This window comes from Nuphar pumila, chromosome 8, assembly GCF_984573655.1.
Source record: "Nuphar pumila chromosome 8, dmNupPumi1.hap1.1, whole genome shotgun sequence".
Taxonomy (NCBI): domain Eukaryota; kingdom Viridiplantae; phylum Streptophyta; class Magnoliopsida; order Nymphaeales; family Nymphaeaceae; genus Nuphar; species Nuphar pumila.
This window is the reverse complement of record NC_143256.1, coordinates 71,250,266-71,322,354: the sequence shown is the minus strand read 5'-3', so window position 1 is coordinate 71,322,354 and position 72,089 is coordinate 71,250,266.

Genomic DNA, 72,089 nt, shown 5'->3' with positions numbered 1-72,089 from the left:
TCAAGTCCCAATTACCAATTTCGGCCCTTAATCCACCCAATTACAAATTTTAGTCCTTCGGGCCATCCAATTTCCAAATTTCTAATTTCGACCTTTGGGTCAATCAATTTCAATTTTGACCTTCGAGTCAATCAATTTCCAATTTCCAATTTCCAATTTCCAATTTCCAATTTCCAATTTCCAATTTCAAATTTTAAATTTCCAATTTCCAATTTCCAATTTCCAATTCCCAATTCCCAATTCCCAATTCCCAATTTCCAATTTCCAATTTCCAATTTCCAATTTCCAATTTCCAATTTCCAATTTCCAATTTCCAATTTCCAATTTCCAATTTCCAATTTCATCCTTTTTTGGTAATTCAATACCAATTTCAGTCAGTTCCTCCTGCGAGCGACCCTTTTTACAGGGAGAGTTCAAGGGAGCTCGTTCTTTTCGCATGCTATCCTTTGTTCGCTTAGCCCCTTTTCAGGGAGAGTTTGAAGGGACTCACGCCTTTGTGAACCGTTTGCAAAACAAAATTCCAATTTCATATAAGGAACCCTTAGTTTAGGGAGAGCTTCGACGGAAGTTCGCCTTCCTTGTGACCACAATTTCATACTAGGCCATTTTTATCATGAGGGACCCTCTTTTCAGAGAGAGTGTGATGGACTCGCTTCTTCATGACCAATTCACCGACCTCACCATTACCGGCCCCCTTTCCATAAGAGAAGCCTAATGTTAGGAAGTTTTGACGAAAGCTTAATTTCTCTTTGAAAGTTTGTTTTGCAAACACCTCCTCTTCAGGGAAGAGAGAAGTAATTTCTATTTCCCATTTCTGAATCTTCTCCTTTGGGGAAAGGAGAAGAAAATTTTTGTCAGAGATGTGTTGAGTCGTGCTTCAGATGCTCGCTTTCATTAAGGATTTCAAGAACATTTTACCAATTTGTCATTAAATATTTGTTGATTTCAAAATTTTTATTGCACAAAAAACACTACTTCAAAATACCTCCAGTATTATTTCTGCAAGGATAAAGGTTTCGCGAAGAAGGATTCAAAATTCACAATCTTTCTATTGGCAAACCAAAATGATGAAGAATAAATCTTCGATATGGACAACAAAGGAAATTCAATGTTATCACAAAGCCATAAGTGATTGATATTGATCGCAGTCAATGACACATTTTTAAAGATCATTCTTGAAAAATAAAGCAGTCGAAATATCCTGGGTGATACAGAAAAATCCACTCAATTTCCATCTCTCCTCAATCACCCAAGCTGTACTTAAATATCTGCAAAAGGGATCTCTCAATTATCGTCAAGATGAAGATGAATTATGCGAGTTAGACCCCTGGGGCCAAAGAAGATTTGGATCATCTCCGAGATGAAGAAGTTTGTGACGGATCCTTCTAGGGAAAGTTCAGATCACCGTCAAGATGAAGGCGACTGTGATGAGCCTCCCGACAAACCCTAAAGGATATTTAATTTCTGCTATCATCAAGAGATTTCAAAGCAAAGAGCCAATATCCTTCAATATAATCCCTAAGAGAAAAGAAGAATCAGAACATCTTTGAGATGAAGGAGTTTGTGACATACCCTTCCCAAAAAGAGAGAGAGAGAGAAAAGTGAGGACATCTCCAAAATGAAGGCTGATGTAACCCTTAAAAAACCCAAGAAAGCTTCAATTCTGCCAGGATATCAAACTGCCAAATTTACCAAGAATCTTCTTTAATTTTGTGAAATTCTTTTATCAATATTCTTTCACCAATTGCTTTCACAATATCAAGAATACTTTCTTTTTTGTTCATATCAAGGAAATTGATAGCTTCCTTGAAAGAAAGTCAATTGCAAGCAATTTGAATTCGAATCTTGATCCTACGGAGTTAAGCCCAGTTAGAAGTAATACTTTAGGTATAAAAGAGGGAATATTTTCAAAACAATGTACATCACTTTCAATTATTTCGAATCAACAATAATTTTCAACATTTTGACAATATTTTCTAGCTATCCTGGCGTGAAGCGAGAACTTGAGGTTCATCTTTGGCGCATCCTGACATCATTTGTTATCCCTTTTAGGACTTGATATCGGGAGTTTTCAAGATTCTTTCCCTTCTGTTGGTATAATTTGAGCGTCTGGGTTCTCAGATTCGCACACTTCCCTGTGTCCCCACTGTCCAACCATAGACAGTCCCATTTCGGTTCGAGGTCAAACTCCCAATCGTTTTATCGCAAGAAGGCAATTTCAAAAGCTGATTTAGTCTGAGAAATGAGGATCAATCCCTTTTCAAGCTTTAGGGAACCCCTTTTCTTCTTATTGCAAAAATCCCTCTCGAATTTACTGTGCAAAATTCAAAGGTCCCATCACGGTTTCTTCATCTTAAGATTCCGTTTATCATCTTCGATCAGGTCAAGGGGTTAAACCTGAGCCTCATTCTGATGAGGTATTTTCATTTCCTGTCCCATCCAGATTAAGGGCTAAGCCTGAGCCTCATTTCGATGAGGTGAATCTTCTTCTTTATTCTCCATTCCATATCTACCATCATCATCTGAATTAATTCTTTCACACTCAGCCACATTTTTCTAACTGGAGCATTTTTATAGTCCAAATTTGGTGTTTTTTTTGCCACTAAGCTCGGCTTACAACCGGCTTAGTAGCAAAAAGGGACATCTGTAAACACCCCAAATTTTCACCCTCATCCAGTGTTTATATATTTCATGTGTCATTGCATATCATTGCATGCATTCGGCATACCATTTCATTATATTGCATAGCATTGTATGTTATTACATCTCATTTTCGAGATCCAACACTCCTGTTTTCGAAATATTTAATCCAAATTTGAGTTTTAAAATTTTTTTCTTTCAAAATCAATTTTAAAACCTAGGTTTTTAATCAACATTTTGTCATTTGCCAACCCCTAGGATCTTATATTTTGAAATGTTTTCTCAGAAAACAATCTAGATTCGTTTTAAACTCAATTTTCAACTGATTTCAATTCTCAGATAAGACCCATTTAGGTGGTGTCGCTTCTGAATTCCTTCATTTATCAAATATCTCAAAAATTTTAGAGTCCTAGTTGGATCATGACTCTGTATTTTCATCTTTTTAAATCTTTTCAAAACTCCATTCTGATTTTAAACTAGTTATGGTCATATCCCTTGTCCATTTCCTCCGTTTTGGCCAAAATCTTAGAGTCCTAGTTGGATCAGGACTCTTTTTTCAGAGTCTCAGTCAGATCAGAACTTTACTTTTTACTATCTTTTCTACCTGTTTTGGAGAAAACCTTTCAAAATCTTCCATTTTGGCCAAAATCCCAGAGTCCTAGTTGGATTAGGACTCTTCTTAAAAAATCCCAGTCGGATTAGGACTCTTCATCAAAGTTTCAGTCAGATTAGGACTCTGTCTTTTGTCACTATTTTTACCTGTTTTTAACCAAATCTTTCAAAATGAGTAAAAAACTCAGAGTTTTAGTCAAAACAGGACTCCGTTCAGAGAGTCCTAGTCGGATCAGTACTCTGATCCTGATTTCAATTTTGAGAGAATCTTTCAAAAATCTTTCCATCTATCAAAACTATTACACTTTTATCAAAGAATTTCAAAATTCTAAGATTTTATCCTAGAGTCCTGATAGAATCAGGACTTTGCCTCAGAGTTCTTATCAAATCAGGAATCTATCCAAAGTTTGTTTTCTCACTCCATTTTCATTGGTTTTTAAAATTTCTGTTTCAATTTCGTCATTTGCTTATCAGAAAACCAAAAATTCTTAGAGTTCTCATCGAATCAGGACTCTTTCTCAGAGTCCTAATCAGATCAAGACTCTGAACCAAAACTTCAATTTTATCCTATTTTTAACTTTTTTTCAAAATTCTCTCATTTGTTTTCGCAGAAAATCCAAAAATCTGAGAGTCCTAGTTCAATTAGGACTATGTCCCCAGAGTCTCAGTTGAATCAGAACTCTGTTTTATTTCAATATTTGTTATTGTTTTCATTGTTTTCGCAAGTTCTTTCATTTGTTTTTCAGAAAATACAAAAAAAATCTAGAGTTTCAGTTCGATCAAGACTTTGTCCCAGAGTCCTAATCCAGTTAGGAGTCTGTTCTGAACTCTGTTTTTACTTACATTTTTATTTCTTTTCATTTGTTTTTCAAAAATTACATCATTTTGCAGAGTCCAGTTAATTCAGGACTCTATTTCAGAGTTTCGGTTGAGTTAGGACTCTAACCCTGACTGGGTTTTCTGACTTATTTTTTTTACCAGTTTTGATAAAAGCTTTCAAAAACTTCTTCATTTGGCTTTTAAAATCTAAAATGTTAGATTCCTAAAATATCAGGACTCTAGTCTAGAGTTCCAATTCGCTTGGGACTCTATTTTCAAAAACTCTGAATCTCAATTATTGATTTTAACCCCTTTTCAAAGTTATTTTCAATATTTATTTCAAAATTTTCAAAACTTCGATGTGGGGCTCTGTGAACACCCCAAATTTTTCAAAGTTTTGTAAAAATGATCCTTTTTGCCCCTAACCCCGTTTTCTGAGAAAATCAAGTTATTTCTTCAGATTTCTGGATTAGATTCCACATTGACATATTCAAATTCAACTCCGGGTCTGAACTCAGTATTTTAAATCCAAATCTGAGCCCCGTTGTCCGATGTCCAAAATAAAAGCACAAAAATACCAAAAAAATGATTTTGAAAGGATCGGGCGGCTCATCCGGCACTTTGTTAGATCCTCGACCCTATATTCCTCAATTCGAGGTTGTAAACCTCAAATATTTCTCAAAAATTCAGACATAAACCCATTTCTGAAGAAATTTTCTCAAAATGGCTTTAAAATTCTCAGAAAAATTCTCTTTTGTAAATATTTTACAAAAACACACAAAAAAAATTAAGTCTTTAATTTCTCGTAAAGCTTTAGGATTATTCTAAAAATACAAAAAAATAGAAAAATAACATGAAAAACCAAAAAAAAAAATTGAAAAAATTACAAGAAAAGCAAAAGATTCTCAAGGTTTTAAAAAGCTTCTTGCTGAAAACCTCAAAGTTCAACTATTTTTTTACAAAAAATTCTTTTTAAGGGAGCCTCTTTTAGGAAATATCACAAAAAATCCAACAAACTCTTCCCGCGCCTTCTTCCTTCTCCTCTCCACCGTCCGATTTTGCAACAGTCGGCTGGTTCCTCCATCCTCCATCTCCAACGAACCACCTTCGGGAGCCTTCCACGCCCTCCTTAAAAAGAGGACTCCGTCTTCTATTGAGGGGATCCCTTATTTTTTCCTAGAGATCGGCTTCTCCCTTTAAGCATCCCTTATCGGCATCTCTCCTACCATCCATCAGTTTCATTTGTTTTTTTTTTCTTTTTTGGAAGATATCGAGCTCTTCGGCATCCATTGCAATCGACCTTCACCAAAATTTCCTCCCTCGGAGCTGCTATTGATATACATTAAACTCCTCATCGAGCAACATCTGTAAGCGGAATCAAAAGGATCAACCGAGCATTTGTTAATCCTCCCCATCGATCATCTCAATCTAAAGGAGGACGGCTATCTCTACGAAAAAACAGGCAAGTAACCCTGTTATCCTTTCTTTTGATTCTCTATTTCATATGATTTCCTTTTCTTTTACGCCAGATTTCTGGTCTTCAGCATCGATTTATTTTGATTATTCATATTTGTTACCTAAAACCATGTTCACTATTTCGTTTTAATCTCTCTTTCACGCACCATAGATGGCGTCAGATTGCTTATAGCAGCTCTGGCCCATCTTGTGCAACAACAAAGGGATCTCATAAATCCCCACACTCACTTTTCACGACTCATTTCATCGGATCTCCTCATTCTATGCATGAGTAAGACCCTGTTTATATTTGCTCTTTGGTTGATTTCTCATTCACCTTTTTTAATCTTCTTTCGTCATTTCCTGTTCATAATGTTTTCCAGTCCATCATTTGCTACGCATTATTGTTACTCCAGCGATTTGCGTTTGGAAATCATGAAAATAGCTGTTGTATTATACCTAAAATCGTATCTTCATAAGAGAGGATTCAGAACCTTTGTTGGGTCATTTAGCAAACCAATTACTCAGGGATGATATTTCCCACAGCATTTTCCACTCCAAATCATTTTTTTTCATCTACACATCTGCTATTTGCCTGGATCGTTATTAGCATATACTCCTGAAGATCAGAAGCCTGGCGAGGGTGGATACTCCGGTTCAATGCTTGTAACATGTGTTCACCCTCTTTATTTTCCCTCGATTTGGATTATCTATCCTTTTACCTTCATATCATGAGCTTTACTAACATTTACCCTCGTTGATTACTGTGATGTTTCATTGAGACTTACATATCTACCTGAACTCGTATTATCAGATATTAACAAATTTTTTTTTTTTTTACCATGTTGATTCTTGATTTTCCTTTTACATCATGATCATTACGTTTTGGTTATAAATCATTGTATGATAGTCTTTATAAGGTCTGCATATCGTACACAGATCTATGTATGCTTTTGTTATTATCAGAATATCCCCAGCTAGTGGCTGGTTCAATTCTAATTCCAAAAAAAAAAAAAACTGTCACCAGCATTTCGTTACTGGTTCTCTTCATGATATCAACTGTTAGTTCCCTCATAGCCGCAATATAAGGGTAATTCATACTGCCTTGTAATTCAAGACTGTGAAGGTTCCTTGAGATCAAATCAGTAGTACATATTTAAGATGTTCAGGAGTTCAACAAGTCTTGAGCCTGAGGTTTAAACCTTTCATCCGTCAATACTTCCTGAAGTGCATAAAATCGGAAAGCTTTCTTAAGAAGGTTTCACTTTCGATGAGCATATTCAAGTATGTGCCTTAGAGGGTATATGTTGAAATCTGTTTACTGTTTTGAGCATTGATATTGCAGCAAGAAAATCAAGTTTTATGTTAAATTCCTGTTGAAAATGCTAAACATGGGTTTTGAATTCAGAGCATGTGAAAACTGAGGTTTGATCCCATCACGTCAACAGTATTGGTCGATGGAATAGCATTCATTCAATTCTCTCAATTAGCATCACCAACCATCTCTGTCTGTGGCTGGCATGATCGGCATTTTTTTTTTCTAATAAACTCTTGTGACTAATATGGAACAATGATTCTTGTCTAGAATTTGTGCATTTCTGTAGTGTTCATTTTGATAGATTCTTGTATGCTATATGTTAATAAAGGTTGTAATGGGGACTGTATATATATAATATGATGAATGGGCTCAATAGTTGATTGAGCATTGCCTGACATTCTGGACAGAAGCTCTTACAGCAGAAAAATCCTATGGTTGAGTCATTTTCTTTTAGTTTATATCTTCCATAGCTTTCAAAAAGGGGATTCTGAAGGTGCTCCCTCATTAGAGGGAGGGGCAAGTCGATAATACAGGATGGTTACAGTAAGTTGCATGGGTGACAATGAAGGCTGGGTTCAACCAAACAGCCCCTTTTATCAAATGTCGCAGGAAGCGTAGTATGAATGTTAGACAGAGATAGATGACTGCATCATTTCGAAGGAGAACTACATTTTCCTGCACCAAAAACATTCACATTCATTGAGATATTACAGTTTTGTAAACATCACGTGTTAAGCCTGCGATCTAGTATACCCCCCCCCTCTCTGCATGTATAGTTCAAATGGCACACACAGTTGCACGTATTCCTTATTTGGTAGAGCTGCCACACTGTTACACAGTCACCCATTTTACCTGCCTACAGTAAAGGCAATATCCATACAGCTGCTTAGTTAACCTCTGCACCATCGTGTTCTCCACCTGTCAATACTCACAACATTTTTTTAGCATTGCTGCGATTCCGTCCTAGGCACCTGTAGAAATGCTAAATCACTTCCAATACCTAAGCTGAGACCTTCATTCATTTCAATTGTGTGTTATTTTGTACTTGTTAAATCCCCCAGCTGCACCATAATCCGATTCATAGCAGCACTCACACACTCCATCTTGTTATCAATCAACCGCCATCATTCCCTGCACTGCTGCAGTGTGTCGCCACTCACTGCTTCCACCAAGCATATAATATTGTATTATATATATTCCCCCCCTTTTTTTTTTGTTCATGTATGTCTATAGATATGTTGACAATATATATCAATTTTTGCTATATTCTTTACCTTTTGCGCCAACAGCACAGTAGTATCTTATAAATACACAGCACCTAATATCTTCATACCTACACCCAGCAGCTAGTCCCACACCTCTGCCAACCTCAGCTGCATGACATCTTCTTTAGTCATTCATGTTGTCTATTGCACCTCACCTCCATTACCTACACAATACCTGTGCCCATTTCCAACCCCAATTCTCATATGGCTTATGTTGTATATATACAATATACGTATACCTATGTACATGGATATGTATATGTATATCATCTCCCATATATATCTTGACATTTTACTACCAATATCCATGTGATATATGTGATTTTCTTCCTCTTTCAATACTAATCCGTTTGTTTTGCAGGAAGGTGTATGAAAAGTATCATTTTTTTTTTAGAAATTGTAATTTCAATTCAAACTTCAAGTTGTAATAGCTAGATTTGAATGAAAATTTACATTTCCTGCTTTAGGTAGAATGAATGAGCATTGTAAAATATCATGAATTGCTTGTTTTCATGCTTTTTGCCCTTTTTTTCCTCAAATTCTCACAATGGTGAAACACGAATGGCATGTGCACCATTTCGTAAAAGATAATTGATACTAAGTTGATGATCCGCGTCAATGGCCATAGTCAGGATGCGGACAAAACTTAGCATTTTTATCTTTTACAAAATAACACTGGATCCACACTGGATCCATTTTCAAAATTCATCATATTTCTCATAAATTTTTTTTTCTTTTATCAGGATTTAACCTAAAATTAACTCAAAATATATACCAATGGCCATAGTCAGGGTATATTGAGGGTTAATTTCATTTTAAATTCTATAAAAGCACTAAAATGTATTTTATTCTTCTTTTGAATTTAAATATAGATTATCATATAATACATTCAATGACCATAGTCAAGGATGTATTATATTTTCAATCTTATTTTAATTCATTTAAAGAATGAAATAGCTTTTCAAGTTCCAATTTCAAACTTATTCAAATTCATTCATCATTTAGGGTAGAATTGCATCATATTTTCAAAAGTCTCTTTCAAAACCCCAAGTGATTGTGAATATCTCTTCTTCAAATTCCTATTTCAAATTTCAAATCTATCTCAAATTTTGAAGTCCAATTTGACTTTGGAATTTCAGAATCATTTCATATTTAAAACTCCAAAATTCCAAATTCGATTCAAAAATTCAAATTCAAAGTTCAAATTAACTTTGAAGTTATCTTCTGGTTTCAAAATCAAGTTCATCCTCTTATTTTCAATCAAGGTTTAAAATTGAATCTCAAAACTTAAATTTAAATCTGGGTTTCTAAACCCAGATCCATCTTTAAAGGTCCTATTTGGACTTTTCATAATCCAAATCCAAAGTTAAATCCTAATCTCAACTTGGGTCCAGATGTCCAAGTATAAACTCAATTCCCCTTTGGATCTCGGACTTTAGATCCAAAATTCCAATTCTTAGGATCCAGAACCCAACTCTACTTTGGATCTCAGACTTCAGATCCAATTCTCTCTTAGGATCCAGAGTCCAATTCCATCTTTGGATCTCAGATTACAGATCCAAATTCCATTCTGGGATCCAGAATCCAATTCTATCTTGGATCTTAGACTTCAGATCTAAATTTCATCTTGGATTCCAAATCTTGAATCCAATTCCATTCAAAATTTCGGATCCAAATACCATCTTGGATTCCAAACCTTGAATCGAATTCCATTCACAATTCCAGATTCAAATTCCATCTTGAAACCCATATTCCAAAAACAACTTCTCAAACTAATTCCACTTCATCCCAGATTTCAAGATCAAGTTCCCATTTCGGATCCTAAATCCAAAAATTCAACTTTGGACTCTATTTAGAATCCAGACTTTGGATTCAACTTCCATCTTTTTAATCAATCCTATTTCTCAATTCTATTTAGATTTCCCACATTTCATTGTGATTTCAAAAACTTCAAAGTTAGAATTCAATTCCATTTCATTTCTATTCTGATTCAAAGTCCATTTACGACTTTGAAATTTCTTTTCTTCTTCTTTTATCTCAAAATTTCAAAATCATTTTCCAAAATCCAGATTTATTTTCCCAAGCTCTTGATTATTCTAAAAACTTAGAACTTTAATCTTAAGTTCTAAGTTAGGAATCATTTCTTCATTTTATCAGATTCACTTGGAAATTCTTCAAAATATTTTCAAAAAGAGCATACATCTTTGCATTTGCACAAGCATGATTCATTGTGCATTTAGACTTAGGATAAATATTTAGATAAATTCTTAGCAAAACAAAAGGCATTAATTCGACCCTTGGTTCGATTACCCCTGGTAAAGGCGCCAGGAACGATCGAACCTCGTACCGACGAGCGGATCCCATCTCCCAGTTTTCCCGCAAATATTTCAAAAACGGAGGCGAGTTATTTCAAAATTCTTCAAAATCAAGGTAAAGTGAGACCCGCAAAAGAGTTCCTCTTCTCTTCTCTTCTTTCTTTTCTCTTCTCTCTTTTTTTCCGTCTTTTATCTTTCTCCCTTCAAAAAGGAGGAAAATAAGAGGTCGGAAAGGAAAAGAGAAGGAAGAGAGAGAACATCACGAGAGGAAAAATTTTGCGATGATCACAGTTTTGGCGACCGAGATGGGACCCGTCTTCGTCCGATCGAATTCAATGCCTTTTCTTCTTTGCTTTGACATTATCTAAGTCTTTATTCTTCAAATGTCAGCTTCATTTCCATGCAAACCTTAGGGGCCTAGATTTTGTCCTAAGCTAACATCATTGCATATAGGATTTAAGTATGGTTTGGTAGGACCATATTGAGGAGATTATTCCATGCTCACATTAGACTTAGGTCTGAAATACAACTCTCCTCAATTTTAGGGATTGAATGCAAAAACAATGTATGCAAGTGTATGCTTCTCTTCATTTTTAATCTATCTCTTTAGGACTTGCATTAGAGCCATCTGATTTATTTTGCATGTTGAACATGTTTTCAAAAATATCCCCTACCTATATTGTCCCGGTCTTCACGTTGCTGGGCTGTCTCACTGAACCATAGTTTGGGAGAGAGCCTCACAACTGAACCACTTATTTGGGTTCGCGCCCCCCTACCACGTACCTAAGGGCCATAGTCCGAGGTATATCGGTAGGTGCTCAAGGATGTTGGGAAGCCATTACCTTAGAACCGGAGAAATATTTTTATGCCACGTACTTCGAGCTTCGGCTTGGGTATATCGGCGTATCTTGATTGGAATCAGATGATCTGAACCCTAGAGTTAGGATTAAGGTCCTACAAGCCATTTCAACTATTGCATTTAGAGTCAGCCTTTAGGGAGTGCTGTATGCGCATCCTTGTTTTTGCAGCTTTGGTTGTGTGATGTTTCTCTTATTCTCTCATATATATATATCAGACCCTTTTCAAAAACCCTAGGTGTATTATTCAAAACTTACCCTTATTTTCAAAAACCCCAGGTGTATATTTTTATCTACCTACATTTCTTTTTCTCTTTTAGATCAAATTTCCTTCAAAACCCTGGAAAATTCCTTTAAAATTTTACCAACCTTTTCAAAATTTCCAGGTTGATTCTTTAAAGAGTCTATCCATAAGTCCTGCATTCTATCTAATTCTCCTCATTTCTTCTTTTACCCCAGTATCATCTCAATGGCGTCAAATTTCCTCGATGCTGTCTTTCCCCGAGATCATGTCTTCTATCAGATTCAGGATGGACCCCCGGATCTGCGGGTCATCCAGTCTCGTCCTTTCTTCCGTCGGTGGTATTATTCTTGGTTCGCCACCTTCTCACGTATGTTCCCAGACCACTTGGATGACTATGGGTTGGAGATGGCATCAGCGGTAGGCAAGCGAATCATCAACGGAGCTCTGATTCAGGCCATGGAAGAACGGTGGAATCCACGTACCTGCACATTCTGGTTCCCCTGGGGAGAGATGACTATACTGATGGACAAATTCAATGATATTATGGGATTGCCCGAACCAGCTGGTCAGCCAGATGATCCTGTCGAGCAGCAATTTTTGATCAACATCAAAGGGGTGGATGTTCGAGAAGCCTTAGCAAGAGCAACGGGGAGCAGATCCTGGCCTCTCACTGAGATTGGTGGAAATCAGTTCATCGACCTGTTCGAATTATATCAAAAGTACAGAGCCTACAAAGAGGTTGACACTCTGTCTCGAGCAGCGAAAGACAGAATTCAGCATGCCATGATCCTGTGCACAGTGGGATTAGCTTTCTTCCAAGATGGTCAGAATTTCATAGATGTTAGAGTCGCTCAGCTCTTTCGAAGATGGGGAAGCAAGCAGACCCGTCAGCTTTAAGTTTCCATGGCCGCATTAGCCTTCCTTTACAGAGGTTTGGCTCGATTTGCCCTCGGAGAGACCATTCTGGTAGAAGGATGCACTTACGCCCTGCAGTCGTGGTTCCTGCGACACGTTCCCTCGAAGGCCAGTTCTTTCAGGTTCAACAATAAGCAGCCAAAGACAGTCATCCAATGCCGAGCTCTGATCGAGAAGCTGCATCAGCAAGAGATTACCTGGGATTTCTTTGATAGAAGAGAGACTATTCCTCGATACACTTATGCCCATGACAAGCGCTACAAGTTGATGGGCCCTTTCTTTTGTGTTGATTATCAGCCGGAACGATGTCTGAGGCAGTTTTCGCAGCGGCAGGTTCGTGCCAACACCCGTTTCTCGACAGGCAACGTGCCAGAATTCAACCTGCAGTCTGATCAGTGGTCTGGAGCATATCATGTCGCCAAATATACCTGGGATTCCTTTATTTCTCTGTCTATATTTCTTGGGCCAAATGTATCATCTGAATATCAAGGGTGGTGGCAAACTGTCTGCCCACCCTCTCTTTGTCTTTGAAAGTTAAAAATATCAATGAAAATTTACTTTCTGACCAAAAATGTTGTTTTCTGTATTTTGTTTATAGCGCAAATAAAAGTCACAAATTTTGAGTGATGACCTCATCCCGGGTAAAACAGGACATTCCTCCTACATTTTCTTCAAATATATTTTATCATGGTTGACGACCTCGCCTAGGTAACAAGGCACATTTCTCTGTTATCATCAAATGGTAACACAATTATCACAAATCGTGTGATGACCCAATCCCGGGTAATGGGATAATCTCTTGAAATTGTCTACCAAACCCCTTCATTTCTTTCTTTTTCTCAAAGAAATTATGATTTTCGAAAGCTTCTCCATACTCTAACCATTCCCATATTCTGCAGGAAAGCTTTGGCATCTGAAAATGGTTCAGACAAGGGCTGATAAGAGGGCCGCTCAACAGCACAGTGACAGCGAGCCAGAAGAGATGAATTCTCCTAGACATTCCAAAAAGCATGACTCTGGAGATGAGAGTGATGTTGATCCGGCCATGTACCGGATTTTCCAGAAAATGATGACTAAAATGATGGCCGAGCAGGCTAAGGCGGCTCCAAAGAAAGCAGCTTCTAAGGCCAAGGCTAAGAAGAAGCCCATAAAAAAGCCGGTTAAAATCAGCAAGCAGAAAGTACAGCGTGACAATACTTCTGAAGATTTTGAGTCAGCGGAGAAGAATTCTGAAGAAGAGCAGTTGATCTACATCCCAAAGCATCTGCGATCATCAAAGAAGCCAGTGGATGAACCAGTGTCAGTGAATAAGCCCAAGTATGGGGCCCCTGCAGAGGACTCGATCCAGGCACTGACCAAAATTGTTAAAGACCTGCAAGTCCGGGATAAAGGGAAAATGTCATACACTAGACAGGATTTTTACCTCGGCTTAGAAGGGGACATCAATCTGGAGAATCTCCCCCGGAAATTCATTAAATTCGATGGATCCGGGGATCCTAAAGCTCACCTTGCCATGTTCTTTGCGGAATGTGCCCGATTCAGCGAAGACAACCGTGCCCTCTTCCTCTGTTTCCCCCGCAGTTTGGAGGGAATAGCTGCCAAATGGTATGCTGAGCACGTAATCTGGAGAATCTCCCCCGGAAATTCATTAAATTCGATGGATCCGGGGATCCTAAAGCTCACCTTGCCATGTTCTTTGCGGAATGTGCCCGATTCAGCGAAGACAACAGTGCCCTCTTCCTCTGTTTCCCCCGCAGTTTGGAGGGAATAGCTGCCAAATGGTATGCTGAGCACGTCAATCCCATTGAACTAAGGGATTTTGACAAAGTCGTCAACATGTTTGTTGAACGCTTCCTGTTCAACACGGAAGCTCTGCCCACCCTAAACCACCTGTGCAAGTTGAAGCAGGAGCCCAATGAAAAGGCTAGGAATTTCATTCACAAGTGGAGAAGCCTGTGCAACAAGATGAGAAACCCTATTTCTGAGGAGCATGCCCTCCAAGTCATCCTCAATAACTTCTCCCAACCCCTTAAAAGTCTTCTTTTCCCATATCCCTCCAAGTCCTTTATTGAGCTGACAGAGCGAGCGGAATGGCTCGAGATGGGGGTGGAAAACGGGATGTATGAGGGAGTTGCTTTGGCCAAGAACATCCCAGACCCAAAGAAGAAGGCACATTTCACTTACTCCGCCGAGGTTCCAGGGGATGATCAGGGCAGTAGCAGTAAACAGGGCAGTGGCAGTGGCACAAAGCCCGAACAGAACAGGGAAAGAAAGGGCAAATTCTTCAAAAACAACGACAAGCCTCTCCCGACCGGTCCTCAACAAAAGGGGGACCTTCAAGAAAAGCCCAAACATATAAACTGGAGCAGAGATCGAAAATTCACTCCCCTCGATCAGCCTTTGGAGAAAATTCTGGAATACTTGCTGTCTCATGGGATGGTGAAACTTCCCAAGGTTGCAGATCCGCTAGTGCTCATGGGAAGATTTAAGGAACAGTACTGCAAGTTCCACAGAGCGATGGGCCATGACACCGAATATTGCTTCGTTCTGAAGCATCTGATCGAGGACTGCATTGATAAAAGCATCCTCATCGAGGATGAAGAAGAAGGCAAAATGAACATCTTGTCCGCCCCATTCTCGAAGCATTCCACATCAACTGTTTCTGAACATTCCTTCCTACCGCAGAGTCACATACATCCTTGTTCCGAAGAGGAGATGAGTCTGCAACATCAGGTAATGGTTCTACGCCAGGATCAGCCTGCATCTCAGAGAGGGGATATCCTCTCATTTTTAAACATCAGAAATACGTCAGTAGAAAATGGGAAAATCCAAGTTTTTCCAAAGAGATTCGTGAAAAAGAAGACCTGCACAGAGGAAGCAGAAACCTCAGAAGCAGCAGAAGAGCGGGCCAAAAGCCTTCAGAAGCCTATTACAGCACTCTCCAACATCTCCATTTTTGAGTTGACTCACGATTCTCCCCAGCATCAGGAAAAGCTCAATGATCTACTAAGAAAGATCAAAGTAAAGCCGGACACCACGCCCGAAGACATGGCGCAAATAGTAAATCAGGCGATGACAAATGCGCCCATTACCTTTTCAGATGAGGACTTACCTAAACCTCATTCATTTCACAACAATGCATTGTACATCGTGGTCAGGACCAGAGGCATGACTGTCCCACATGTTCTTGTTGATGGAGGCAGCAGTTTGAATATTTGCCCAGAAATGACAGCAAAAGCACTGGGATTGAAGGAAGAAGAATATGTGCCTGATCCCATTATCATCTACGGCTTTGATAATCATGGGCAAACTGCAAAAGGCAAAATCTTTTTAGAGATTTTCATCAACTACTCAGTGCATACGGTGCTATTCTATGTCGTCAATGTGCCACCGACTTACAATCTTCTGTTGGGACGAACATGGATCCACAATGCCAATGTCGTTCCATCAACTCTCCACCAGTGCATCAAGTGGTCCAAAGGTGGAATGATCACTACCATTTTGGGCGAAGACCCTGAAGAGAGGCTGCCACAACCTATGATTCCTCGTCCGACATTTACAGCGGATATTCCCAGCATCCGGGAGGCAGATGAAATCAATCTTAGCGACAGCCTAGAGATGCTGAAATTAAAAGATGTCATGGACGAAGAGAATGTCATAACTACGATCCAATGGCAGGGACCTTGTTTCTTCAAGCTAGGAGGACGCATCAATTACACTTCCTTCAAAGATCATCCTTTATTCCCTCAGTTTTCTAAAGCAAGAAAGGGATTTGATCTACTGATAAAACACGGATATCAGCCATTCCGAGGCATGGGAAAAGATGAAGACGGCATGATAGAGCACATCATTCCAATTCGGCATGCGGACAGTTCAGGGTTGGGGTTCACCGGCCAGGATTCCAGCAAAGAGACCATTTTTGTCAGAGGAAGCCAATAAAGAGATGATGCCTTAGTTTTCCTGCTTTCTTTTCTTCTCTTTTTATCTTGTAGGGACAATACAGTCCCATCTTTTGTTAAAGTCTTGTAAATACTTTACTTCAATCAATGAAAGATCAAATCTTCTCTTCGAGCATCTATCATTTCCTTCTTATACTTTGTCTATGTCATTGTTCTTTGCTTTATACAAAAATTTGATTTGGCTCATACTTTCTCTCAAAAAACAACCTCTTTTTGGCATTTTCAGGACCTTTAACTCCTGAATCAATGACAAAATTCGTTATCAATCCCAAATATCTAAAATTGGCAAGGTTTCCTGAGATGAAAGACAGAGCAGAGGTCAATCAGAAAGCGGAGCAGACCGAAGAGCCAGCTGAATTTGATTCCACCATTCAAGAATTGCCAGAATTTTCTCACATTCAGAAGCAGGATGAACCATCATCTTTAGTTCAAGATCCAACTGAGGATATCAACATTGGATCGGAAGATGATCCGAAAATTCTCAAAATCGGGTCGAGTCTAAGCGAAATTAAAAAGGCTAGACTCATCCAATTCCTCAAAAAGCATCATGAAGTATTTGCCTGGACTTACGAAGATATGCCAGGATTGGATATCAAGCTGGTTGAGCATCGACTCAAATTGAAGCCAGAAGCCAGACCAATCAAGCAGAAACTGAGGAAGTTAGACCCTCGAATTGAGCAGCAAGTCAAGGAAGGACTTGAAGATTTGCTAAAAGCAGGCTTTATCTGGGCCATTGATTACCCAGATTGGTTGGCAAATATCGTAGCAGTCCCTAAAAAGAACGGAAAAGTTCGGATTTGCATTGATTTCAGGGATCTCAATAAGGCCACCCCGAAAGATGATTATCCACTTCCTAATATTGACCTCTTGATCGATAGCACAGCAGGTCATGCCATGTTTTCTTTCATGGACGGATATTCAGGTTATAATCAGATCAAGCTGGCCGTTCGTGATCAGTCCAAGACTTCATTTACTACACCATGGGGAACCTTTTGCTATACAGTCATGCCATTCGGACTCAAAAATGCCGGGACAACCTATCAAAGGGCGATGGCCGTTATTTTCCATGATCAAATGCACAAGAATATGGATGCATATGTGGATGACATTTTGGTTAAGTCTAAAGAAGAAGAGGATCACCTCGATGCTCTTAGTCAAGTTTTTGAAAGACTCATTCTTTACAAATTGAGACTTAACACTCAGAAATGTGTTTTTGGAGTAGAGTCCGGCAAACTGCTCGGCTTCATTATCAGCAAGAAAGGGATCGAGGTGGATCCGGCTAAGGCAAAAGCCATTATTGATATGCCGCCTCCAACTAATCTCATGGAACTGCGAAGCCTTCAAGGGCGTATTCAGTCTATTCGCAGGTTCATCTCCAATTTGGCTATGAGATGTGAGCCTTTTAACCATTTGCTAAGAAAAGGAGTTAAATTCGAATGAGGATCAGAATGCCAACTCTCGTTTGAGCGCATCAAGCAGTATCTCCTTAATCCACCAGTTTTAAAGCCGCCAAAGCTGGGAAAGCCTCTCTTACTATACATTTCTGTCAATCAGAATGCCTGTGGTGGATTCCTCGCTCAATATGAAGAGGGCAGCCTGATAGAGCACGCCATCTACTATGTTAGCAAAACTTTCATTGATTATGAAAAGAAATATTCTCAGATGGAGAAAACTTGTCTGGCTCTGGCTTGGATGTGCCAGAAATTGAGACATTACCTATTGGCTTCTGAAATCAAGTTTCTATCGAAACTTAATCCTCTCAGATATATTTTAGAGCAACCGTTTCTTACTGGACGGATTGCGAAGTGACAAGTCCTTTTGATGCAATATGACTTAGAGTATGTCTCTCAAAAGTCGATTAAAGGCCAAGCGATTGCAGATCAGTTGGCGGATTTCCCCCTGACTGAAGAAATTAAAACAGATGATGATTTTCCTGATGAGCACATCTGTAATATCCAACAGCCCCCAATTTGGAACATGTTCTTCGATGGCTCTAAAAACATGTCTGGTATAGGGATTGGAGTCTTGTTAATCACTCCAGAAAAAGAAATGATCCCTTATTCTCTCAAGTTTGGTTTCCAATGCACTCATAATATGGCCGAGTATGAAGCTTTAATACAAGACCTCAAAATTCTGCAAAGTTTCAATGTCAAAAGAGTACATGCCTTTGGTGATTCCCTACTTGTTGTCAGTCAAGTTAACACTGAATGGCAAGTGAAAGATTCCAAATTGATTCTGTATCAGAAGATCGTCCTCGCTCTTGTGGACAACTTCGAAGAATTTCAGCTCAGTCATATCAGAAGAGAGCATAATCAAATAGCTGATGGTTTAGCCAGTCTGGGCTCCATTCTATCCTTTAAAGATGGTGAGTCATGTCGTTCTTTCGAAGTTGACAGACTCGAGCAACCTGCTTTCGATTCAATTATGCAAGTAAACCAGGTCGATCAGAAGGAGAAGCCTTGGTACCAAAACATCAAAAAATTTATTGAGACGGGTAAATTTCCACCAGAAATGCCTAAAAGGGAGCAACGTGCGATTCAACGCATGTCTACCAGATATTTCATTCTTGTCAATGTCCTCTACCGCCGTGGGTTCAGTTCTGAGTATTCAAGGTGCTTAGACAAAGAAGAGGCTATGGAAGTTATCCAAGAGGCGCATGAAGGGATTCGTAGTGGCCATGTCGGCTATCATACTCTCGTCAAGCAGATCGTTCGAGCAGGGTACTATTGAAATACCATGCAGCAGGATTGTCATAGATTTGTAAAGAAGTGCGTCAAGTGCCAATTACACGCGCCTTACATTCATGCTCTGGCCGCATATCTACAATCAATTGTTTCCCCTTGGCCATTTTCCATGTGGGCTTTTGACGTCGTCGGCCCAATTACCCCTTCTGCTTCCAACGGCCACAAATACTTCCTGGCCGCAACAGAGTATTTCACGAAATGGGTTAAAGCTGTTACTCTACGCACAGTAGAAGGCCGCCATGTGGTTTCTTTCATTCATAAGAACATCCTTTGCCGCTTCGGCATACCACATGATATTGTCTCAGACAATGGAACCCATTTCAAAAATGAGAGAATGAAAACCTTCTGTTCTAAATTCAGAATTTCCCATCATTTCTCAGCTCCTTATTATCCTCAAGGGAATGGCCAAGCAGAGGCCACCAATAAAATTTTGATCCGTATTTTGGAAAGGACTGTGAAGACAGGTCGAGACTGGCATGAGAAAATTCATGACGCACTTTGGGCATATCGGACCACCATTCGGACTCCGACTAATGCCACTCCTTCAGAACTTGTTTACGGAACTGAAGTAGTATTGCCTCTCCATGTCCAAAAGCCCGCTCTCAAATTTGCTTCTCTCATAGAATTGCCACTTGATCAGTATCAGCAGCAGAGATTGGTGCAGCTAGATTTACTGGATGAAAAGAGGCTCAAAGCAGCAGAGCACGCTCAAGCTTATCGGTAGAGGATAGCTCGACATTATGCCAAGTCTGTCATTGAGAGAAAATTTTGAGTTAATGATTTGGTACTCAGATCAACGGCTCATCTCAAGCATCGACCACGGGGCAAGTGGTCACCAATTGGGAAGGCCCTTATGTGGTTAAGGAAGCACTTCCTCGCAATTCATATCGTCTAATCAATGCAGATGGAGTGGAAATGTCAGATCCCATTAATGCTTTGCTTTTGAAGAAGTTTTATACCTGAAATGTTCATTCTAAGCCTTTTGTACTATTCAAAGAGTCATTTCAATAAAACAATAATCTTCTATCAATTCTTACATTCTTCTCCATGATACTGGGGCATTTTTAATTCATTTTTATAATCGTCTTCTTCCATCATATGCAGGCAGGATTAGACGAAAGCTCTTTTCCTTAAATTTTGTTAAATCTTAATTAGTCTTGCGGTCTTTATTTTTCGTTTCATTTAATTCATTTTGGTTTGATCAGATTTACATCAAGCTAATGCTCATCCCTGTCAAGTTTTAACAAATTTTTCAATCTTATTAAAATTTCATCTACCTTTATCTTTAAAATGTACCCTTTCAGGTTAAGGGATAAACCTGATGCCTCCTTTCAATGAGGTATTCTTTTATTATTTTCCCGTTCAGGATAAGGGAATAAATCCTGAATTATCTTCTAAAAACTCGTTTTGAAAATCTAGCTCATCTTTAAAAACCCAGCTCTCGCACGAGTTATTTCTCAAAATTGAGCTCATTTGAAAAATCCGGTTCTCACACCGGTAACCTTCTAAAATCAGTCTTCTGACCAAAGACCTTTCTCCTTCTAAATTCAAGTTCTGACTTAAATCTCCCAAAACTTCGTGTATTTCCAAAAGATCTAGCATCTTGTTGGTCATGTATTTCCAAAAGGATCCAACACTCGTTGGTCATGTATTTCCTAAGGATCCAGCATCTCGCTGGTCATGTATTTCCAAAAAGATCCAGCATCTCGCTGGTCATGTATTTTCAAAGAGTCCAGCATCTCGCTGGTCATGTATTTCCAAAAAGATCCAGCATCTCGCTGGCCATGTATTTCCAAAGGATCCAGCATCTCGTTGGTCCTGTATTCCAAAAGATCCAGCTTTTGTTGGTCGTGTATTCCAAAAGATCAAACCCTTAGGGTGCGACTCCTCAACTCTATCATTTCCAAACCTTCAAGTTCTCCAATCTCACAATTCTATCAGTTTCCCAACCTCTGGTTGTAATATCCTCAAAATCTTATCATTTTCTCAACCCTCGGGTTATAATCTCCCAAATTCAATTACTTTCAAACCATCAGATTAAATCCTTCATTTTTCAAAATCCAGTTTTCATAACTGGTCGGGATTTGAAATCTAGTATTTTTCACTGGTCGGGATTTGAAATCCAGTATTTTTCACTGGTCGGGATTTGAAATCCAGTATTTTTCACTGGTCGGGATTTGAAATCCAGTTTTTATAACTAGTCGGGATTTGAAATCCAGTTTTCATAACTGGTCGGGATTTGAAATCCAGTATTTTTCACTGGTCGGGATTTAAAATCCAGTGTTTTCACTGGTCGGGATTATCAAAAATCCAGTTTCTCATAAACTGGTCAGGATTTCCAAAACCTAATATATTTCATCAGTCCAGTCTTTCTAAAGTCTGATTTCTTACACCATTTCTTTAAATTACAGCTAAGTGTCTCATCAAAATCTATATTGAGTGATTATTTCACAAGAAGTTCATGAAAACTTTGCCAATTTGCTAAAAGCATTAGCTGATTCTAAAAGTCTGACTACACAAAAGGAATTTCCTCAGATTACCTCTATTATTTCCTTCCAAATGGTGAAACTCTTTTTCTGAAAAGAGGTAAAATTCAAACCTTTTCCTGTTGATCAACCAAAAGGATGTAAGAAATGTTCTCGATATGATCAATGAAAGAAATCTTCAATGATATTGAAAAACCAGAAGCGAATTGATATTGATCTTGGTTATGGCGCATGTTTTAAAAATGACTTTCTAGCAATCAGGCAGTGGAAATATCCCGAGCTATAAAAAGAATCCACTCAACCCATATCTTCTCATTTTCGTTTAAAAAATTGCAATCAAATATCCGCAAAAGGGATCTCTCAATTGTCGTCAAGATGAAGGCGAATTAAGCGAGTAGATCCCCGGGGCCAAAGAAGATTTGAAACATCTCCAAGATGACGGAGTTTGTGACGGATCCTTCCAGGGAAAGTTCGGATCACTGTCGAGATGAAGGCAGATGCGATGAACCTACCAACAAACCCTAAAAGATATTTGATTTCAGCTATCATATAAAGACCTTTTGAGCCAATATCATATACAATCCCTGAGAGAAAGAAGGATCAGAGCATCTCCAAGATGAAGGAGTTTGTGACGTACCCTTCCCTGAAAAAGAGAGAAAAAAAAAAGTCAGGACATCCAAATGAAGGATGATGTGAAAAATCGAGAAAGCCCAATGACTCAAAAAAAGTGCAAAAAGATCATCGTAGGGAAAACACCCAGATATCAAACTGCCAAAGTTGCCAAAAGTCATCTTTTCTCATGCAAAATTCTTTTATCAATATCTCTTCATTTCCTGCTTTTATGAAGTTAAGAATATTTCTTCCACTTCTCATATCAGGGAAATGGATAGCTTCATTGAAGAAAATCATCAGCACTAATCTTTTGAATTTGACTCTTAAAGCTGAGGAGTTAACCTCATTGGAGGGGATACTCTAGGTAAAAGAGGGAATATCTTCGCACATAGGTGCACATTTCCAAGCATTCGAATCAGCTATAATTTTATCTTGTTGGCAGAATTTTCTAGCTATTCCAAAAATAAAATAAACATTCAATATCCATTTTGATGCAACTTAGCGTTGTCTATATCTTCCAGAAGAGTTGCCTCATTCAGTTGAAGTATCTCTTCCTGTCCCATCGCGGTTTCTTCAGTCAAGGATTCCGTATGTTGTCCCCCACTCAGGATAAGGGACAAACCTGAACCATTTGCGAAAGATCATTTACTTCAAAAGCTATTTTAGTCTCAGCAATGAGATGCACCATTTCTTCCCCTTTTCGAAGCTTTAGGGACTCTATATTTCCTCCTTTGGCAAAAACCCCTCTCGGATTTGTTCGTCCAAATTCCGAAGGTCCCATCGTGCTTTCTCCATTTTTGAGAAACCTGTATGGTAGATTTCCCCCACTCAGGATAAGGGGCAAACCTGAACCATTTGTGAAAGATCATTAATTTCAAAAGTTATTTCAGTCTTAGCAATGAGACGCCCAATTTCTTCCCCTTTTCGAAGCTTTAGGGAACCCTATCGTCCTTTCGCAAAAACCCCTCTCGGATTTGTTCGTCCAAATTCCGAAGGTCCCATCGTGCTTTCTCCATTTTTGAGAAACCCGTATGGTAGATTTTCCATCCAGATTAAGAGTTAACCCGGAACCTCGCTTCGCGAGGTATCTTCCTTGCAGGTTTGGGTTAAACCTGAGTCACATTCCAATGAGATTCCTCGTTTTGACGAGATGTTTTCTTCCAGTCCCATCATGGTTCTTCCCATCAAGAAACCCATGCTTTGTATATCCATCCAAGAAAGGATTTTACTTGAGCTTCGTCTCACGAGACATTTTTCAAAATGTCCCATCAAGGTCCTCGTGTATTCCTTTCTTCATTTCAAATTCATTTTTGATATATCTTCGTCCCATCCAGGCTAAGGGCTAAACCTGAATCATTCTAAAAGAGTATCTCGTCTCACCCATAAGACTGGATCAAAATTCTGATTTTCCATCATTTTTGGGACTTTCATCCAAAGTCCCATCACGATTTCCTCATTTTCTACTTAATCATATCATCTTCGAGGATTTCGTCTCCTCAAAACCATTCAGGATAAGGTTTCAAAGCCTGAAAAACCATATTTTCCAAAATAATTCTTCCACACCCAGTTCAGACCTGCTGACTGGGGCATTTTCGAAATTTGGAGTGTTGTCTTTACCACTAAGCTCGACTCTCAACCGGCTTAGTAGCAAAGAGGGGCATCTGTGAACACCCCAAATTTTTCAAAGTCTTGTAAAAATGATCCTTTTTGCCCCTAACCCCATTTTCTAAGAAAATCAAGTTATTTCTTCAGATTTCTGGATTAGATTCCACATTGACATATTCAAATTCAACTCCGGGTCTGAACTCAGTATTTTAAATCCAAATCTGAGCCCCGTTGTCCAATGTCCAAAATAAAAGCACAAAAATACCAAAAAAATGATTTTGAAAGGATCGGGCGGCTCATCCGGCACTCTGTTAGATCCTTGACCCTATATTCCTCAATTCGAGGTTGTAAACCTCGAATATTTCTCAAAAGTTCGGACATAAACCCATTTATGAAGAAATTTTCTCAAAATGTCTTTAAAATTCTCAGAAAAATTCTCTTTTGTAAATATTTTACAAAAACACACCAAAAAAAATTTAAGTCTTTAATTTCTCATAAAGCTTTAGGATTATTCTAAAAATACAAAAAAAATAGAAAAATAACATGAAAAACCAAAAAAAAAATTTTTTGAAAAAATTACAAGAAAAGCAAAAGATTCTCAAGGTTTTAAAAAGCTTCTTGCTGAAAACCTCAAATTTCAACTATTTTTTTACAAAAAAATCTTTTTAAGGGAGCCTCTTTTAGGAAATATCACAAAAAATCCAACAAACTCTTCCCGCGCCTTCTTCCTTCTCCTCTCCACCGTCCGATTTTGCAACAGTCGGCTGGTTCCTCCATCCTCCATCTCCAACGAACCACCTTCGGGAGCCTTCCACGCCCTCCTTAAAAAGAGGACTCCATCTTCTATTGAGGGGATCCCTTATTTTTTCCTGGAGATCGGCTTCTCCCTTTAAGCATCCCTTATCGGCATCTCTCCTACCATCCATCAGTTTCATTGGTTCTTTTTTTCTTTTCTGGAAGATATCGAGCTCTTCGGCATCCATTGCAATCGACCTTCACCAAAATTTCCTCCCTCGGAGCTGCTATTGATATACATTAAACTCCTCATCGAGCAACATCTGTAAGCAGAATCAAAAGGATCAACCGAGCATTTGTTAATCCACCCCATCGATCATCTCAATCTAAAGGAGGACGACTATCTCTACGAAATTACAGGCAAGTAACCCTGTTATCCTTTCTTTTGATTCTCCATTTCATATGATTTCTTTTTCTTTTACGCCAGATTTCTGGTCTTCAACATCGATTTATTTTGATTATTCATATTTGTTACCTAAAACCATGTTCACTATTTCGTTTTAATCTCTCTTTCACGCACCATAGATGGCGTCAGATTGCTTATAGCAGCTCTGGCCCATCTTGTGCAACAGCAAAGGGATCTCATAAATCCCCACACTCACTTTTCATGACTCATTTCATCGGATCTCCTCATTCTATGCATGAGTAAGACCCTGTTTATATTTGCTCTTTGGTTGATTTCTCATTCACCTTTTTTAATCTTCTTTCGTCATTTCCTGTTCATAATGTTTTCCAGTCCATCATTTGCTACGCATTATTGTTACTCCAGCGATTTGCGTTTGGAAATGATGAAAATAGCTGTTGTATTATACCTAAAATCGTATCTTCATAAGAGAGGATTCAGAACCTTTGTTGGGTCATTCAGCAAACCAATTACTCAGGGATGATATTTCCCACAGCATTTTCCACTCCAGATCATTTTTTTTCATCTACACATCTGCTATTTTCCTGGATCATTATTAGCATATACTTCTGAAGATCAGAAGCCTGGCGAGGGTGGATACTCCGGTTCAATGCTTATAACATGTGTTCACCCTCTTTATTTTCCCTCGATTTGGATTATCTATCCTTTTACCTTCATATCATGAGCTTTTCTAACATTTACCCTCGTTGATTCCTGTGATGTTTCATTGAGACTTACATATCTACCTGAACTCATATTATCAGATATTAACAATTTTTTTTTTTTTACCATGTTGAATCTTGATTTTCCTTTTACATCATGATCATTACGTTTTGGTTATAAATCATTGTATGATAGTCTTTATAAGGTCTGCATATTGTACACAGATCTATGTATGCTTTTGTTATTATCAGAATATCCCCAGCTAGTGGCTGGTTCAATTCTAATTCCAAAAAAAAAAAAAACTGTCACCAGCATTTCGTTACTGGTTCTCTTCATGATATCAACTGTTAGTTCCCTCATAGCCACAATATAAGGGTAATTCATACTGCCATGTAATTCAAGACTGTGAAGGTTCCTTGAGATCAAATTAGTAGTACATATTTAAGATGTTCAGGAGTTCAACAAGTCTTGAGCCTGAGGTTTAAACCTTTCATCCGTCAATGCTTCCTGAAGTGCATAAAATCGGAAAGCTTTCTTAAGAAGGTTTCACTTTCGATGAGCATATTCAAGTATGTGCCTTAGAGGGTATATGTTGAAATCTGTTTACTGTTTTGAGCATTGATATTGCAGCAAGAAAATCAAGTTTTATGTTAAATTCCTGTTGAAAATGCTAAACATGGGTTTTGAATTCAGAGCATGTGAAAACTGAGGTTTGATCCCATCACGTCAACAGTATTGGTCGATGGAATAGCATTCATTCACTTCTCTCAATTAGCATCACCAACCATCTCTGTCTGTGGCTGGCATGATCGGCATTTTTTTTTCTAATAAACTCTTGTGACTAATATGGAACAATGATTCTTGTCTAGAATTTGTGCATTTTTGTAGTGTTCATTTTGATAGATTCTTGTATGCTATATGTTAATAAAGGTTGTAATGGGGACTGTATATATATAATATGATGAATGGGCTCAATAGTTGATTGAGCATTGCCTGACATTCTGGACAGAAGCTCTTACAGCAAAAAAATCCTATGGTTGAGTCATTTTCTTTTAGTTTATATCTTCCATAGCTTTCAAAAAGGGGATTCTGAAGGTGCTCCCTCATTAGAGGGAGGGGCAAGTCGATAATACAGGATGGTTACAGTAAGTTGCATGGGTGACAATGAAGGCTGGGTTCAACCAAACAGCCCCTTTTATCAAATGTCGCAGGAAGCGTAGTATGAATGTTAGACAGAGATAGATGGCTGCATCATTTCGAAGGAGAACTACATTTTCCTGCACCAAAATCATTCACATTCATTGAGATATTACAGTTTTGTAAACATCACGTGTTAAGCCTATGATCTAGTATACCCCCCCCTCTCTGCATGTATAGTTCAAATGGCACACACAGCTTCACGTATTCCTTATTTGGTAGAGCTGCCACACTGTTACACAGTCACCCATTTTACCTGCCTACAGTAAAGGCAATATCCATACAGCTGCTTAGTTAACCTCTGCACCATCGTGTTCTCCACCTGTCAATACTCACAGCATTTTTTTAGCATTGCTGTGATTCCGTCCTAGGCACCTGTAGAAATGCTAAATCACTTCCAATACCTAAGCTGAGACCTTCATTCATTTCAATTGTGTGTTATTTTGTACTTGTTAAATCCCCCAGCTGCACCATTATCCGATTCATAGCAGCACTCACACACTCCATCTTGTTATCAATCAACCGCCATCATTCCCTGCACTGCTGCAGTGTGTCGCCACTCACTGCTTCCACCAAGCATATAATATTGTATTATATATATTCCCCCCCTTTTTTTTTGTTCATGTATGTCTATAGATATGTTGACAATATATATCATTTTTTGCTATATTCTTTACCTTTTGCGCCAACAGCACAGTAGTATCTTATAAATACACAACACCTAATATCTTCATACCTACACCCAACAGCTAGTCCCACACCTCTGCCAACCTCAGCTGCATGACATCTTCTTTAGTCATTCATGTTGTCTATTGCACCTCACCTCCATTACCTACACAATACCTGTGCCCATTTCCAACCCCAATTCTCATATGGCTTATGTTGTATATATACAATATATGTATACCTATGTACATGGATATGTATATGTATATCATCTCCCATATATATCTTGACATTTTACTACCAATATCCATGTGATATATGTGATTTTCCTCCTCTTTCAATACTAATCCGTTTGTTTTGCAGGAAGGTGTATGAAAAGTATCATTTTTTTTTTAGAAATTGTAATTTCAATTCAAACTCCAAGTTGTAATAGTTAGATTTGAATGAAAATTTACATTTCCTGCTTTAGGTAGAATGAATGAGCATTGTAAAATATCATGAATTGCTTGTTTTCATGCTTTTTGCCCTTTTTTTCCTCAAATTCTCACAATGGTGAAACACGAATGGCATGTGCACCATTTCGTAAAAGATAATTGATACTAAGTTGATGATCCGCGTCAATGGCCATAGTCAGGATGCGGACAAAACTTAGCATTTTTATCTTTTACAAAATAACACTGGATCCACACTGGATCCATTTTCAAAATTCATCATATTTCTCATAATTTTTTTTTTCTTTTATCAGGATTTAACCTAAAATTAACTCAAAATATATACCAATGGCCATAGTCAGGGTATATTGAGGGTTAATTTCATTTTAAATTCTATAAAAGCACTAAAATGTATTTTATTCTTCTTTTGAATTTAAATATAGATTATCATATAATACATTCAATGACCATAGTCAAGGATGTATTACATTTTCAATCTTATTTTAATTCATTTAAAGAATGAAATAGCTTTTCAAGTTCCAATTTCAAACTTATTCAAATCCATTCATCATTTAGGGTAGAATTGCATCATATTTTCAAAATTCTCTTTCAAAACCCCAAGTGATTGTGAATATCTCTTCTTCAAATTCCTATTTCAAATTTCAATTCTATCTCAAATTTTGAAGTCCAATTTGACTTTGGAATTTCAGAATCATTTCATATTTAAAACTCTAAAATTCCAAATTCGATTCAAAAATTCAAATTCAAAGTTCAAATTAACTTTGAAGTTATCTTCTGGTTTCAAAATCAAGTTCATCCTCTTATTTTCAATCAAGGTTTGAAATTGAATCTCAAAACTTAAATTTAAATCTGGGTTTCTAAACCCAGATCCATCTTTAAAGGTCCTATTTGGACTTTTCATAATCCAAATCCAAAGTTAAATCCTAATCTCAACTTGGGTCCAGATGTCCAAGTATAAACTCAATTCCCCTTTGGATCTCGGACTTTAGATCCAAAATTCCAATTCTTAGGATCCAGAACCCAACTCTACTTTGGATCTCAGACTTCAGATCCAATTCTCTCTTAGGATCCAGAGTCCAATTCCATCTTTGGATCTCAGATTACAGATCCAAATTCCATTCTGGGATCCAGAATCCAATTCTATCTTGGATCTTAGACTTCAGATCTAAATTTCATCTTGGATTCCAAATCTTGAATCCAATTCCATTCAAAATTTCGGATCCAAATACCATCTTGGATTCCAAACCTTGAATCGAATTCCATTCACAATTCCAGATTCAAATTCCATCTTGAAACCCATATTCCAAAAACAACTTCTCAAACCAATTCCACTTCATCCCAAATTTCAAGATCAAGTTCCCATTTCGGATCCTAAATCCAAAAATTCAACTTTGGACTCTATTTAGAATCCAGACTTTGGATTCAACTTCCATCTTTTTAATCAATCCTATTTCTCAATTCTATTTAGATTTCCCACATTTCATTGTGATTTCAAAAACTTCAAAGTTAGAATTCAATTCTATTTCATTTCTATTCTGATTCAAAGTCCATTTACGACTTTGAAATTTCTTTTCTTCTTCTTTTATCTCAAAATTTAAAAATCATTTTCCAAAATCCAGATTTATTTTCCCAAGCTCTTGATTATTATAAAAACTTAGAACTTTAATCTTAAGTTCTAAGTTAGGAATCATTTCTTCATTTTATCAGATTCACTTGGAAATTCTTCAAAATATTTTTAAAAAGAGCATACATCTTTGCATTTGCACAAGCATGATTCATTGTGCATTTAGACTTAGGATAAATATTTAGATAAATTCTTAGCAAAACAAAAGGCATTAATTCGACCCTTGGTTCGATTACCCCTGGTAAAGGCGCCAGGAACGGTCGAACCTCGTACCGACGAGCGGATCCCGTCTCCCAGTTTTCCCGCAAATATTTCAAAAACGGAGGTGAGTTATTTCAAAATTCTTCAAAATCAAGGTCAAGTGAGACCCGCAAAAGAGTTTCGCTTCTCTTCTTTCTTTTCTCTTCTCTCTTTCTTTCCGTCTTTTATCTTTCTCCCTTCAAAAAGGAGGAAAATAAGAGGTCGGAAAGGAAAAGAGAAGGAAGAGAGAGAACATCACGAGAGGAAAAAATTTGCGATGATCACAGGCCCACTCAGTTGGCGCCATATCCAGAGGAGTTCTGACTCAGTCAAGACTCTGTACCATTTCAAAACTTTCAATCTCAAAGTCTACTTTTGAATCTCTTTTGAAAAACCTCTCAATTTCAAGTTTTAAAATCATTTTTGAAAACTCAAGTGGGCCCCACTCGGGGTGGCACCACATTTGAGGAAGTCAGGGTTAGACTAGGGTTAGTCAGTGTCCTAGTCAATTTAGAGGTTTAGGAGAATCAAAAATCCATTTTGAAAATCCATTTCTAACTTTGTTTTTCAACTATTAGTTTTAAAATTTTAATTAAAGCTTTAAAAACCCAAATGTGGGCCCACACTAGGTGGCGCCACATTTTGGGGTCTTTTAGGCTAGTTAGGAGTTTAGGTTAGATGTTAATTAAGTTAATTAGGTTAGGGGTAGTTAGGTAACTTCACACAAAAATCACCCCCCTCCCCTTTTAGAGTCCATTTTTTTTAAAACTTTTGATTTAAACCTATTTTTTTTATAAATACAAGCCCATAGGGGGGTCGACCCCCTATCTCGCTCCTCTTGGATTCTTGGAGCTTCTCTCTCCTCTCCAGCCCTTCCTCCATTGCTGCAAGTTCAAGGTAGGTTTTCTTATAATTTTTTATGTTTTATTTAGTTTTAATTAATGTTTTAACATAGATTTCACCATTGGCACCTCCCTTTTCATGGATTAAACCATGGATTCAACCTCAAGAACCTCAAGCTCCATCCAAGAAGAGGATCTAATCTTATTTTACTGTTTTTCCAGGGATTTTAATCCATTAGAATTGTTTATTACATTGTTTTTCATGTTCTTAACCAAGAAAACATGAGATTTATCCGTTAAATGGATTAAATCCATGATTTCAAAGGTAAAAATTAATTTCAGCCATAAATTCCTTGTTTTATTTTTGTTTAGTAGCATATTAATGTTTATTACATGTGTTTCATCATCAAAAATCAATTTTTTTTTGCTATTTAGCCAATTGTTTATGGTTTTTCATGGTTAAATCATATTTTTTTAGTGTTTCTTAGATTTCTGCATATTTTAATTTCAGAACAGTAGAAATCATGTTAGTTCATATTGAAATACTGGTTGAAAATTACTGATTTTTTTATATGTTGTTCATGGATATGTCAGTGGACTACTGTAAAAAAATCAGACGTTTTAAGATTCGGGAACCCTGTTAATAAAATACAAAGTAAAATCGGGATTTATGTTGATTAAAATCGTTATTTAATTTAAAGCATAACTTGCAGATGCGTTATTTCTTTCATCCGATATCCGATTTGAGATCCGTAAAGTGAAGTGGCTTTGTGTTAATGTAGGATATTTATTGTAAAATGTTTATAATTTTTTGCTTCTATTTGGTATTTTTCCTCTGTCAGAAAGTCAGATCCATGTTTTAAAACTTGTTATGATTTATTAAAACCCTAATCCGACTTGTACTGATCATAGATCTTTAACCGTAGATCCGATTCATGATCTGAAAAAAAGAAAGTTAATTATTTTTATGTCTACTATTCACTGCTAAAATTTTACAAATTTTTAATGAAGGCTGCTATTTTCAACTGGAAGTACCTGTTTTAACCAATTTTAGATTCATTATATTTAAGTCCAGATTGCCGGAAAGGTATCTCCCTCATCGAAGATGATTTTTCCGATCTGTAATAAGGAGATTATCTGTTTTTATGTCTAGTTTACCTCTGTAAAATTTCAGAATTTTTCATGGTGAATTGACCCCTGATTCGGGTCTAACACTGAAACTGGTATGTGACCATGGATAAAAATAGCATATTTTAGGGTTTTAATGCAATTTTTGAATTGGAATAATGTCAAAAATATAATTTTTATGATTCCAATCTGATTTTAGGGTGATAAAAAGTGCAGGTGTTGATTTTTATCAATTTTTGAATCTATTTGATGCTTGAATGGATCAAATTGCAAAACATGGTGCCCACAGGATCCTGAAACACTGCTGAAATCATGATTTTCATGATATTTCTTGATTTTCGTGTATAAATTCATGTTTTTAGGGTTTGTTCATGTTTAGAGTCATATTAATATGCTTCATGGTCGATTTTATGTTTATTTTAATCCTAAATCTAAAGTTTTTACCAAAATTTATTTCAAAAAACCCTGATTTCAAGGCCATAGTCTTGCTATCGGGGGCAATTTGGTCATTTGACCTCAATTTCGAAATTCTAAACCCTAATTTTCTCATTTTTAATCATATCATATCATGTTTGGTTCAATTTATCCTCATTTGAATTTCAAAGCTTGTATTTTACAAAATATCTTTCTGAAAACCCTGGTTTCAAGGCCATAGTCTTGCTATCAGGGGTATTTTGGTTATTTTGACCACAATTTCGAATTTTTAAATCTCATTTTCATATTTATTCTATTTTATTTCATATTTCATTATGTTTATCTCAGGGAATCATGGAAAAAGGCTTATATATCTAGCAAAATTCAGTAATTTCTAGATATTATTGGATAAATCTAGAAAAGCCAACATATCTTCACTAACCAGTTTTCTAGTTTTGCAGGGATATTGAAGACTTTATTTTTCTGTATTTAAATTCAATTAGTGATGTAAATTAAATGTAAACTTTGGAATAAGAATTTCAATTTTTGCTTAGATTAGGATTTACATTGCATATAATTTTAAACTTTGATATATAATTGCTATGTTTGTCATTCATGCACATATTTCCAATTCACCATGGTCTACACGAATGGAACGTGCACAAGCTCTTATGGAGTTGACAAACTTGGTAGAATTCGTATTTATGGCCATAGTCAGAATACGAATGAGACCCAGATTTGTGATCTTTGTATTAGCCACATTCAGCCTACACTCTTAGGCTAACTTCAAAATGCACTGCATTTCTCAAAAATACAAAAGGATTTTCTCAATTCCTCAAAATCATGACTTTCAAATCCCTATTCATTCATTTCATTCAATTTGCAAATTCTAATTCTCATTCAGAGAAATTGATTTTCTCAAAATTTTCCAAGTCTTATTCAAAAATTGATTTTCTCAAAACATTGAGTTTTCAAAGGATATTTCAAGTGTTTCTCAAGTTCAAAATCCTGATTTTCCAAGTTATATTTTCAATTTCCAAATCCTAACATCTTCAATTCCAAAGTTCAAAATTCAAACTTTTCTCACAATTAACCAAGTTTTCCCAGAATCGATTTTCACAAAACTTCAAAATTTCTTCATAAATCGATTTTTATTTTCTCAAAAACATCCGCTTAATCAGGATTCACGATTTTCAAAAGGCTTCTTTTCCAAGTATTTCAAATCTCAGAAGCAAACATAATGTTTTCAAAACTACATTTTCAGAAAATTCATAGCACATGCCTGATTCTTTGTGCATTTAGGAAATAGAACACGATTTAGACAAGTTGAGCAAGGCTAAGCACATAATTGATCCTTGGTTCAATTACCCCTTGTAAAGGCGCCAGGAACGGTTGAACCTCGTACCGACAGGCGAGTCCCATTCTTCAGAATTATCCCGCATTTTAAAAATGGAGGTGAGTTATTTTCAAAATCTTTTTTAAAGGTCAGTTTGACTTGCAAAAGAAAATTTTTTGCGATGATAATATGATCACACTTGTGTAAAAATTGATTGTTGTTTTGCAAACAGTTCACGAAGAAACGAGTCCCTTCAAACTCTCCATGGAAAAAGGGTTCTTGCGAACGATACAAATGATTGCATGCGAAAGGAATGAGCTCTCTTGAACTCTCCCTAGAGAAAGGGTCTTTCGCAAGAGAAAATGATTGAAGTTTTGAAATATTTGGCCAATTGAAAAATGAGTTCAACCCGAGGGTCAAATCTTTTGAAAAAGATTGGTATCTTGACAAATTAGATTTGATGAAAGAAAAGACTGGATCAGGAGGGATTCAACCTACAAATTGCATCTTTTGAAAAAGAGATTGATTCAAAAGGGATTCAACCTAAGAACCGCGAAGAAGACTATATCAGGAGGCATTCAACCTAAAGATCAAATTTTTGAAAATAAGATTGGTTTAAGAGAGATTCAACCTAAGAATCACCATGAAAATTGGATGAGGAGGGATTCAACCTACCGATCGAATTTTTGAAAATAAGATTGGTTTGAGAGGGACGCAACCTAAGAACCGCCAAGAAAATTGGATCAGGAGGGATTCAACCTACATATCAAATTTTTGAAAATAAGATTAATTCAAGAGGGATTCAACCTAAGAACCGCCAAGAAAATTGGATCAGGAGGGATTCAACCTACCGATTGAATTTTTTAAAATAAGATTGGTTCAAGAGGGATTCAACCTAAGAACTGCCAAGAAAACTGGATCAGTAGGGATTCAACCTACCGATCGAATTTTTAAAAATAAGATTGGTTTGAGAGGGATTCAACCTAAGAACCTCCAAGAAAACTAGATCAGGAGGGATTCAACTTGCAGATCAAATTTTTGAAAACGAGACTAGTCAAAAAGGGGTTCAAGGTCCGAGTCAGAACTTGGTTTTGAAAGAAAGTCTAAGTCAAAACTCAGTTTTGAAAGAAAGTCTGAGTTGAAACTCGGTTTTGAAAGAAAGTCTGAGTTGGAACTCAGTTTTGAAAGAAAGTCTGAGTCGAAAGTCGGTTTTGAAGGGAAAGTTAATTAACTTGAAGGAAAACTTGAGTCAGAACTTGGATCCTCAAAGAGAAAAATTAATTCATGGGAAAACCTGGGTTGAGACCCAGATATTTCAAGGAAAAATAATTTATAGAAAAACCTATGTCAGAACCTGTATCTTTTAAAAGAAAAATAATTTGAAGGAAAACCCGAGTCGAAACTCGGATCTTCAAAGGAAAAATAATTTAAAGAAAAACCCGAGTCGAAACCCGGATCTTTTAAAGAAAATTATTCCAACCTAGAAGTTGGATTTGTGAGGGATCGACAAAAGTTATGAATTGAATCCAAAGATTACAAATTTTCTAAAGATTAAGATGAGAAATTTATTTAAAATTCTTGATCCAAGATGGTTTAGGATTTGAATTGTTCATGATGGTCTCGGGATTATCCCTTATCCTGGATGAGAAATGATATGAGAACTGATGGAAATTGATAAAAATTGATGAAAAATTGATAAAGATTGGTAAAAATTGGTGAAATTTGATAAAGATTGACAAAAAATTGATGAAATTTGATAAAAATTGATGAAAGATTAATGAAAATTGATAAAAAATGAGGAGGAAGAGTTTGTTTGATCCTGCCTGTATACAAGACGATCGAAGGGAAGATAATTCTTCATAACAAAAGATGCCCCAATATAACAAGGGAAGAAAACATTGGACGAAAGAATGATTGACCATTGTATTTGGAGGAAGCTCTTTGAAGAGTACAAAGATAGAATAGACAATTTAGGTATAAAATTTCTTCAAATGCAAAGCATTGATAGGATCTGGTAGTTCCACTCTATCTGCATTGATTAGACGATATGAATTGCAGGATAATGCTTCCTTAACCACATAAGGACCTTCCCAGTTTGGTGACCATTTGCCACATTGGCGGTGCTTGATATGAGCTGTCGATCCGAGGACTAGATCATTAACTCAAAATTTCCTCTCGATGACGGACTTGGCATAATGTCGAGCTATCCTTTGACGATAAGCTTGAGCATGCTCCACTGCCTTGAGTCTTCTTTCGTCTAGTAGATCAAGCTATACCAACCTTTGTTGTTGATACTGATCGAGTGGTAGCTCTATGAACGACGCAAATTTGAATGTGGGCTTTTGAACATAGAGAGGTAATACCACCTCGGTCCCATAAACAAGCTTTGCAGAAGTAGCGTTGGTTGGAGTCTGAATGGTAGTTCGGTATGCCCAAAGTGCATCATGGATTTTCTTGTACCAAGTACGACCCGTTTCAATGGTTCTTTTCAAGATGTGAATCAGAATCTTATTAGTGGCCTCTGCTTGGCTATTCCCTTGAGGATAGTAGGGAGCTGAAAAATGATGATGAATCTGAAATTTCGAACAGAAGGTTTTCATCTTCTCATTCTTGAAATGACTGTCATTGCCAGAAACAATGTCATGTGGTATGACAAAACGACACAGAATGTTCTTGCGAATAAAAGAAACCACATGTCGGTCTTCTACTGTACGCAGAGTAACAACTTCAACCCATTTGGTGAAATATTCTATTACGGCAAGAAAATATTTGTGGCCATTGAAAGCAGGAGTGATCGGGCCTACGACATCGAAAGCTCACATAGAAAATGGCCAAGGAGATACATCTGATTGCAAATAAGTAGCTAACGCATGAAGAGAAGGTGCATGCATCTGACATTTGACGCACTTCTTTACAAAACGATAACTGTCTTGTTGCATAGTTTTCCAATAGTACCCTGTAAACACCCCAAAATTTCCTCATCTATGCTCAGACAACCCACCCCGTGAACACCCCAAATTTTTCAAAGATTTGCAAAATGACCCTTTTGCCCCTGACTCCATCTTCTGAGAAAATCAAGGCGATTTCAAAGCTAAATTTCAGCCATTCTTCAGATTTTCTGAATTAAATTCCACAGTGATACATTCAAATTCAACTCCGGGTCTGAACCTAGTATCTTAAACCCGAATCTAAGCCCCGTTGTCCCATTTCCAAAATTAATTACAAAAATACCAAAAATAGTTCTAAATGGCTCGAGCAATTCATCTGGCACTCTGTCGGATTCACAATCCTATATCTCTCAGTTCGAGGTTGTAAAACCTCGAATATTTCCTAAAAATCCAGATATAAATCCACTTCTTGAAGAAATTTTCTCAGAAATTGTCTTGAGTTCTCAGAAAAACTCCTTTTTGTAGATATTTTTATAAAGACACCAAAAAATTAGTTTTAACCTTTGATTTCTCGTAAAACTCTAAAATTTTATTCTAAAAATACAAAAAAATATATATATAGAAAAATAACATAAAAACCAAAAAATCGAGAAAAGCTACGGATGATTTTTAAGCTTTTAAAGCCATTTCTACCAAAAACCTCATTTTCAAAACCATTTTATAAAAAATTTTTAAAAAAAGGGGAACCACCTTTTTGAAATATTGAAAAGTTGCAACGGACTCCTCCCGCATGCTCTCTCTTGATTCACCACCGTCGATCTTCAACAACCGCCATGGTTCTTCACCTTCCATCCGCAGCGCACTTCTTCTGGAACTCTCCATTCTCTCTTTAAAAGGAGGCATCGACTCCATCTCAGGGGGATCGATCATCTCTTTCTCTTTTGAGGCATACATTTTCTTTCTTGCAAAACACCGATCAACCACCGAGTTTTCTTTGAAATCCTCCATTACAATCCACGATTCAATCGGCTAAGTTCATCAAGAACTCCTCAGAATCATCATATTCCTTCCGTCTGAGGTTCCCCCTGCAAAAACAAGAAGAAGAAGCTCTCCCTAAGGCGTCTCCCCTGCAGTCGCCTGTGAGAAGGTCAATCCTCAACACCTCTGGATTGGGAGTTGTGAGAAGCCCGGTGCTATGAACAGGTTCATACATATTGAATTGAATCCATCATTGTTTCATTTTAGCTATTAATATTGTGGCAAATTGGTCAGTGTTCTTTTTTTTAGGCTACACCTTAGTTCTCTGCTAAAACATGTTTAATATACACTTCAAAAGGAAATTGATGCGTTCTCTATTAATCTCCATTCACATGTTATCAAATACCATCAGGATAGGTCATTTGTTATTTGGATCCTCACCTCCTCTGGACCAATGTCTGAGATTTTAAAATCTTCATCAAGCCTATAGAGTGTTGTCCAGAACCTAAGGCTGTCGTCAGTCCTGTAGAACATATACAGCCTGACAGGAAGTTGGTGATTAAATGGCTCGACTAATATGCCTAGCTGGAGCAGTGGTTGTGGTCCAAGGCTCTGTTGGAGAGCCTAGTCAAAGACCCTTCATCAAACCACTGGTGGCGAGCAGGGAATCCCTTTTCTTTTACCTTTGATCCTGGTATGAGGAACGACACATGGTTATAAGGCATGGTGGGAATAGGATCGCATGCTTGCCCATTTCTGAATGCAGTTGTCAAAATCCCATTTACTAATCTTGAAAAGGTGAGTCTGCGTCTGATAGGATCTTTCTATGCTTCCTATATTGGTGTCATGACAGGCCAGTCCATTTTCTTACCATTTGAAGGTTTCTGGAAAAGAAAATATAACAGGTGCACATCCCATATACAGTCTCAATTTGCTGCAAAATGGGGAATTGTTAGGATCAGAACAAAAAGCTTAGCTCCGGTTATAGTGGTTATAGATCTCCAGCCATCTCGCACCAGCGAATTCTTATCTTTCAGTCCCATTGATAACCATTACTCACAGAATATCCCTACATTTCTGCAAATGTGCACTAGACCATCAGCTGTCCATTATCCACCTCACCTGTATGTCAAGTTCAGTACATAGGAAGGCCTGATCTGGTTTCAGGTTCATCATATACCCCAGCATCATCCATCACATGCTCACTATGCATAATAGGTATATGACACCATTTTTGCATTCATTCTGAACCTTCATTGATTATATACACTCATCTACATCATGTATGCTGTGTCCCTCCATTTCTCATTCAATACCCAACAGTGCTGCAGCTTTCCCTGCGTCTGCCGAAAACTCTCCATTGCTGTAAATCAGAAATCAAGTTGGCAGCAAACCCGTTCGGCTGTACCTGCTAAGCACCTTCCATATACCTACAACAGTGTTATGTGCTGCTGTAACATGATCACAATCATGATCCGTGCATTACTGTGGCTTTTTCCATTGTGGTTTCATTCAAAACCTTTTGCACTATCCCCTATATCTTGTTGCCTAATTCATCCGGCTCCACCCACCACACTCCAACAACACCTAGGCACCAACTGCTCTTTACACTACTGTTGTAGTTTTTACTTTAACCATTCATTTCATTTTGCTTCTATCATCTGTGCATTTTGTTCATATCCGGTGGCATCATTTGATATTACTTGTTTCCTTATGTTTCACCATTTTACACATACCAGATCATCTGTGCATCAATCATTGGCATAAATGTATATTTGTTGTTCATTATCATCATATATGTGTTATAACATGCATTATCTCATTAGCTCAATATGTCATTTTAGCATTCATTTCTTTTTCAGTTCAATGCATCATACATACATTCCAATATGCATTTTCTCATAACATTTAGCACAAGCACTTTTTTTTATTTATCAGTGTATACATTCCAGTTTCAATATAGCATCTTAAATCCTCTCTATGTTTCACCTTTGTTTCATGCTAACATCATTTTACAGGAAACATGTGAAAAAGTCTATTGTATGAAGTTGTAAACTTGATTCAATGAGTTGTAATAGCTAGATTTGAATAAAAATTTACATTTCCTGCTTTAGGTAGAATGAATGAGCATTGTAAAATATCATGAATTGCTTGTTTTCATGCATTTTTGCTTTTATTTCTCAAATTCCCACAATGGTGAAACACGAATGGCACGTGCACCATTTCGTAAGAGGTAAGTTAATTCTAAGTTGACGATTTACATCAACGGCCATAGTCGGGGTGTAAACAAAACTTAGAATTTTTATCTTTTACAAAATCACACTGGATCCACTTTCAAAATCCATCATATTTTCTCAAAATGCTTTCTTTCTTTTATCAGAATTTAACTTAGGATTAATTCAATATATATACCAATGGCCATAGTCAGGGTATATTGAGAGTTAATTTTATTTTAAAACTCTATAAAAGCACAAAAATGTGTTTCATTCTTCACTAGAATTTAAATATAGATTACTATATAATACATTCAATGACCATAGTCAAGGATGTATTATATCTTCAATCTTATTTTAATTCATCTGAGGAATGGAATAGCTTTTCAAATCCAATTTCAAAGTTATTTTCATTCATCATACAGGATAGAATTGTGTCATATTTTTAAAACTTCCTTTTCAAAATTCCAACTGATTCTTCTTCTTAAATCAAATCTTATCCAAATTCAATTCTATCTCATTTCAATCTTCAAAAAAAGTTCAATTTCAAAGTCCAATATTGCTTTGAAATTCCAAAATCATTTGATACTCAAACTTCAAATTTCCAACTCAAATAAAAAATCCAAATTCAAAGTTCAATTTAACTTTGAAGTTATCTTTTGATTTCAAAATCAATTTCATCCCCTTATCTTCAAATCAAGTTTTGGATTTGAATCTCAAATTTAAATTCGGGTTTCTAAAACCCAGATCCATCTTTAAAGGTCCTATTTGGACTTCTCAAAACCCAAATCCAAAAACAAATCCTAGTCTCAACTTGGATCCAGATTTCCAAGTATAAACTCCATTCCATTTTGGATCTCCCATCACGGATCCAAATTCCATTTAGGATCCAAATCCTTATTCTACTCTGGATCTCCCATCACAGATCCAAATTCCATTTAGGGTTCAAACCCTTCTTCCACTTTGGATCTCCAATCATAGATCCAAATTTCTTTTAGGATCCAGATCCTCATTCTACCATTGGATCTCAGATTCAGATCCAAATTCCAATTCTTAGGATCCAGATCCTCATTCTACCATTGGATCTCAGATTCAGATCCAAATTCCAATTCTTAGGATCCAGATCCCCATTCTACCATTGGGTCTCAGATTCAGATCCAAATTCCAATTCTTAGGATCTAGAACCCAATTCCACTCTGGATCTCCGATTACAGATCCAAATTCCATTTAAGATCCAAGATCCAGACTTTTACCTTGGATCTCAGCTTCAGATCCAATTCCATTTAGGATCCAGAGTCCAACCCTATCTTGGATCTCAGATTTCAGATCCAAATACCATCTTAGATTCCAAATCTTGAATCCAATTCCATTCAAAATTCCAAATCCAAATCCCACTTTAAATTTCAAAACCAATTCCATTTCATTCCAGATTTCAAATCAAGTTCTCATCTTAAATTCAAAACTCAACTTTGAACTCTGTTCAGAATCCAGATCTTGGATTCGGATTTCATCTTGAAATTCCAACTTTTGCAAATCCCATTTCTCAATTCCTTTAGATCTCCCACATTTCCTTCTAAATCCAAAAACTTCAAAATTGGAATGCAATTCCATTCCAAATATTCGTCCAAGTTCAAACTCCTAAATTTAAAATCCATTTGTGACTTTGAAAATTTTCTTCTCTTTTTTATCTCAAAACTTCAAAATTAATTTCCAAATCCCAGATTTATTTTTCCAAGCTCTTGATTATTCTAAAAACTTAGAACTTTAATCTTAAGTTCTAAGTTAGGAATCATTTCTTCACTTTATCAATTTCACTTGGAAATTCTTCAAAATATTTTCAAAAAGAGCATACATCTTTGCATATTGCACAAGCATGATTCATTGTGCATTTAGACTTAGAAATAATTTCTTAGCAAAGCAAAACGCATTAATTCGACCCTTGGTTCGATTACCCCTGGTAAAGGCGCCAGGAACGGTCGAACCTCGTACCGACGAGCGGATCCCGTCTCCCAGTTTTCCCGTAAATATTTCAAAAACGGTGGTGAGTTATTTCAAAATTCTTCAAAATTAAGGTCAAGTGAGACCCGCAAAAGAGTTCCTCTTCTCTTCTCTTCTTTCTTTTCTCTTCTCTCTTTCTTTCCGTCTTTTATCTTTCTCCCTTCAAAAAGGAGGAAAATAAGAGGTTGGAAAGGAAAAGAGAAGGAAGAGAGAGAATATTACGAGAGGAAAAATTTTGCGATGATCACACCCCCCCTCGTGTAGTGCCAACCCTGGTAGGTCAGTGTAGGAGTCAAACCCTGAGTCAGTGTCAGAAAATCACCATTTTACCCACTTTCATTAGGAAAATTACCATTTTACCCCTAGGTCATCCCGGACCTTAGCCAGTCGGAGTCAACCAAGCTCATTGGTCAGATCAAAACAGTTAAAATATCAGTCATTTCAAGCTCATCTAAGCCCACAATGAACAAACCATTTTCATTTCTAACAATTCCTGCCAAAATGGGATCATTTCTTTAGAAATGAGCTCATTTCTCACTTAAATCTAAACCAATTGTCCTTGAGTCAATCATTCTCAGTCAATCCTATTTCTCTGAGTCTAGCTTGAGCTCACCAGGAGTTCAAGTGTTCCAGTTTAAGTTCAAAACCATTTTCAAGTGTCTAGGAGCCCATTTCAGCTCTTTAAGCGGAAATTGAGTTGAGTTCAGTCAGTTGAGCTAGTGTTCATACTTTGATATAATTCATGTCAGTATTACTGACCTTTGTTTCAGCTCAAACCCAGTTTAGATTCGTAATTTACTTCACTCTAGTGACCATTTCGCATCATTTCTCTAAAAATGACAGCTTTTCTTGAAAAATTAGTCAGAAAGGTCAATTGAGTTAGTGCATTGTCAGTCCAGTTGAGTTCTGAAACTCTAAAAACCAGCTCAATCCAGTTTATTTCAGTTCAATTTAGCTAAAACCCAAATTTTCAGTGTCACTCTAACCCAATAGAGTCCAAAAACCATTTCTTGAACCATTTTGTAAATTTTATCAATTTTAACACCTTTTGAACTGGTACAATTGTCAATCGGGGTGTAAAATCCAAAATTCTTCATTCAGAGTTTGCATTTCGCATAGCATTTCATGTCATTTCTCATCATTTTATATCATTTCTCAGCATTTCATAACATTTCATCACATTTCATTTCATTTTCGAAGTCCAGAACTCCAGTTTTATAAATTTCAATCCAGATCAAGTTTTAAAAGTTTCCAGAAATCAATTTCAAACCCCAGGTTTCCAAAAATTAACTTTTTTACCCCCGGGAGTCTAAATTTGAAAATTCACGAGAAAAACAATCTGGATTTATTTCAAACTCAAATTTTCAAATTCTATACTGGATTTGCTTCGCAACGGGGTATTGAACTTCAAAATCCGAGCTCTTTTCAAAAACTGTTAGAAATAGCTCGTTTCGTCATGAATTTTTTTGAAAAGACTATTTTACCCCTCTAATCGTCAAAATTGATTTCAAAAGTGGAATTGGGACCTGCTTTGAGATGACCCATCCATTTGCATTTGCCTTTTTAATTTATATATAAAAAAGAAAAAAAAATTACATTTTCTTTATTTCCTTTGTTTTTATTATTTATTTATTTTACCTAAGGTGGGACCTGCAAGGGGGTCGCCCAAACCTCCAGCCCCCTCTCCCTTCCTTTCTTTCATTTTTCTTTTTTTCCTTTCTCTTTCCCTTTCTTCTTCCTTTCTTTCCTTTCCTTTTTCCTTTTTTTTTTTTTCTTTTCTTTCCTTTCTTTCCTTCCTTCCTTCCTTCCTTTCTCTCTTGCCCAGCCATTCACGTAAAGGGTTCTCTCCCTTTTTCATTGTCTCATTAAACCCTAAGTAGAGGCCAATTAAAACCTAAGTTAAAAACCAAAAACAAAAAAAGAAAAAAGACACATTAGGAGCTCTCCGGCTGCCCCCTTTTCACCCTTTTCTCTCCAACTCTCTCTCTCTCTCTCTCTCTCTCTCTCTTTGGCAGCCATCAACTTCTATTCAGCCACCTCATTGAAGCCATCTTCAACCTTCACTAAGTGCATCCACATCCAGTTGCAGCCTCCTTCAGCAGCATACCAGCCGGTGCTCTACCATCATTATCAACATCAACGACGTCTCCTCCTTGCGTTCGATCTTCAGTTGCTGCTTTCAATTTCCACCCTATCATCTTCAATTTCCATTGCTCCTGCTGCAACCACCATGCAAAGGGAAGCCCAACAGTTGTGCCTCCCTTGCAGCCTTCCTCCAGCCGGGTCACACATCTCCAAGGCAACCAACTTCCAGCCGTTGCCCTCATCACCAACCTTACACAACAAAAGCTCTATTTGCTATCTACCTTGAACTTGGAAGTGGTCATCTTCAATTCCTCCAAATAGCCATATCAAGGTAAAACCCTTATTCTTATGATTTCTTCCATGATTCCAGCATAAATCCGGTTTAACACCGGATCCATCTGGTAGAGAAGGCAGTTTCATGAATTTGCAAGGTGGGTTTATCAAGGTTAAGGCTATACCAAACGAAGGGATCCCTCTGATAGATGGATCAGACACCTCGTTTCAAGGGCCCATATTAAGTATAGATCATATCCCTGATCATTTTTAGTTGCATCATTAAATTCATATAATTTCATATTTAAATATGGCATTTAGTTTAATTTCGTTATGTATTTTATTTGTTTTATATAGTTTTACTAGTAGTTGATTTAGGATCCATAGAATTTCAATTTCATGCAAAGTCCATTTATCATTTTATGAACATGTTTTCGTTCAAAAATCCAAAAAAAATGTGATATCTTTAGTTACATGTCTGTGACATCATGCCAAAAACTTGAATCCATTCGAATTTTATAACTCCATTAAAAAAATAAATACCTAAATCAAGTTTTGAACCCTCCCAAAATTTCAAGTCCAGTTTTACCAGACAAAAACCTCCAGAATCACCCCCATGAGAAATCCGAATCTCCCTTTAAAAATTACAGTAGATTCACGGGGGAATTTAATAATTATCTAGAAATTTTGAGATCTTTACAAGCAGATTTGTCACTGTCAAAAATCAATTTTCCCATACCTTTGAGAAAACCTCAATTTTTCCTTGTCAGGGTATAGACAGACTTTATTGTGCTGTGTCCGTTCAATCCATAAGTCAACTGTCAAAACTTCTAACATTAAAGTTGTTTATAACCCATTCCTCAATCAATTACCAAAATTTTGGAATTTTTGGGGTTGTTCAAGTATTTTTCTCGAAATTTTCTTTTCTGTCTGACAGATTCCAATATCCTGAAATTCCAGAGATTCGGGTCTCTGGTAACAGTATGCCCATTTCCAGACCGTAACCCAAATCCCAATTCTGTAAAAATATGAAATTTACCTATGTTTGTCAGGGACATTTTCTCACAATTACAGCCGTTTTATCATCTGTTTGTTATTTTCCCCATATTTTCTCTCGAAACCTGTCTGTTTGCCCTAAATCCTAGAGTCGCCGGATTCCGGTCCGACTTGCCAGAGCTGTACAGATCCGACCATAGGTGAAAACCAGAATATGTAAAAGTAAAAACTCTTTTCCTAACTGTACTCTATCACCCCATAAAATTTGGGAATTTTTTTATGGAAGTTTGATATCTGAAATCCCATTTAGAATCAACATTTTAGGCAAAATTTTGATTTTTTTAGATTTGTAGATATTTTCCATATTAAGAAAATACAAAAAAAATAGTTTTTCGAGCTCCATTCTGTTTTTAAGGTTAGTCTAAGTGTCCATGACAAATTTGACTCAATTCTAAGTTCATTTGCTTTATATGTTAGTTTATCTTTAAATTCAGAAGCTAAAATCAGGCGAAAATCAAGTTAAATTTGATATTTTATGATATTTTCACCATTTTAGGGTTTCATTCATGTAAATAAGCATATCATGTCATATTAGGGTAAATTTCAATCTTATTTGCATTTTAATTTTCTATTTTTGCAAAATTTATTTCAGAAAACCCTGGTTTCAAGGCCATAGTCTTGTTATCAGGAGCATTTTGGTCATTTTGACCATAATTTCGAAATTCCAATTATTAATTCCATAAATTTTCATGCATATCATCATATTTCATCATATCATGTTTGATTTATTTCATTTGATTTTCAAATTTCCAAATTTTACAAATTTTCTTTTAGAAAACCCTGATTTCAAGGTCATTAATGGCATTTTGGTCATTTTTACCCCAATTTCGAATTTCCAAGTTTATTTTCAAACTTTATTCATTATTTATCATGTTTATATCAAAGGGGATATGATTCTGGGTTTATTTCTGAATAATATCTGATAATTTCCAATATTTTTGGATAAATTCAGAAAAAAACTACATTTCTGTGCTAATATTATTTTCTAGTTTTGCAGGAACATTCGAGAAGAAGACTTAGCTTTTATTCTTATTTCATTTCAATTCAATGTAATATCAAATATAATATTTGGAATAAGAGTTACATTTCTACTTAGAATAGGACTGCATTGCATATAGTTTGATTTCTGCAAAATTTCAATATCTGATGTATGATTCATGTGCATTTATTTCAAAATCACTATGGTTGACACGAATGGCACGTGCACAAGCTCTTATGGAGTTTATAAACTTGGTGGAATTCGTATTTATGGCCATAGTCAGAATACGAAGAAAACCAAGATTTATGATCTTCGTATTAGCCACATTCAGCCTACACTATTAGGCTAACATAAAAAATACATTGCATTTCTCAAAAACTCAAGAGGATTTCTCAATTCTTTAAAGAATTCTCTTTCAAATTCATTCATCCATTCAATTTGCATCATTTTTAAAATCATTTCCCAATTCCATTTAAAAAAAAATCAATTTTCTAAAGAATTTCCAAGTCTTTCTCAGGATCTGATTTTCTCAGAATCCTAAGTTTTCACATGAAACTTCAAAGTATTTCCCAAGTTCAAATCAAGGTTTTCCAATGTTTTAAAATTCTCAAATTTCAAAATCCCAAGTTTTCAAAAATCAATTTTCTCAGATTTTCCATTTTCCTGAGAATCCATTTTCCATTTCAAAAGTCATTTTCTAATGAACTTTCTGATTTCCCCAGAATTCTCAAATCTATTTCCTCAGAAAAGCAATCTAAATCTCAAAATCGATTTTCCCAAAGTTCAAGTTTCCTGAGAATTCATTTTCCAATGCAAATTTCTGATTTCTAATGAAGTTCAATGATTTTCTTAGGAATTCTAATTTCTAGCACTTTTTCAGTCATTTTCCAAGCATTTTCCAAAGCAAACATCATATTTTCAAATTTGCATCTTTTTCAAAACTCCATAGCACATGCCTTATTGTTTGTGCATTCTAGGAAAATAGAGCATAATTTAGATAATTTAACTTAGTCAAAGCACACATTTGATCCTTGGTTCGATTAACTCTGGTAAAGGCGCCAAGAACGATTGAACCTCGTACCGACAGGCGGATCCCATTCCACGGAATTTTCCCACAAATTTTCAAAACAAAGGCAAGTAATTTTCAAAACCAATTTTCAAAAACTTTGGTCAAGTTTGACTCGCAGAATCGTTTCTCTCATTCTCGCAGAGGGAGAGGAAAAATTTTTTGCGATGATAACAGGTTTGACGACCGAGATGGGACCTGTCTTTATCTGATCAATTGTGTGCTTGACTTAGTTCAATTTTCTGAATCATGTTCTTTGAACTGTCAGCTTTTATTTTCTGGTATCATGTGAACCTAGGAGCCTAGACTTGAACCCAGCTGGCATGGATTGCATGTAGACTAGGCATGGTTTGGTAGGACGATATTGAGGAGAATTATGCATGCTCACATAGACTTAGGTCTGAAATACAACACTCCTCAATCTAGGATTTGTATGAAAACAATGTTTGCTTCTTCAAAAAAATTCAAAATCTCTATCTCTTTAGGTTTTAGAGCCCTCTGTTTGCTTGCATGCACTCATGTTTTCAAAAACCACCCCACCTATGTCTACCCGGTCTTCACGTTGCTGGGCTCTCTTCCAGAACCATAGTTCAGGACAGAGCCTCACAACTGGGCCACTTATTTGGGCTAACGCCCCCTTGCCACGTACCAAGGGCCATACTCCAACGTATATCGGCAGGTGCTTAAGGATGTTGGGAAAATACAAGCTTAGAATCAGAGATGAATCTTTATGCCACGTACATCGAGTCTTGGCTCGAGTATATCGACATAGCATGATTGGACAAAGCTGATCTGAGCTTAGAGTCAGGATTAGGGTCCTACAACTCTTTCAAAATCAATGCATTTAGAGTCAGCTTCTTAGGGATTGATGTATATGCATAATTGTTTGTGATTGAATGTATGATATTCATTTTCGTCTTATTTTCTCATATTTTTCCAATTTTTTTAAAATACCAGACAATTTTCCAAAATACCTCATTTTCCATCTTTTGTGAAATATCTCCTTTTTCTCAAAAACCCTAGACGATTTTTCCAAATTATACACCTTTTTTTCAAAACTCCAGGTGATTTTTTCATTCTTTTGTTCCTCTGGACTTCGAATTTTCAGCTTTTCATTTTATCCTGCCTGCAATTTTCAAAATTCTTGTATTTTCCCTAAGTCTAATTTCAGTCTTCCTGTCTTTCAGTCCAATGGCATCCAGTCAGCTCGACTCCGTTTTTCCTGAGGGTCACATCTTCTACGAGGTGCGACAAAGTCTTCCCGAGCATCGAGCTATCAGCACCGAACTTTTCTTCCCCTAGTGGTACTATACTTAGTTCAAAAACTTCTCCCGTATGTTTTCGAACCACTTGAGCGATTGCGGGTTGGAACTGGCATCCGTAGTGGAAAAGTTGACAGTCAACGACAATCTGATCCATGCACTGGCAGAGCGATGAAATCCTCGCACTTGCACGTTCTGGTTCCTGTGGGGCGAGATGACTCTGTTGATGGACAAATTTTTAGAGATCATGGGATTGCCCGAGCCAGCCGGTCAGCCTGGAGATCCATTAAAGCAACAATTTTTGATCAATGTCAAGGGTCTGGACCCTAAAGATGCTTTAGCTCGCATGACAGAGCGTAAGTCTTGGCCACTGATTGCGGAAAATAAAAATGAATATGTGAAACTAATCGAGATCTATCAACAGTATGGGGCATTTGCAAAAGTCAGCTCATTATCCAGAACAACTCAAGAAAGAATTCAGTATGTGATGGTCGTATGCACTAAAGGGCTCGCTTTCTTCCCAGATATACATATGTGTATGACAAGCAGTTCAAGCTACTTGGCCCATTTTCCTGTACCTACTGCTATCCAGAGTGATGCGTCAGGCAATTTTCTTGAAGACAGAAGCGCATAGAAGCTCGACTACTATTAGGGGTTATGCCAGAGTTCGACCTTGCATCAACGCAGTGGTCCGGAACATACCATTCTGCCAGATATGGCTGAGATTCTTTCATCACTCTCACTCTTTTCTCCAGTCCTCGTGTCTCTGCTGATCGTTAAGAGTAGTGGCAGACTGTCTATATGCCCCCGCTTTCCCAAGTCTATTATTGATGCAATCATGTTTTCCTTTCATTAAATAAAAATCTTGTAAATTCTTCTATCATGGTTTGATGACCTCGCCTAGGTGATAAGGCATATTTGCAGTTGTTCGTTCTCCTCGCAAAGAATGGCAACACAATTGTTGTGACTCCAGCGGCGACCTAATCCCTAGTAATGGGATGTTCTTCCAATCATCTACCAAATTCTCATCAAATATTTTTCCTATATTCATTTCTATCCTGAATCTTCATCATCAAAATTTAATCATCCATCACATTCTGCAGAGAATATTGGTATTCCTAAGCGGTCCAGATCAGATAAGAAGACGCTGCTATATCAAGTGCATCAGTGATTTTTAAAGCATGAATTCTCTAAGAACTGTTAGAAGACGGAGTCTGAATGATAGAGATGACATTGATCCTGCTGCATATCAGATGTTCAAGAAAATGATGATTAGGATGATGTCTGAGTAAGCTGAAGATAGTCTCAGAAAGGCTCCCATCAAGGAGAAGACATCTGTCTCTTTCTCTCAGAATATCACTGGTAAGAGTAATAAGCGATTTGGCATGTGTCTGCCCGATATTTTATTCTCACTGATGTCCTCTATCATCGTGGATTCAATTCTGAATATTCCAGATGTCTAGACGAAGACGAAGCAAAAAAAAAAGTCATGCGGGAAGTACACTAAGGCATTTGCGGTGGTCACGTCGGCTACCAAACTCTTATTTAGCAAATCATCTGGGCAGGATATTATTGGAAGACTATGTAGCAAGATTGCTACCATTTTGTGAAGAAGTGTGCTCTATGCCAGATACATGCACCTTCTATTCATGCACCAACAACATATTTGCAAACCGCCATCTCTCCATGGCTATTTTCTATGTAGGGCCTTTGATGTTGTGGGCCCCATCACTCCTGCTTCAAACGACTATAAATATTTTCTTTCTGCAACAGAATATTTTACTAAATGGGTCGAAGCTATCACTTTGCGTATAGTAGAAGGTCGACACATGGTCTCATTCATCCACAAGAATATCCTTTGTCATTTCAGCATACCGCACGATATCGTGTTGGACAATGGCAGTCATTTCAAGAATAAGAGAATAAGGACATTTGGCTCAAAGTTCAGAATTCAGCATTGTTTCTCTGCTCCCTATTATCCTCAAAGGAATGGTTAGGCAGAGGCCACCAATAAAATTCTGATTAGAATCCTGGAGCAAACTTTAGAAACAGGCCGTGACTAGCATGAGAAGATCCATGGTGCATTGTGAGCATACAGAACCACCATTTGAACTCCAACTAATGCTACTCCATCAAAACTTGTTTACAGAATTGAAGTAGTACTACCTTTACATGTTCAAAAACCTGCTCTGAAATTTGCATCACTTCTAGAATTACCTCTTGATCAGTATCAGCAACAGCGACTGGTGCAACTTGATTTGCTCGATGAAAGAAGGCTCAGAGCAGCAGAGCATGCTCAGTCATATCGTCATAGGATAGTCAGACAATATGCAAAATTCGTCATTGAAAGGAAATTTTGAGTCAACGAGCTAGTGCTCAGATCCATGGCTTATCTCAAGCACCGCCCAGGTGGCAAATGGTCACCGAATTGAGAAGAGCCCTATGTTGTCGAGGAAGCATTACCCCGCAAATCATATCTGCTCATCAATGCCGATGGTGTGGAATTATCAGACCCCATCAATGCTCAACATTTGAAAATTTTCTATACTTAAATCCTCTATTTCATCCTTTGTAATTCCTCAATATATTTTCTTTAATAATGGTCAAATTCTTCTTTCCCAGTTACACTGGGGCATTATTTTGAAAATTGTCTTCAAAACATCCTGTATGCAGGCAGAATCAAATAAATCTCTCATTTTGCAAGCATGTGCATCCATTTATATCATTTTGCATTCATTTACATACATTTGCATTCATTTGCATTTGCATGCATTTATTCACATTCATTTGCATCCATATGTATCGAATTCACTTTCTCTTCAGGTTAAGAGAAAAACCTGAGTTGCCCATTCAGGATAAGGGATAAATCTTGAGACCCTGACAATTGTCCAAGTCGTCGCGAGGGTGAAGACTGAAAATCCTCTATCAAAATCAATTAGTAATTCTTCAAAACCCAGTGTTCGTGCTGATAAAATTTTAAAAACCCAGTGTTCGTGCTGGTAAATTTCAAAAACCTAGTGTTCGTACTGAGAAATTTCAAAAACCCAATGTTCGTGCTGGTAAATTTCAAAAACCAAGTGTTCGTACTGGTAAATTTCCAAAACCCAGTGTTCGTGCTGGTAATTTTTCAAAAATCCAGTGTTCGTGCTGGTAAAATCTCAAAAACTCAGTGTTTGTGCTGGTAAATTTTCAAAACCCAGTGTTCGTGCTAGTAAATTTTCAAAAACCCAGTGTTTGTGCTGGTAATTTTCTAAAATCCAGTGTTCGTGCTGGTAAAATTTCAAAAACCCAGTGTTCGTGCTGGTAAATTTCCAAAACCCAGTGTTTGTGCTGGTAAATTTTCAAAAATCCAGTGTTTGTGCTGGTATTTTTTCAAAACCCCAGTGTTCGTGCTGGTAAATTTTCAAAAATCCAGTGTTCGTGCTGGTAAAATTTCAAAAACCCAGTGTTCATGCTGGTAATTCTTCAAAACCCAGTGCTCGTGCTGGTAAAATTTTAAAAACCCAGTGTTCGTGCTGGTAAAATTTCAAAACCCAGTGTTCGTGCTGGTAATTTTTCAAAAATCCAGTGTTCGTGCTGGTAAAATTTCAAAACCTAGTGTTCGTGCTGGTAATTTTTCAAAAATCTAGTGTTCGTGCTGGTAAAATTTCAAAACCCAGTGTTCGTGCTGGTAATTTTTCAAAAATCCAATGTTCGTACAGGTAATCTTCTAAAACCCAGTGTCCGTACTGGTAATTTTTTAAAAATACAGTGCTTGTACTGGTTCCTTTTCAAAATCCAGTATTCACACTGGTACACTTTAAAATTCATCATCCACATTGATCTAGTTTTCCTTTGGGATTCGAGTTCCGACTCAAATTTCCTTTCCTTCTAACCGATCTTGTTTTCCTTCAGGATTCGAGTTCCGACTCGGGTTTCTTTTCATTCCAAATTGATTTACTTTTCCTTCAAGATTCGAGTTCCGACTCAAATTTCTTTTCCTTCCAAATTGATCTACTTTTCTTTCAGGATTCGAGTTCTAACTCGAATTTCTTTTCCTTCCACAATGGATCTAGTTTTCCTTCGAAGATTCGAGTTCCGACCCGAGTTTTCTTTTTCTTCTGAATTGGTCTAGAAAATTAGAGTTTCGACTCGAATTTTCTTTCAAATCCAATTCAAATGTCTAGAATTGGTCTAGAAAATTAGAGTTCCGACTTGAATTTTCTCCCAAATTCGATTTGCTTAGCTTTCCTTTAAAGGTTTGAACTCCTACTCAAACTTTTCTGCAATTTAGTAATTGGTCTAGAAGATCCAAGTTCTGACTCAAATTTTCTTTCAAAACCCAATTCATTTAGTTTTTCCTTGAAGATTTGAATTCTGATTCGAATCTTCCTTCAAAACCCAGTTTAGCATCTGGTTCATTCAAAGCCCATAAGTTGAACCCATCCTTCTTAAACTGTGATCCTTAGGTTAAATCCCTATGAAATTGATAGTGCGTAGGCTGAATCTCTGTTGAACCGATGTGATCCCTAGGTTAAATTCCTATGGAATTGATAGTTCTTAGGCTGAATCCCTATTGAACCCATGCCGTTCTTAATTGAACCAACGTCGTTCTTAGGCTGAATCCCTATTGAATCCATGTTGTTCCGACAGAACCAATGTCGTTCTCAATTGAACTAATGTCGTTCTTAGGTCGAATCCCTATTGAACCCATGTTGTTCCCAGAGAACCAATGTCGTTCTCAATTGAACCCATGTCGTTCCCAGTAAACTAATTCCTAATTTTGACCTTTGGATCAATCAATTTTCAAATTCAAGCCTTCGGGTTACAATCTTACCAACATCAGTGATTTTCCTGCCTTCGGCTTACAACTTCATCAATGTCAATCAATTTCAAATCATCAAATTCAATATTTCAATCAAAATCTTGCTTTCGAGTTGGTCGGTCAACAAATCTTGCTTTCAAGCTGGTCGGTCAACAAATCATGCTTTCTAGCTGGTCGGTCAGCAAATCCTGCTTTCTAGCTGGTCGGTCAACAAATCCTGCTTTCAAGCTGGTCGGTCAACAAATCCTACTTTCGAGCTGGTCGGTCAAAAAATCCTGCTTTCGAGCTGGTCGTTCAACAAATCCAGATGGCGCCACCTCAAAGGGTGCTCTCTTGGAATTTGAAATTCAAACTCACCTTTTGTAGGGAGTCCTCAGGTGGCGCCACCTCATGGTGGGCTACTTTTATTAAAAATAAAATAAAAATCAAAATGGAGCCAAGTGGAGTCCTGGAATGGCGCCACCTCAAAAGGTGTTTGACACATGTCAGAAGGACAGAGCAGTGGGCTCAGAAGGCGCCACCTCAGAGGAATTTGAATTCTACCTTTTCTGGAGAAAGGAGATCTGGACATGTGGCAGTCCAGGATGGTTCCAAGTGTCAGCCTGCTGGAGGAGGTTCTTCAGATGGCGCCACCTCAGAGGAGAATTTGAATTTCAAATGGAGGTTGGCCCTGGAGGAATGGAGGATGGACATGTGGCGCAGGATGGATAGGGTGACACATGGCAGATAAATGGGATGACATGTGGCGGCTTCTTAGGGTAGCCCCACACTGACACTTGGCGTGGAAATGGGAGGAGAGAGAAAAGACAAGTGGCACCAATCCAGGGGACAAGGCTCCTATATTTTTGGGTTTTTTCAAAATTCAAATTTTTCAAAAGAAAAGCTTGTGTGACACCACCTCAGTGTGGGTCCCACATTGCTTCTTTATTGAAATAAGGATAAAACCACAACTTCTTTTTGGAATTTTCATAAAATCTGGACTAATGGGCAAAACAGGAATTTTGGAAAGAGTTGGCCCTTGTAGGGCGATTTTGTAAAAGAAAGATATTTGAAATTGTCAAAAAGGGCAAAATCTGAGGTGAAGTGACTGAAATCCACATTAAAAACTATCCAGATCATCTTCCTGAGAAAATATTTTGACATTCATAGCCCTGGGGGTAAAATGGGAAGAATTGATAATTTTGAAGATCCAGGGTTTTGGAGTCAATTTTGAAAAGAGTTAAAATTCTAATCTGGATTGAAAATTTTGAAATCAAGAGTTCTGGACCTCAAAATGACATGCTGTGCAGTGCAGTGATTTGAAATGCTCATGCAATGATATGCAATGTCATGTCTTATGCAATATAATCTTGAGCCAAGACTCGGAGGTGTCTGTCTCCTGTCAGGAGTAAAATTTTGAACATCTGAGCTAAAAATAGAGAAATTTTGAGAGTTTCAGATGAAATTTAGACTTTTGCAAGGTTCGGGCTCAGAAAATGACCATTTTGCCCTCCGACGATTTCAGAGATTGAATGATGATGTTTGGTGGAGATGTAGGGGAGGTGAGTGAAAATTTGGGGTGTTTACAACCATGGGGAACCTTTTGCTATACAGTCATGCCATTCAGACTCAAAAATGCCAGGGCAACCTATCAAAGGGCGATGGTCGTTATTTTCCATGATCAAATGCACAAGAATATGGATGCATATGTGGATGACATTTTGGTTAAGTCTAAAGAAGAAGAGGATCACCTCGATGCTCTTAGTCAAGTTTTTGAAAGACTTATTCTTTACAAATTGAGACTTAACCCTCAGAAATGTGTTTTTGGAGTAGAGTCCGGCAAACTGCTCGGCTTCATTATCAGCAAGAAAGGGATCGAGGTGGATCCGGCTAAGGAAAAAGCCATTATTGATATGCTGCCTCCAACTAATCTCAGGGAACTGCGAAGCCTTCAAGGGCGTATTCAGTCTATTCGCAGGTTCATCTCCAATTTGGCTATGAGATGTGAGCCTTTTAACCATTTGCTTAGAAAAGGAGTTAAATTTGAATGGAGATCAGAATGTCAGCTCTCGTTTGAGCGCATCAAGCAATATCTCCTAAACCCACCAGTGTTGAAGCCGCCAAAGTTGGGGAAATCTCTGTTGTTGTACATTTCTGTCAATCAGAATGCCTGTGGTTGATTCCTCGCGCAGTATGAAGAGGGTAGCCTGATAGAGCACGCCATCTACTACGTGAGCAAAACATTCATTGATTATGAAAAGAAGTATTCTCAGATGGAGAAAACTTGTCTAGCCCTGGTTTGGATGTGCCAGAAGTTAAGACATTACTTGGCGTCTGAAATCAAGTTTCTATCAAAGCTTAATCCTCTCAGATACATTTTGGAACAACCCTTTCTCACTGGACGGATTGCAAAGTGGCAAGTCCTTCTGATGCAATATGACTTAGAGTATGTCTCTCAAAAGTCGATTAAAGGCCAAGCGATCACAGATCAGTTGGCGGATTTCCCCCTGACTGAAGAAATTAAAGCAGATGATGATTTTCCTGATGAGCACATCTGTAATATCCAACAGCCCCCAGTTTGGAATTTGTTCTTCGATGGCTCTAAAAACATGTCTGGCATCGGGATCGGAGTCTTGCTAATTACTCCAGAAAAAGAAATGATCCCTTGTTCCCTCAAGCTTGGTTTTCAATGCACTCATAACATGGCCGAGTATGAAGCTTTAATACAATGCCTCAAAATTCTGCAAAACTTCAATGTCAAGAGAGTGCATGCCTTTGGCGATTCACTACTTGTTGTCAGTCAAGTTAACACTGAATGGCAAGTGAAAGATCCCAAATTAATTCCATATCAGAAGATCGTCTTAGCTCTTGTGGACAGCTTCGAAGAATTTCAGCTCAATCATATCAGAAGATAGTACAATCAGATAGCCGATGGCTTGGCCAGCTTGGGATCCATTTTATCCTTCAAAAGTAGTGAGTCTTGTCGTTCTTTCGAAGTGGGCAGACTTGAGCAACCCGCTTTCGATTCAATTATGCAAGTAAACCAGGTTAATCAGAAGGAGAAGCCTTGGTATCAAAATATCAAAAATTTTATTGAAACTGGTAAATTTCCACCAGAAATGCCAAAAAGGGAGCAATGTGCGATTCAACGTATGTCTACCCGCTATTTCATTCTGGCCAATGTCCTCTACCGCCGTGGGTTCAGTTCTGAGTATTCAAGATGCTTAGACAAAGAAGAAGCCATGGAAGTTATCCAAGAGGCACATGAAGGGGTTTGTGGTGGCCATGTCGGCTATCAGACTCTCGTCAAGCAGATCATTCGAGCAGGGTACTACTGGAATACCATGCAGCAGGACTGTCATCGATTTGTGAAGAAATGCGTCAAGTGCCAATTGCACGCGGCTTACATTCATGCTCCGGCCGCATATCTACAATCAGTTGTTTCTCCTTGGCCATTCTCTATGTGGGCATTCGACGTTGTGTGCCCGATTACTCCTTCTGCTTCTAACGGCCACAAATACTTTCTGGCTGCGACAGAGTATTTCACCAAATGGGTTGAAGCTGTTACTCTACGCACAGTAGAAGACCGCCATGTGGTTTCTTTCATTCACAAGAACATTCTTTGCCGCTTCGGCATACCACATGACATTGTTTCGGACAATGGAACTCATTTTAAAAATGAGAGAATGAAAACCTTCTATTCTAAATTCAGAATTTCCCATCATTTCTCAGCTCCTTATTATCCTCAAGGGAACGGCCAAGCAGAGGCTACCAATAAGATCTTGATTCGTATTTTGGAAAGGACTGTGAAGACAGGTCGAGATTGGCATGAGCAAATTCATGATGCACTTTGGGCATATCGGACCACCATTCAGACTCCGACTAATGCCACTCCCTCAGAACTTGTTTACGGAACTGAAGTGGTTTTGCCTCTCCATGTCCAGAAGCCCGCTCTCAAATTTGCTTCTCTTATAGAATTACCACTTGATCAGTATCAGCAGCAGAGATTGGTGCAGCTAGATTTACTGGATGAAAAGAGGCTCAAGGCAGCAGAGCATGCTCAAGCTTATCGAAAGAGGATAGCTCGACACTATGCCAAGTCCGTCATTGAGAGAAAATTTTGAGTTAACGATTTGGTGCTCAGATCGACAACTCATCTCAAGCATCGACCACAGGGCAAGTGGTCACCCAATTGGGAAGGCCCTTATGTGGTTAAGGAAGCACTTCCTCGCAATTCATATCGTCTAATCAACGCAGATGGAGTGGAAATGCCAGATCCCATCAATGCTCTGCATTTGAAGAAATTTTATATTTAGAACATTCATTTTGAAGCCTTTGTACTCTTCAAATGAGCCATTTCAATAAAATAATGATCTTCTATCAATTCTTACATTCTCCTCCATGATACTAGGGCATTTTTCTTTGATCTATAATCATCTTCTTTCATCATATGCGGGCAGGATTAGACGAAAGCTCTTTTCCTCAAATTATGTTAATTCTCAATTGATCTTGTGGTCTTTTCATTTCATTTGGTTTACTTTTTGTTTGACCGAATTTTTATCAAGCTATTGCTCATCTCTATCAAGTTTTAACAAATTTTTCAATCTTATTAAAAATTTCATCTACCTTTATCTTTAAAAAATTACCCTTTCAGGTTAAGGGATAAACCTGATGCCTCCCGTCAATGAGGTATTCTCTTTTTATTTCCCCCCGTTCAGGACAAGGGAACAAAATCCTGAAAGTCGACCACATGCAATTAAACTATGATAGTCCATTAAATTTTACCAAAGAATCTTTATTCTCTGAAAATTTCACTTTGTTTAGCTCATCTTTTACAACCCAGTCCTCGCACTAGGGTATTTCCCAAAAAATCTCCAATCATCCATTGAGCTCATTCGGAGGATCTGACCCTCGCACCAATAACTTTCTACATTCAATCTTTTGATCAAAATCCTTTCTTCTACAAAATTCAAGTTCTGATTTAAAATCTCCCAAAAGCTGATGTATTCCAAAAACGTCCCAGCTTCTTACTGGTCAGGTATTTCAAACGTCCCAGTTTTTACTGGTCAGGTATTTTCGAAAAGATCCAACAACCTGTTGGTCATATATTTCAAACGTTCCAGCTTCTCGCTGGTCAGGTATTTCAAACGTCCCAGCCATTGCTGGTCAGGTATTTCAAAAGATCCAACACTCGTTGGGCATGTATTTCAAACGTTCCAGCTTCTTGCTGGTCAGGTATTTCAAACATTCCAGCTTTTGCTGGTCAGGTATTTCCAAAGGATCCAACACTCGTTGGTCATGTATTTCAAACGTTCCAGCTTCTCGCTGGTTAGGTATTTCAAACGTCCCAGCTTTTGCTGGTCATGTATTTCAAAAGATCCAACACTCGTTGGGCATGTATTTCAAACGTTCCAGCTTCTTGCTGGTCAGGTATTTCAAACGTTCCAGCTTTTTGCTGGTCAGACCCAACACTCGTTGGTTACGTATTTCAAACGTTCCAGTTTCTCGCTGGTCAGGTATTTCAAACGTCCCAGCTTCTGCTGGTCATGTATTTCAAAAGATCCAACACCCGTTGGACATGTATTTCAAACGTTCCAGCATTCCGCTGGTCATGTATTTCAAACGTTCCAGCTTTTGCTGGTCAGGTATTTCCAAAAAAAGATCCAACACTCGTTGGTCATGTATTTCAAACGTTCCAGCTTTTCGCTGGTCACGCATTTCAAACGTTCCAGCTTTTCGCTGGTCACACATTTCAAACGTCCCAGCTTTGCTGGTCATGCATTCCCAAAAAGGACTCAACTTTTGGTCGTGTATTTCAAAAAAATCCCAGCTCACAATTTTCGAGCTCCCAAATCAACCTATTTTCCATAAATCAAACCCTCAGGGTGCGATTCCTCCATTCTCTCATTTTCAAACCTGCAGGTTTTAATCTCTCAAATCTATCATTTTCACAACCTTCATATCTCCAAATCTCTCAAGATTATCACTTCTCCAACCTCGGGGTCACAATGTCTTCAAAAAAAAAAAAAAATTCACCATTTTCTCAACCCTCGGGTTATAATCTCCCAATTTCTATCACTCTCAACCCTTTTATTAAAACCCAGTTTTTCATAACCATTCGTGTATTTCCCAAAAGACCCAACACTCGTTGGTCACATATTTCCAAAATGTTCCAGCATTATTGCTGGTCATGTATTTTAAACGTTCCAGTCTTACTGGTCAAGTATTTCAAAAGGTTCCAGCTCCTCGCTGGTCACGTATTTCAAAGTTTCCAGCTTTCGCTGGACAGGTATTTCAAAAGATCTCAACGTCTATTTGTCATGTATTCCAAAAGGTTCCAGCTTTCGCTGATCATGTATCTCGAAAAGGTTCCAGTGTCCGCTGGTCATGTATTTCAAAGGTTCCAGCTTTCGCTGGTCATGTATTTCGAAAGTTCCAGCTTTTTGCTGGTCATGTATTTCCAAAAGCGAAGATACAACTCAAGGTTTCATCAAAATCTATATTGAGTGATTATTTCACCAAGAATTCATGAAAACTTTGCCAATTTGCTAAAAGCATTTGTTTCTAAATATTCTTACCGCACAAAAGGAATTTTCTTAGATTACCTCTTGTATTTTCTTCCAAAAGGTGAAACTTTTTGCGAAAAAGAGGTGAAATTCAAATCTTTTCCTGTTGATCAACCAAAAGGATATAAGAAGTGTCCTCGATATGATCAATGAAAGAAATCTTCAATGATGTTGAAAAGCCAGAAGCGAATTGATATTGATCTTGGCTATGGCGCGTGTTTTGAAATAACTTTCTGGCAATCAGGCAGTGGAAATATCTTGAGCCATAAAAAGAATCCACTTAATCCATATCTTCTCATTTCCTAAAGCTGCAATCAAATATCCGCAAAAGGGATATCTCAATTGTCATCAAGATGAAGGCGAATTAAGCGAGTAGATCCCCGGGGCTAAAGAAGATTTGAAACATCTCCAAGATGACGGAGTTTGTGACGGATCCTTCCAGGGAAAGTTCAGATCACTGTCAAGATGAAGGCAGATGCGATGAACCTACCGACAAACCCTAAAAGATATTTGATTTCAGCTACATCTAAAGACCTTTTTTGAGCCAATATCATATAGAATCCCTGAGATAAAAGAAGGATCAGAACAACTCCAAGATGAAGGAGTTTGTGACGTACCCTTCCCTGAAAAAGAGAGAAAAGTCAGGACATCCAAATGAAGGATAATGAGAAAAACCCGAGAAAGCCCAATGACTCAAAAAGAGTGCAAAAAGATCATCATGAGAAAACACCCAGATATCAAACTGCCGAAGTTGCCAGAAGTCATCTTTTCTCATGCAAAATTCTTTTATCAATATCTCTTCACTTCCTACTTTTATGAAATTAAGAATATTTCTTTTATTCTCATATCAGGGAAATGGATAGCTTCCTTGAAGAAAATCATCAACGCTAAAATTTTGAATTTGACTCTTAGAACTGAGGAGTTAAACCTCATTGGAGGAAATACTCTAGGTAAAAGAAGGAATCTCTTTGCACATACGTGCACATTTCCAAGCATTTGAATCTACTACGATTTTATCTCATTGGCAAAATTTTTTAGCTATTCCAAGAATGAAGTAAACATTCGATATCTATTCTGATGCAACCTAGCGTTGTCTATATCTTCCAGAAGAATTGCCTCATCTAGTTGAAGTATCTCTTCCTGTCCCATCACGGTTTCTTCAGTCAAGGATTCCGTATGGTGTTCCCACTCAGGTTAAGGGTCAACACGTGAATTTTCTGCGAGAGGTCATTGATTTCAAAAAGCTATTTTCATGTCTCAGCAAATGAGACACCCAAAATCATTCCTTTTTCCAAGCTTTAAGGAACCCTATATTTTCCTTCTTTCGCAAACCCCTTTCGGATTTGTTCGTCCAAATTCCGAAGGTCCCATCGTGGTTTCTCCATTTGAGAAACCTGTATGGTATATTTCCTATCCAGGTTAAAAGTTAACCCGGAACCTCGCTTCGCGAGGTATCTTCCTTGCAGGTTTGGGTTAAACCTGAGACTCGTTCCAACGAGATTCCTCGTTTTGACGAGATGTTTTCTTCCAGTCCCATCATGGCCCTTACCATCAAGGAATCCATGCTTTGTATATCCATCCGGGATAGGATTCCACTTGAGCTTCATTTCACAAGGCATTTTTCAAAATGTCCCATCAAGGTCCCCGTGCATCCCTTTCCTCAATTCAAATTCATCTTGATATATCTTCATCCCATCCAGGACAAGGACTAAACCTGAATCATTCCAAAGAGAGTATTTTGTCTCATCCATGAGACCTGATCAAAATGCTCATTTTCCACCATTTTGGGATTTCACCCAAAGTCCCATCACGATCTCCTCATTTGATCACATCATCTTTGAGGATTTCATCCCCCAAAACCATTCAGGATAAGGTTCTAAGCCTGAAGAGCCATATTTTCAAAATTAATTCTTCCACACCCAGTTCAAATCTGCTAACTGGGGCATTTTCAAAATTTGGAGTGTTATCTTTGCCACTAAACTCGGCTTTCAACCGGCTTAGTAGAAAAGAGGGGCATCTATGAACACCCCAAAATTTTCAAAGATTTGCAAAATGACCCTTTTGCCCCTGACTCCATCTTCTGAGAAAATCAAGGCGATTTCAAAACTAAATTTCAGCCATTCTTCAGATTTTCTGAATTAAATTCCACAGTGATACATTCAAATTCAACTCCGGGTCTGAACCTAGTATCTTAAACCCGAATCTAAGCCCCGTTGTCCCATTTCCAAAATTAATTACAAAAATACCAAAAATAGTTCTAAATGGCTCGGACAATTCATCTGGCACTCTGTCGGATTCACAATCCTATATCTCTCAGTTCGAGGTTATAAAACCTCGAATATTTCCTAAAAATCCGCATATAAATCCACTTCTTGAAGAAATTTTCTCAGAAATCGTCTTGAGTTCTCAGAAAAACTCCTTTTTGTAGATATTTTTATAAGACACCAAAAAATTAGTTTTAACCTTTGATTTCTCGTAAAACTCTAGAATTTTATTCTAAAAATATAAAAAAATATATATATATAGAAAAATAACATAAAAACCAAAAAATCGAGAAAAGCTACGGATGATTTTTAAGCTTTTAAAGCCATTTCTACCAAAAACCTCATTTTCAAACCATTTTATAAAAAAATTTTAAAAAAAAGGGAACCACCTTTTTGAAATATTGAAAAGTTGCAACGGACTCCTCTCGCATGCTCTCTCTTGATTCACCACCATCGATCTTCAACAGCCGCCATGGTTCTTCACCTTCCATCCACAGCGCACTTCTTTTGGAACTCTCCATTCTCTCTTTAAAAGGAGGCATCGACTCCATCTCAGGGGGATTGATCATCTCTTTCTCTTTTGAGGCATACATTTTCTTTCTTGCAAAACACCGATCAACCACCGAGTTTTCTTTGAAATCCTCCATTACAATCCACGATTCAATCAGCTAAGTTCATCAAGAACTCCTCAGAATCATCATATTTCTTCCGTCTGAGGTTCCCCCTGCAAAAACAAGAAGAAGAAGCTCTCCCTAAGGCGTCTCCCCTGCAGACGCCTGTGAGAAGGTCAATCCTCAACACCTCTGGATTGGGAGTTGTGAGAAGCCCGGTGCTATGAACAGGTTCATACATATTGAATTGAATCCATCATTGTTTCATTTTAGCTATTAATATTGTGGCAAATTGGTCGGTGTTCTTTTTTTTAGGCTTCACCTTAGTTCTCTGCTAAAACATGTTTAATATACACTTCAAATGGGAATTGATGCGTTCTCTATTAATCTCCATTCACATGTTTTCAAATACCTTCAGGATAGGTCATTTGTTATTTGGATCCTCACCTCCTCTGGACCAATGTCTGAGATTTTAAAATCTTCATCAAGCCTATAGAGTGTTGTCCAGAACCTAAGGCTGTCGTCAGTCCTGTAGAACATATACAGCCTGACAGGAAGTTGGTGATTAAATGGCTCGACTAATATGCCTAGCTGGAGCAGTGGTTGTGGTCCAAGGCTCTGTTGGAGAGCCTAGTCAAAGACCCTTCATCAAACCACTGGTGGCGAGCAGGGAATCCCTTTTCTTTTACCTTTGATCCTGGTATGAGGAACGACACATGGTTATAAGGCATGGTGGGAATAGGATCGCATGTTTGCCCATTTCTGAATGCAGTTGTCAAAATCCCATTTACTAATCTTGAAAAGGTGAGTCTGCGTCTGATAGGATCTTTCTATGCTTCCTATATTGGTGTCATGACAGGCCAGTCCATTTTCTTACCATTTGAAGGTTTCTGGAAAGAAAATATAACAGGTGCACATCCCATATACAGTCTCAATTTGCTGCAAAATGGGGAATTGTTAGGATCAGAACAAAAAGCTTAGCTCCGGTTATAGTGGTTATAGATCTCCAGCCATCTCGCACCAGCGAATTCTTATCTTTCAGTCCCATTGATAACCATTACTCACAGAATATCCCTGCATTTCTGCAAATGTGCACTACTCGACCATCAGCTGTCCATTATCCACCTCACCTGTATGTCAAGTTTAGTACATAGGAAGGCCTGATCTGGTTTCAGGTTCATCATATACCCCAGCATCATCCATCACATGCTCACTATGCATAATAGGTATATGACACCATTTTTGCATTCATTCTGAACCTTCATTGATTATATACACTCATCTACATCATGTATGCCGTGTCCCTCCATTTCTCATTCAATACCCAGCAGTGCTGCAACTTTCCCTGCGTCTGCCGAAAACTCTCCATTGCTGTAAATCAGAAATCAAGTTGGCAGCAAACCCGTTCGGCTGTACCTGCTAAGCACCTTCCATATACCTACAACAGTGTTATGTGCTGCTGTAACATGATCACAATCATGATCCGTGCATTACTGTGGCTTTTTCCATTGTGGTTTCATTCAAAACCTTTTGCACTATCCCCTATATCTTGTTGCCTAATTCATCCGGCTCCACCCACCACACTCCAGCAACACCTAGGCACCAACTGCTGTTTACACTACTGTTGTAGTTTTTACTTTAACCATTCATTTCATTTTGCTTCTATCATCTGTGCATTTTGTTCATATCCGGTGGCATCATTTGATATTACTTGTTTCCTTATGTTTCACCATTTTACACATACCAGATCATTTGTGCATCAATCATTGGCATAAATGTATATTTGTTGTTCATTATCATCATATATGTGTTATAACATGCATTATCTCATTAGCTCAATATGTCATTTTAGCATTCATTTCTTTTTCAGTTCAATGCATCATACATACATTCCAATATGCATTTTCTCATAACATTTAGCACAAGCACTTTTTTTTATTTATCAGTGTATACATTCCAGTTTCAATATAGCATCTTAAATCCTCTCTATGTTTCACCTTTGTTTCATGCTAACATTATTTTACAGGAAACATGTGAAAAAGTCTATTGTATGAAGTTGTAAACTTGATTCAATGAGTTGTAATAGCTAGATTTGAATAAAAATTTACATTTCCTGCTTTAGGTAGAATGAATGAGCATTGTAAAATATCATGAATTGCTTGTTTTCATGCATTTTTGCTTTTATTTCTCAAATTCCCACAATGGTGAAACACGAATGGCACGTGCACCATTTCGTAAGAGGTAAGTTAATTCTAAGTTGACGATTTACATCAACGGCCATAGTCGGGGTGTAAACAAAACTTAGAATTTTTATCTTTTACAAAATCACACTGGATCCACACTGGATCCACTTTCAAAATCCATCATATTTTCTCAAAATGCTTTCTTTCTTTTATCAGAATTTAACTTAGGATTAATTCAATATATATACCAATGGCCATAGTCAGGGTATATTGAGAGTTAATTTTATTTTAAAACTCTATAAAAGCACAAAAATGTGTTTCATTCTTCAATAGAATTTAAATATAGATTACTATATAATACATTCAATGACCATAGTCAAGGATGTATTATATCTTAAATCTTATTTTAATTCATCTGGGGAATGAAATAGCTTTTCAAATCCAATTTCAAAGTTATTTTCATTCATCATACAAGATAGAATTGCGTCATATTTTCAAAACTTCCTTTTCAAAATTCCAAGTGATTCTTCTTCTTAAATCAAATCTTATCCAAATTCAATTCTATCTCATTTCAATCTTCAAAAAAAGTTCAATTTCAAAGTCCAATATTGCTTTAAAATTCCAAAATCATTTGATACTCAAACTTCAAATTTCCAACTCAAATCAAAAATCCAAATTCAAAGTTCAATTTAACTTTGAAGTTATCTTTTGATTTCAAAATCAATTTCATCCCCTTATCTTCAAATCAAGTTTTGGATTTGAATCTCAAGTTTAAATTCGGGTTTCTAAAACCTAGATCCATCTTTAAAGGTCCTATTTGGACTTCTCAAAACCCAAATCCAAAAACAAATCCTAGTCTCAACTTGGATCCAGATTTCCAAGTATAAACTCCATTCCATTTTTGGATCTCCCATCACGGATCCAAATTTCATTTAGGATCCAAATCCTTATTCTACTCTGGATCTCCCATCACAGATCCAAATTTCATTTAGGGTCCAAACCCTTCTTCCACTTTGGATCTCCAATCATAGATCCAAATTTCTTTTAGGATCCAGATCCTCATTCTACCATTGGATCTCAGATTCAGATCCAAATTCCAATTCTTAGGATCCAGATCCTCATTCTACCATTGGATCTCAGATTCAGATCCAAATTTCAATTCTTAGGATCTAGATCCTCATTCTACCATTGGGTCTCAGATTCAGATCCAAATTCCAATTCTTAGGATCCAGAACCCAATTCCACTCTGGATCTTCGATTACAGATCCAAATTCCGTTTAAGATCCAAGATCCAGACTTTTACCTTGGATCTCAGCTTCAGATCCAATTCCATTTAGGATCCAGAGACCAACCCTATCTTGGATCTCAGATTTCATATCCAAATACCATCTTGGATTCCAAATCTTGAATCCAATTCCATTCAAAATTCCAAATCCAAATCCCACTTTAAATTTCAAAACCAATTCCATTTCATTCCAGATTTCAAATCAAGTTCTCATCTTAAATTCAAAACTCAACTTTGAACTCTGTTCAGAATTTAGATCTTGGATTCGGATTTCATCTTGAAATTCCAACTTTTGCAAATCCCATTTCTCAATTCCTTTAGATCTCCCACATTTCCTTCTAAATCCAAAAACTTCAAAATTGGAATGCAATTCCATTCCAAATATTCGTCCAAGTTCAAACTCCTAAATTTAAAATCCATTTGTGACTTTGAACATTTCCTTCTCTTTTTTATCTCAAAACTTCAAAATTAATTTCCAAATCCCAGATTTATTTTTCCAAGCTCTTGATTATTCTAAAAACTTAGAACTTTAATCTTAAGTTCTAAGTTAGGAATCATTTCTTCACTTTATCAATTTCACTTAGAAATTCTTCAAAATATTTTCAAAAAGATCATACATCTTTGCATATTGCACAAGCATGATTCATTGTGCATTTAGACTTAGAAATAATTTCTTAGATAATTTCTTAGCAAAGCAAAAGGCATTAATTCGACCCTTGGTTCGATTACCCCTGGTAAAGGCGCCAGGAACGGTCAAACCTCGTACCGACGAGCGGATCCCGTCTCCCAGTTTTCCCGTAAATATTTCAAAAACGGTGGTGAGTTATTTCAAAATTCTTCAAAATTAAGGTCAAGTGAGACCCGCAAAAGAGTTCCTCTTCTCTTCTCTTCTTTCTTTTCTCTTCTCTCTTTCTTTCCGTCTTTTATCTTTCTCCCTTCAAAAAGGAGGAAAATAAGAGGTTGGAAAGGAAAAGAGAAGGAAGAGAGAGAATATTACGAGAGGAAAAATTTTGCGATGATCACACCCCCCCTCGTGTAGTGCCAACCCTGGTAGGTCAGTGTAGGAGTCAAACCCTGAGTCAGTGTCAGAAAATCACCATTTTACCCACTTTCATTAGGAAAATTACCATTTTACCCCTAGGTTATCCCGGACCTCAGCCAGTTGGAGTCAACCAAGCTCATTGGTCAGATCAAAAAAGTTAAAATATCAGTCATTTCAAGCTCATCTGAGCTCACAATGAACAAACCATTTTCATTTCTAACAATTCCTGCCAAAATGGGATCATTTCTTTAGAAATGAGCTCATTTCTCACTTAAATCTAAACCAATTGTCCTTGAGTCAATCATTCTCAGTCAATCCTATTCCTCTGAGTCTAGCTTGAGCTCACCAGGAGTTCAAGTGTTCCAGTTTAAGTTTAAAACCATTTTCAAGTGTCTAGGAGCCCATTTTAGCCCATTTCAGCTCTTTAAGCGGAAATTGAGTTGAGTTCAGTCAGTTGAGCTAGTGTTCATACTTTGATATAATTCATGTCAGTATTACTGACCTTTGTTTTAGCTCAAACCCAGTTTAGATTCGTAATTTACTTCACTCTAGTGACCATTCCGCATCATTTCTCTAAAAATGACAGCTTTTCTTGAAAAATTAGTCGGAAAGGTCAATTGAGTTAGTGCATTGTCAGTCCAGTTGAGTTCTGAAACTCTAAAAACCAGCTTAATCCAGTTTATTTCAGTTCAATTTAGCTAAAACCCAAATTTTCAGTGTCACTCTAACCAAATAGAGTCCAAAAACCATTTCTTGAACCATTTTGTAAATTTTATCAATTTTAACACCTTTTGAACTGGTACAATTGTCAATCGGGGTGTAAAATCCAAAATTCTTCATTCAGGGTTTGCATTTCGCATAGCATTTCATGTCATTTCTCATCATTTTATATCATTTCTCAGCATTTCATAACATTTCATCACATTTCATTTCATTTTCGAAGTCCAGAACTCCAGTTTTATAAATTTCAATCCAGATCGAGTTTTAAAAGTTTCCAAAAATCAATTTCAAACCCCAGGTTTCCAAAAATTAACTTTTTTACCCCCGGGAGTCTAAATTTGGAAATTCTCGAGAAAAACAATATGGATTTATTTCAAACTCAAATTTTCAAATTCTATACTGGATTTGCTTCGCAACGGGGTATTGAACTTCAAAATCCGAGCTCTTTTCAAAAACTGTCAAAAATAGCTCGTTTCGTCTGGAATTTTTTTGAAAAGACTATTTTACCCCTCTAATCGTCAAAATGGATTTCAAAAGTGGAATTGGGACCTGCTTTGAGATGACCCATCCATTTGCATTTGCCTTTTTAATTTATATATAAAAAAGAAAAAAAAATTACATTTTCTTTATTTCCTTTGTTTTTATTATTTATTTATTTTACCTAAGGTGGGACCTGCAAGGGGGTCGCCCAAACCTCCAGCCCCCTCTCCCTTCCTTTCTTTCCTTTTTCTTTTTTTCCTTTCTCTTTCCCTTTCTTCTTCCTTTCTTTCCTTTCCTTTTTCCTTTTTTTTTTCTTTTCTTTCCTTTCTTTCCTTCCTTCCTTCCTTTCTCTCTTGCCCAGCCATTCACGTAAAGGGTTCTCTCCCTTTTTCATTGTCTCATTAAACCCTAAGTAGAGGCCAATTAAAACCTAAGTTAAAAACCAAAAACAAAAAAAGAAAAAAGACACATTAGGAGCTCTCACGGCTGCCCCCTTTTCACCCTTTTCTCTCCAACTCTCTCTCTCTCTCTCTTTGGCAGCCATCAACTTCTATTCAGCCACCTCATTGAAGCCATCTTCAACCTTCACTAAGTGCAGCCACATCCAGTTGCAGCCTCCTTCAGCAGCATACCAGCCGGTGCTCTACCATCATTATCAACATCAACGACGTCTCCTCCTTGCGTTCGATCTTCAGTTGCTGCTTTCAATTTCCACCCTATCATCTTCAATTTCCATTGCTCCAGCTGCAACCACCATGCAAAGGGAAGCCCAACAGTTGTGCCTCCCTTGCAGCCTTCCTCCAGCCGGGTCACACATCTCCAAGGCAACCAACTTCCAGCCGTTGCCCTCATCACCAACCTTACACAACAAAAGCTCTATTTGCTATCTACCTTGAACTTGGAAGTGGTCATCTTCAATTCCTCCAAATAGCCACATCAAGGTAAAACCCTTATTCTTATGATTTCTTCCATGATTCCAGCATAAATCCGGTTTAACACCGGATCCATCTGGTAGAGAAGGCAGTTTCATGAATTTGCAAGGTGGGTTTATCAAGGTTAAGGCTATACCAAACGAAGGGATCCCTCTGATAGATGGATCAGACACCTCGTTTCAAGGGCCCATATTAAGTATAGATCATATCCCTGATCATTTTTAGTTGCATCATTAAATTCATATAATTTCATATTTAAATATGGCATTTAGTTTAATTTCGTTATGTATTTTATTTGTTTTATATAGTTTTACTAGTAGTTGATTTAGGATCCATAGAATTTCAATTTCATGCAAAGTCCATTTATCATTTTATGAACATGTTTTCGTTCAAAAATCCAAAAAAAATGTGATATCTTTAGTTACATGTCTGTGACATCATGCCAAAAACTTGAATCCATTCGAATTTTATAACTCCATTAAAAAAATAAATACCTAAATCGAGTTTTGAACCCTCCTAAAATTTCAAGTCCAGTTTTACCAGACAAAAACCTCCAGAATCACCCCTATGAGAAATCCGAATCTCCCTTTAAAAATTACAGTAGATTCACGGTGGAATTTAATAATTATCTAGAAATTTTGAGATCTTTACAAGCAGATTTGTCACTGTCAAAAATCAATTTTCCCAGACCTTTGAGAAAACCTCAATTTTTCCTTGTCAGGGTGAAGACAGACTTTATTGTGCTGTGTCCGTTCAATCCATAAGTCAACTGTCAAAACTTCTAACATAAAAGTTGTTTATAACCCATTCCTCAATCAATTACCAAAATTTTGGAATTTTTGGGGTTGTTCAAGTATTTTTCTCGAAATTTTCTTTTATGTCTGACAGATTCCAATATCCTGAAATTCTAGAGATTCGGGTCTCTGGTAACAGTATGCCCATTTCCAGACCGTAACCCAAATCCCAATTCTGTAAAAATATGAAATTTACCTATGTTTGTCAGGGACATTTTCTCACAATTACAGCCGTTTTATCATCTGTTTGTTATTTTCCCCATATTTTCTCTCGAAACCTGTCTGTTTGCCCTAAATCCTAGAGTCGCCGGATTCCGGTCCGACTTGCCAGAGCTGTACAGATCCGACCATAGGTGAAAACCAGAATATGTAAAAGTAAAAACTCTTTTCCTAACTGTACTCTATCACCCCATAAAATTTGGGAATTTTTTTATGGAAGTTTGATATCTGAAATCCCATTTAGAATCAACATTTTAGGCAAAATTTTGATTTTTTTAGATTTGTAGATATTTTCCATATTAAGAAAATACAAAAAAAATAGTTTTTCGAGCTCCATTCTGTTTTTAAGGTTAGTCTAAGTGTCCATGACAAATTTGACTCAATTCTAAGTTCATTTGCTTTATATGTTAGTTTATCTTTAAATTCAGAAGCTAAAATCAGGCGAAAATCAAGTTAAATTTGATATTTTATGATATTTTCGCCATTTTAGGGTTTCATTCATGTAAATAAGCATATCATGTCATATTAGGGTAAATTTCAATCTTATTTGCATTTTAATTTTCTATTTTTGCAAAATTTATTTCAGAAAACCCTGGTTTCAAGGCCATAGTCTTGTTATCAGGAGCATTTTGGTCATTTTGACCATAATTTCGAAATTCCAATTATTAATTCCATAAATTTTCATGCATATCATCATATTTCATCATATCATGTTTGATTTATTTCATTTGATTTTCAAATTTCCAAATTTTACAAATTTTCTTTTAGAAAACCCTGATTTCAAGGTCATTAATGGCATTTTGGTCATTTTTACCCCAATTTCGAATTTTCAAGTTTATTTTCAAACTTTATTCATTATTTATCATGTTTATATCAAAGGGGATATGATTCTGGGTTTATTTCTGAATAATATCTGATAATTTCCAATATTTTTGGATAAATTCAGAAAAAAACTACATTTCTGTGCTAATATTATTTTCTAGTTTTGCAGGAACATTCGAGAAGAAGACTTAGCTTTTATTCTTATTTCATTTCAATTCAATGTAATATCAAATATAATATTTGGAATAAGAGTTACATTTCTACTTAGAATAGGACTGCATTGCATATAGTTTGATTTCTGCAAAATTTCAATATCTGATGTATGATTCATGTGCATTTATTTCAAAATCACTATGGTTGACACGAATGGCACGTGCACAAGCTCTTATGGAGTTTATAAACTTGGTGGAATTCGTATTTATGGCCATAGTCAGAATACGAAGAAAACCAAGATTTATGATCTTCGTATTAGCCACATTCAGCCTACACTATTAGGCTAACATAAAAAATACATTGCATTTCTCAAAAACTCAAGAGGATTTCTCAATTCTTTAAAGAATTCTCTTTCAAATTCATTCATCCATTCAATTTGCATCATTTTTAAAATCATTTCCCAATTCCATTTAAAAAAAAATCAATTTTCTAAAGAATTTCCAAGTCTTTCTCAGGATCTGATTTTCTCAGAATCCTAAGTTTTCACATGAAACTTCAAAGTATTTCCCAAGTTCAAATCAAGGTTTTCCAATGTTTTAAAATTCTCAAATTTCAAAATCCCAAGTTTTCAAAAATCAATTTTCTCAGATTTTCCATTTTCCTGAGAATCCATTTTCCATTTCAAAAGTCATTTTCTAATGAACTTTCTGATTTCCCCAGAATTCTCAAATCTATTTCCTCAGAAAAGCAATCTAAATCTCAAAATCGATTTTCCCAAAGTTCAAGTTTCCTGAGAATTCATTTTCAAATGCAAATTTCTGATTTCTAATG